Source organism: Sarcophilus harrisii, chromosome 3, assembly GCF_902635505.1.
Source record: "Sarcophilus harrisii chromosome 3, mSarHar1.11, whole genome shotgun sequence".
Classification (NCBI taxonomy): domain Eukaryota; kingdom Metazoa; phylum Chordata; class Mammalia; order Dasyuromorphia; family Dasyuridae; genus Sarcophilus; species Sarcophilus harrisii.
The window spans coordinates 488,307,166-488,379,254 of NC_045428.1; the positions used below are offsets into that span (position 1 = coordinate 488,307,166).

Sequence of the window (72,089 nt, forward strand, 5' to 3'; positions counted from 1 at the left end):
GGTGGACAAAAATAGAGGGATTGGGAATTCTATGTAATGGTTCATAGTCATTTCCCAGAGTTCTTTCTCTGGGTGTAGCTGGTTCAATTCATTACTGCTCTATTGGAACTGATTTGGTTCATCTCATTGTTGAAGAGGGCTATGTCCAAGAGGATCTCATTATGTAAAGAAAAGCTACCCATTTGTATTCTGTGTAGGATATCCTCATGACAGTGATAGATACTTTTGGTGAACATATGTCTATCTGTTTCAGGCTTTCCTTAGTGTTGATGGTCAGATATTTGTTTAAAAAAAAGTGTTCCTATGGTTGTTTCTATCATGAAAATGTCATGATTTTAACATATGCCTTGTAGACATCTCATGGAAGGAACTCTTTAAGGCTATAACTTGTTCTATCAAATGAATATTTGTTTAAAATAAACTATTATTATAAAAATGTTGCTTCCAAACTTATTGGTAAATTGCATGATGTTGAAGATGTGGTAACTGAAGATAATTGTTTGTGAAATTCTTCTGTTTCAATTCTGTGGTACTATCTCACACCTATCAAATTGGCTAATATGATAGAAAAAGAAAATAATAAATTTTGGAAAGGATACAGAAAAATTGGGACATTAATGCACGGTTAGTGGAGTTGTGAACTGATTCAACCATTCTGGAAAGCAATTTGGAACTATACCCAAAAAGCTATAAAACTGTGCATTCCCTTTGATGCAGCAATACCAATCCTAGGTATATATCTCAAAGAGATTTTTTAGGAAAGGGAGAGGGGAAAGACCCATTTGAACAAAAGGATTTATAGCAACTCTTTTTGTAATAACAATTGGAAATTGAGGGAATTCTCATCAGTTGGAGAACGGCTGAATAAGTTGTAGTATGTAATTGTAATGGAATATTACTGTGCTCATACAGAGTAAAGTAAGCAGAGCTAGGAAAACATTGTATACAATTAAGCATTGCTGTACATTGATGAACTGTGAATGACTTAGTTATTGTCAGCAATATAATTATCCAAAATAAATCCAAAGGACTTATGTTGAAAGATGCTATCCACCTTCAGAGAAAGAACTAATGAAATCTGAATACAGATCAAAGCATACTATTTTTCACTTTCTGTATTTTTGTCATGTTCTCATCTCTCCACCTTGCCCTTCCCTTGGGTCTGTGTCTTCTTTTACAACATGGCTAATATGATAATATATTCTGCATGATTGAATATGTATAACCTATATCAAGCTGTTTACTGTCTCAGGGAAATGGGAGGTGAAGAGAGAGAGAGAGAGAGAAAATGTGGAATTAAGAATTATTAAAAATAAATGTTATAAATTTTCTTTACATTGTAACGAGATAACAAAATATTAAAAAAGGAAAATGTTTTCTTCTTATATATTTACATGTATTTATATTGTTGACATAAAATTTTTGCAGAAATAAATACGAGCTAATAGTTACTGACTTCATTATACCATTCTGACAATGATACAGCATGCTATCTTTTTCTGGTGGTTTGTAATCTCTTTGATATAAGTTGAAAATCAGCTTTAAATCTGTGCTTTAAAAACTGATCTTTAGTACAAGTCATGTCAAGTAATGTCAATGAACATTTATTAAGCACTTATTGTGAAAGGCAGAAAAACAGCTCTCAAGGAGCTCACAGTCTAATTGTAGAGATAGCATGTAAATAACTTTGTACAAACATTACACACAGGATAAGCTAGAAGGAAGGTTATTAAAAGATTATTAAGGCTACTAAAAGCTTAAGGAATTAAGAGAGATCAGAAAGCATTCTTGCAGAAAGTAGGATTTTAGCCAAAGAGATGAAGGAAGGCAAGAAGTGGCGATGAAAAGGGAGAAAATTCCAAGCACGAGGCACAATCATTGAAAATGCAGATTTGTCATTTATGAAGGACAGCAGGGAGTACAGATTTTGTTTGTATGTCTGTACTTAGTCTGTTTTAATTTCAACATCCTGCAAGTAGTGTTATCTGGTAATGAGATAAGAAATGCAGATTTCTAAAGAAATAAACGTGTAAAAGTCCTTGGGGACTGTATCCAGGGTTCTTTCAGTACTTTCCACTTGCCCTGTGGCTGATTTATACTTATCTCTAATTAGTGTGAACTCTCAATAGAGACTGTCTTATTTTGTCTGCTTTCCAGCATAATCTGATACAAAATGTCTTCTTTTAGTTAGAACCCTATGTAACTGTGTCCTTCCATGTAGCTACAGTACTGATGAATGAAAATAATACAAATAAATAATATTTCCATGGAGTTCCTATGTGCCATGTCCTCTGTTAAGTGTTTTATAGCTATCAGTCATTTAATTTGATCCTAACAACAAATCTGGGAAATAGGTATTATCATTATCCTCATTTTATAGATGAGGAAACTGAGGCAAACAGAGATTAAGTGACTTTCCCAGAGTCACATAGCTAGTAAGTGTCTGAGGCTAGATTTGAGTTCAAATTTATGATTAATGTCTGTGATGATGATGTTGAAGTGTTAAAAGATTTTCAATCAATTAACTCATCAATCAATAAGCATTTAATAAATTGTTATTAAGTGTCAGGCACTGCGCTAGGCTCTGGGACATAACAAAGAATGAAGCTACTCTTAAGAAATTTATAATGAGTATAATATAAATGGGTAAGAAAATCGGTCCATATGAGTACACAGTATAAATATAACAAATAAAATATTTCAGTGGGGGCAGCTAGGTGGCACAGTGATAGAGCACCAGCCCTGAAGTCAGGAGGACCTGAGTTCAATTGTGATCTCAGACACTTAACACTTCCTAGCTGTGTGACCCTGGGCAAGTCACTTAACTCCAATTGCCTCAGGAATAAACAAACAAATAAATAAATGAAATGATAAATAAATAAATAAATACAAGGGGGATGCCTATACATAGATACAAATTAGTTTGAGAAGTTTGAGAACACTAGCATTTGAGGGATTCAGGAAAGGCTTCACAGGACAGGATGCTTGAGCTGAAATTTGAAGGAAAGGGCTTCTTTGAGGTGGAGATAAGGAGAAAGGGCACTCAGGTGGTAAGGAATGAGCAATCCAAAGGCATGGAGAAGCATTGTTGTATGTGAGGGATAGAAAAAAGGCCATATTGACTGTATCACAGTTCAGGGAAATAGAGTCATGTCCAACAGAGGTCAGAAAGACATGTTGGCGTGAGATTGTGAATATTTTATCTTAAAAATTTATGTTTTGGAGCAGCGAGGTGGTGCAGTGGATAGAGCACCAGCCCTGAAGTCAGGAGGACCTGAGTTCAAATTCGGCCTCTTACACTGAACTAGTCCTAGCTGTGTAACAACCCTGGGCAAGTCACTTAACCCCAATTGCCTCAGGAAAAAAAAAAGTTTTATCTTAGAGGCAACTGGAGTTCCTGGAATTTACTGAGAAAAGGAGCGATGTGATCAGACTTGTACTTTAGGAACATCTTCTTAGCAACTGTGTATAAGACAGAGTGGTGAGGAGACCTGGCAAGCAACCAACTAGGAAACTATTGCAATCATCTTTTGCTACTAAGGTGTTTCAGTGATATCTAATTCTTCATGACCCCATTTTGGATTTTCTCAGCAAAGATACTGGAGTTGTCTGCCATTTTCTTTTTCATTTTACAGATGAAGAAACTGAGGCAAACAGGGTGAAGTGATTTGCCAGGGTCATACAGTTTGTAAGTGTCTGAGGCTGGATTTGAAATGAGATCTTCCTGACTCCAGAACTAGGCCTTTATTCACTGTGCCACCTAGCTGGCTTTCTGAAATAATTTAGATGGGAGATAAAGAGGATCTTCATTTGACTATTCAAGAAGAGAGAATGGGTCAAATGTAAGAGGTGGGGATAGGAAAAAACCCAGTATTTGCAAAATAGAGATTGCCACTTTCCTTCACCAATCATTAGAACCCCCTCCCCCCCCAGCAATTTCTTCCTTTAAATTTGATGATTTTATTATAATGAAAAGTATTTAGAGTATAAAGGCTTCCTGGAATGAGAACTCATATATATTAACCTTTCTGCCTTCCTGCATACTCCATTGTAAAATGTCTTTTAATTAGAATTCTATTTAAATGTGCCCTTCCACATAACTCCAATATTGATGAGTGAGAATATGGATGAATATAAAGGGTGAGAGTGAGGAACTCAAAATAACAGCAAGGTCTCTATATTTGTATATAAACATACAGATATAGAGAAGCTTGGAAGAGGGGTGGGTTTTAGAATAACTTCAGTTTGAGATGTTTTCATAAGGTCTACTCTGAAATGTCAAATCATATATATATATATATACATATATAAATATGTATATATATATATGATTAACCTAAACATCCCATTCTCTAACCATATTAGATAACAGGGGGAGGGAAACAAGAGACAATTTGATTGGGACTTAAGAACAATGTAAGTTTAGGAGGGAAACCGAGATCGGGAGCCAAATGGGTGAGGGTTTTGAATGCCAAGATGTATATATTTATTTCAGAGGCACTGAGAAGTCATTGAAGGTCTTTTTTTTAAAGTAGAGTGATAATATCAGAAATATGTATTAGGGGGTTAATTTTGACAGCCTTTAAAGGAAGATATTATTGAGTGAGAGCAGCTATATTCCTCATACATATCCTTGATAATTATGAAAATCATAATTTTTCTCACAACATATTATATGTTAAAATACATATGCATTATTATATCACTAGATTAAAGTCAGATAGAACTATATTTTAATTTGGTTCAGTTGTACTCAGGAGTATTGTGGGACGCACATTTCTGTTCTGGGAGATACAAGAAGCTGTTCTTCCTTCAAGATGTTTGTAACATCAAGCATTTTTTGAGACATGGACATATCATGCAATAGAAGAAGCTAGTATGTGATATAGACAAGCTAGTTCAGAACCAGTTAGGTTAATTACTACCTGTGTGACCTTATATTTCTAAGACTCAATTTCCCTATCTGTAAAATTATGGGCATTCTAAAGGAGACTTAACTATGAATAAGATGTGAACCCTGCCCTCTAGGAATTTAGTGGGTGCAGATTAAAATAGGGTGACCTATAAGGTCACTTGCAACAGTACATCTATTGTTCTATGTAAAATAATTTACTCAAATTTGAATAGAAGAAAAATGAGTGAGCTAAAGAAAACAATAGAGATACAAGCAGGAACTTCTTTAACCCATGACTGAACTAAGCTGATTCTCCAAGAATTGTGGTCAAGATAGATCTAGAACAGATTTTAGAAATCATCTAATACCTCCCCTCTCTTCATTTTACAGTCAAGGAAACTGACTCCCAGAGAGAAGGGACTTGATCATGATGATAGTATATGGAAAGGTGTGATCACAGGGAAACTTCCTCTTAGGCTTACACATGGAGGGATCAGTTCTAACCAGCTGGCAAGAACCCACTGTTAAATTTTCAATGTGAATATTTATTTACATCTCAGAAATCATCATTCTCTTACAAATCAGAGCTTGGTTTATTGTTGGTTGATTTTCTGGACTTAAGAAAGTGTTAATAATTCAGATTAAACTTTCTACAAGTGTGTGCATAGATTTCCCTCTACCTCATTTTCCCCAATCTAGTTGTTAAACATTTACCAATCCATCCCAGTATTTCTGTATAAAAATTTTGACCTCAGCAGTGTAAACAGAAGGAAAAGTCACTATCTCATCACTGTAGGCTAATGATGATGATGATAATACTAATAAACTGGAACATATTTATTGCTTTGAGGTTTGCAAAGCTCTTTGCTTACATTTTCTTATTTGAGCTTCAAAAAACCCGTTTTCCCATACATTGTAATCTGGCCAATCACAATTTTTTTTTTCACTGACTTTAAAAAGCAAGTAGTACATGTTTATTTAATAATCTTAATAATCTTAGTTAATATTAATAATCAATTATTAATTGTAAATATAAATTCATCAAAATACTATATTCAACCTGCCTACATTGAATGAATGAAATTGAATGGATAGTTCAGAAACTGGTCCACAAATAGATAAGATATGTCCTAAAGCAGAGCAAGATTTGTTTTAGGGTTTAATAAATATTTTAAAACAAACACTTTCATCAGCTAGTTCAAAAGAAAAAGCTACAGAACTTTCAGTTATAGTTAAGGCAACTGTTTCTCTGATTTTATCGTTTTCAAAGCGCAGCTCTCGCCAACGTTTATAGCAGAGATTAAAGGCCATTCGACGCTCCGCCCCAGTGCCGCGTCTCTACGTTCCGCCCTGGAAATGCTCGGTCCAGAAGGTCGGCTCTGCCGGACCCAGTTTCTGCCGCTGAGGGCGCAGAGGCCCCGGATCTAGCTTCAGAATCAATTGCGAAATGTTTTCCGCAATCTTCCCGGCTGTCACAGGCATTTCTGCCATCCTAGGGCGTTTCCTTGCCTCTCTAGCTAGCCGGATTCCAGGTAGGGGTTCCACCCCTCCTTTGGGGGCCTTCCTGGCAGTGTCCCTCAAATTCCAGGGCGTAGAACCCAGCCTATATTGGTGGTACCCGTGCCCGGGCTTGAATTCCAGTGGACTGGGAGCTCTGGGGTCAGTGGGAGGGGCTGGAGAAGGGTCTTCCGTGGCTGAGCCGGGGGCGGGGGGGGAGAGATTACCCGGTGAGTGAGGGGGAAGGAGAGGAGCAAAGCTCCGGCTCACAGAGTGAAGTATTCCTTTTTTTCTCCCGGAATAGGCATTCTCAGCTAAAATGCGTTCTTAACGTCCTTCTTAGTACCCCGCAAGTGGTTTTCTCTGGCTTCCAATGGGGATAAACCTTATTTGATAGTCAAATCGCACCAATGTTTTATAATTTTAAAAAGCACGATTTTTAAAAAAAGGAATAATGCAAGCTATTTGATTCTGCTTTGTAAATAGCAAGAAGAGAATCTGTGCTGTACCGTGTTTTTGTTTCAGCCGTTGGTTATTCTTCGCTGAGGAAGCGCGACAAATATTTATTAACCACACGTTATGTTATTAATTAATAATCAGCATTTATTAAGCTTAAGTTGTGTGCCAGGCAGTGTACTAAGTGCTAGGGATAAAAAAAAGAGGCATTTTAAAGTAGTTACTTAATTCTAAGCACCTGCCGCATCTAAGCACCGTGCCAAAATGAAATAAAACTGCCGCCTCGGAGCTTGTAATTAAATAGGGGTGTGGTGGGGATTGGGAATAAGGTTCTTATTTATTCTATGTAAGGATACACAGGATAAGTGTAAGCTTGTATTCAAGAGTAAAGGAGATGGCAATCCCTACAGAAATTGCGGGCGAGATAGCTCCTGAAGGATTTGGGGAAGGATCCCTTGAGGGAAAGAGAGGGATTTCAAAAGGTGGAAAAGGAAGAGAGTGTGAGTAAAGTGCAGGAGACTAGATCAGACTTAAAAAAGTGGGGGAGGGAAACAAGAGACAATTCAATTGGGATTTAAGGGCAGTGTGAGTTTAGGAGGGAAACCGAGATCGAGAGCCAAATGGGTGAGGGACTTGCAGGCCAAGAAGTATATATTTATTCCGGCGGCACTGAGAAATCATTGAAGGTTTTTTTTTTTGTTTTGTTTTGTTTTTTTTTGTGGAGTGATAACATTAGAAATGTGTATTAGGAGGTTAATTTTGACAGCCCTTATAGGGAGATATTATTGAGTGAGAGCAACCATTCAAAATCTTGATCCTAGTCCAGGGAAGAGGGGATGAAGCTTGAGCAAAGAAGATGGAGTATAAAGGGGGGAACTGGGTACTAAACATTTTTAAAAGGTAGAATTGACAGGATTTGGCAACTTATTGGGGGGGGGGTGGAGAGCTAGGTAAAGAAAAAGGAATAATAAAGGAAAACAAAAATAAATAAAAATAAAATAATAAAATAAATAAAAAATAAAAATAAATAAATAAAAAAATAAAAAAATAAATAAAAATAAAATAAATAAAAAAAATAAAAGGAAAAACAAAGACCCTCTAGAGCCAGTGGGTCTCAAAGTATGGTCTAGAGAATTCTGGGGATCTCTGAAACCCGTTTAGAGGGTCTACAAATTCAAAAATAGTTTTTATTTCCAATATGGTAAATGTCAGTAAATATATCCAGATAAAACAAAAACTTTTTGGAGAGATCCTCAATAATTTTTAATAGGATAAAGATATTGAAAAGAAAAGTTTGAGAACCATTGCGTCTAGACCAACCTTTACCTAGAAATAAATCTCTTTTATAACTTAACTGTCAGGTAGTCAGCCAGCCTTTGTTGGAATACTTCTAGTGAGGTGCCACCTCCCAAATTCCAAGATAGCCTGTTTTCCTTTTGAACAGCTGTAACTTTTGGGAAGTCTGTTCCTTACTTTAACCCTAAATTCTCCGTAATTTCTGTCTACTGCTCCTACTTCTGCCTTATGGGCAGTCAGAACATGAGGAATACCCCTTCCACAGAATACTGGAAGGCAGCCATCTTGTCTCCTACCTGTCCTTTTCAGACTAAATATTACCACTAACTGTGAGTGAGCCTCGAAGAAATAGTTTCAGGATCTTTCATCATTACAGTCTCCCTTATTCTTTAGCTTATGGAACTTTTTCTTAAAATATAAAACCAAGAACTTAATATAATGGCCTTAAACTGGATCTTTTAAACAAGACTGAGATTACATTACCTTTTTAAAAATAGTTTTTCCCAATTATATATAAAGATAATTTTTAGCATTTACTTTTACAAAATTTTGATAAGATATTCTTTTAGATATTCCATCTTGCTCTCTATCATAATCATTTATTAAGCACTTATTACTGCTTGGCACTGGGTTTAACAATATAAAAGTAAAACACTTCTTGACCTTAAATATTTTGCTTTCTCCTTATACAATGTTCACAGATAATTCAGTATATATATATATATATATATATATGTATATATATGTTTATATATAAACAAATATAAACAGGATCAGGAAAAGCTGTCTGAAGGAAATGACACTACCTGATAGAATTAGGGATTTCAAGAAGGAGAGCATTATCTAGGGATGGGAACAATTTGTGCATAATAATAGAGGAGGGTAATGTATTATTGTACATGGGAAACAGCAAGTAGTCTGGGTGGACTAGAGCAAAAAGTGTGAAGAGTAATAAGTAATAAGCTAAGAAACATTGTCCGATAGTGAAGGCATTAAATGCCAAACAGAGAAATTTAAATTTTATCCAAGAGGCAATAGGGAATTGCATCATCATGAGCAGAAGAATGACATAGTTTGACTTGTTCTTTAGAAATATCACTTTAACATATATGAAGGATGGTTCAGATGAGGGAGAGGGAAGCTAAAAGGAGGCCATATAAGAAGCTAATGCAATAGTCCACGTGACAGGTAATGAAGACCTGAACTAGGGTGATTGTGATATGAGCAGAGAGTGATGCATGTGAAGAAATGTTGAGAGTTAGAAATAATAAGACTTGACAACTGATTAGATATGGAGGCAGGATACGGTGAAGTATGTGAAGAATTGAGGATAACTTCTAGCAATTGAAAAAATGATGGTGTTGTTGATAAAAGCAGGGGACTTAAAAAGAGGGATGGTTTGAAGAGTAAAAGAATGAGTTCTGTTTGGGAATATTGAGTGATTATGGAACATCCAGATAGTGATGTCCTATAAGAATTAGGAGATGTGTTGTGGAGGTCAGGAGAGAGATGAGGGCTGGTTATGAATAGAGTTAGAATTGAGAGTTTTAGAATTCGGTGTTAGAGAATTGGGAATTATTTATATAGACATGGTAATTGAACCCATGGGAGCTGATAAAATCGCTGAGATTGGGTGTGAAGAAAAGGCTTAAGATACAACACTTAGTATACACCAATGCATAGGGGATGAAGAGGCATGATTGATGATCCTATAAAGAAAACTGATAAGGATCAGTCTGACAGGTAGGAGGAGAAATAAGAAAGCAGGATCACAAAAATTTATCTAGAACTAGGGTTCTTAGTATTTTTTTTTTTAATGTGTCAGATTTTTTTTTGGCAAGTGAAGCCAATGGACCTTTTAGAATAACATTTTAAAAAATGTAAAAAATGCTAAACTTTAACTAGAAGTTAGTGAAAATAAAGATGTAATTTTTCTCATTTAAATTTATAAACTTCTATAAGCCTACCCATGTAATCCTAGATCATCTACAGACTTTACATTAAGAACCCCTGATCTGATAGGAGAAGATAGTCCCTACTAGGGTAAAAAACCACAGAGTAGCCAAGAAAACTATATAAGCATTGAGAAACAATCATTAGATTTTAGCAATAAAGAGACCATTGGTGATCTTGGAGAATGTAGGCTTAATTCAGTGCTAGGATCAAAGCCAAATTGTAAGGGTCAAGAAATTATTGAAAGGTAAGAAAATGGAGTAATAAATGTAGTCAACATTTTCTAAGAGTTTGAGAAAGAAAGGAAAGATATAGAATGATAGTTTGACGTGATGGTAGAGTTTTTAAGGAAGGTTTTTTTTTTCCCTCAAGGAAGAAGATCTAAACGTGTATGTAGGAAGAAGGGAAGGAACCATTGGATAACGACAGGTTTAAAATTGGGAATGAAAATTAATAATCAAAGGGGCAATGTTCCATAAGAGATAGGAGAATGGGATTAAAAGTACATGTAGAGAGAATGATGTTGGCAAAAAGGTACCTAATTCTTTAAAAATAGAGAAAGAAAGAGAGAATGGGGAATGTGTTGAGATGATTTTTCAATGTGGAATTTGGGAAAACTCGTGACAAATTTTTACAGTGAGGTATGAGGCAAGGAGACCAATTAGTCTATTGCCATAATCCAGATGGGTGGAATTGAGGGGCTGATGTAGGATAGTGACTATGTGAGTACAGAGACAGGACTGGAGGCAAGAGATGTTGTGAAATTAGACAGGATAGAACTTAGCAACTGTTGGTTATTTATAGTTATGATGATATGCCCTACACATGTAGGGCAAGTGAGAAGGAAGAGTTAAGGATAACACTGATGAAACTGGGAAACAAGACAGATGATAGTGTTCTTGAGAACAAGAGGGCTAGCTATGTAGATTTGGAAGTCCTCTGCAGAAAGATAATATGGTAGGCTATATAATAAGATGGACAGCTGGATGGCACAATGGATAGAACATTGGGCTTGGAATCAGTGTGATCCTGAGCAAGTCACTTAACCTTGTTTGCTAACCCTAAATAGAATCACTGAGAGTTGTTCACAACTGAAAAACAATTAAACAATTAAACAACAACAAAAGATAATTGGATAGGTAATAGGATAATCATGGGAGCTGATGAGACAATGGAAAGAGCGTCTAAAAGGACTTTTTGCTTCCTTTACCACAGATAATATATATTTGTAGGAGTGGTGGATTTTTCCAGAAACATAATAAACTGTATTTTGTGTTTGACATGCCTATAGGATAAATGCTTGTTGAATTAAATTGATTGTGGGGAGAAGAGATAGAAAAATCATTGTAATAATCCAGGAAGTCATAATGAGGATGGAAAAGAAGGGACAGATTCACCAGTTATTAAATTGATACTAGTTGGGACTAAGGCCACACATATAAACATCATAGTTTAATGGAGGATAACATCCTTCTAGATTAGCTCATATAGAAGAATTCATGTGCCATTAAAATATAGGATGTTCCAAAAGTCTTACCAAAGCTTTAAAGTGTTAAAACTTAAATCTATTAATATTTATAAAATAATAAAACTATTAAAACTTAAAAATATACTAAGACTTTTGAGATATATTAGATAGTTGGATTAAATATAGTATATATCACTAAGTTTAGTGTAAATTTGGAGGGGATTTCAGGAGACAGAAGTTCATTTTGTTGTGAGTTAAGCCATAGAAAGATTTGTGGATTACTAAATATTAAATGGGTATTGTTACTCTTAGGACAAAATGCAAGTTATTCAGTCAAGAAATATTTATTAAGTGCTTCCTATGTTCTGGCCACTGCACTAAATATTGAGAATACAAAAAGAGGCAAAAGGCAGTCCCTGCTTTCAAAGTGCTCACAATCTAATGGAAAAGACTAGTAAACTATTATTAATTATTCAATACAAACTGATGTTATTATAAATATAGCTGATACTTCATAGTATGTAAATTATCTATGTCTGGTGAAACCTATGGACCTTTTCTTAGAATCATGCTTGTAAATGCAAAAAAGAAAATACACAAAATGGCAAAAAAAAAAAAAAAAACAACCCCCAACCCCAAACCATATCAATTATATTGTAATACAATTGTTTGTGCACGCGTGTGTGTGTGTGTGTGTGTGTGTGTGTTCACAGATTTCAGATAAAAAAGCTCTGATTCAGAGAGAAATAACTATTGCTTATCCAATGGCAAATGATTATTAGTTGTCCTTAGTAAAACCCTGAATTGATTACTAGGCAATTAAGTCTCCAAAGTCAAAAGAACACCAATAATTGGATTAGTCCCTTGTCATTAAGGAGAAAAAACAAAGAATTGTGTAGTCTTTTGAGACCATTCAAAATCTGATTCTAACTTACCTTAATATATCTCATAAACCTCCTCTTTACTCCCTCCATGTTCTAGGCAAAAGAGATCTATTTGCTACTGTTCTCCAAATTTGACTTTCCATTTCTTGTTCCTCAACATATCTCCCTTTTCCCCCAAATGCCTTTGTATAGTTTGCTCCCCCAGATTGGAATGCTCTCTCTTCTTTTAAAAACAATTATTAATAGTATTTTATTTTTTCAAATATGGGTAAAGATAGTTTTCAACATTCATTTTTTTAAAGACTTTCTCCCTCCTTCTTTTAGCTTCTCCTTCTCCAAGACAGCAAGCAGTCTGATATAGATTACACATGTACATTATTTTTAACATATTTCCATATGAGTCATGTTATACATGAAAAATCAGAACAAAAGGGAAATATTTACAAGAAAGAAAAAGCAAAGAAACCCCCCCCCCAAAAGATTAAAATAGTATGAATCGATCCACATTCAGTCTCCATAGTTCTCTCTCTGGATGTAGATGGCATTTTCTAACCTAAGTTTTTTGAAATTGCCTTGCTGAAAAGAGTTAGTCTATCATAGTCAAGCATCATGTAATCTTGCCATTGTTACTGTATACAGTGCCTGGTTCTTCTCACTTCACTCAACATTAATTCATGTAAATCTTTCCAGGCTTTTCTGAAATCAGCCTGTTCATAATTTCTTATAAAACAATAATATTCAATTACTTTCATATACTATAACTTATTCATCTATTCTCCAACTGATAGGCATCCATTCAATTTTCAGTTCCTTACCAACGTAAAAAGATGCTTTCTTTTCTCACTTCTGCCACTTAGAATTCCCAGCTTCTCATGAGGTTTATCTCACACAGGAGATATCCCTCTTTTGGGAAGCTTTTCCTGATACCCCTAGTTGCTAGAATTCTCTCTCATTTATTTATATGTTTTTGTTCTGTTTGTTGTCTTACTCTTATCTCACCCAAGAAGAATCTAAGTGCCATATAGTGTTCAAGAACTGGCCCGATGCCTGATACATAGTAAATATTAGTAAATACATACTGGTTGTGTTGAATTGTTTATGATATTAGAGTGGAGAGGAGGGGAGAGAAATAGAATTTGGAGGAGATTTTTGGTAGGATTGAAGTTTAGACATTTTCATTTTTCTTGTTCTAGAGGCTGTTTTCTGGGGAGAGATTAATTTGTAGCTGGTTCATGAAGACTTTTTGTGCTTTTATTTTTTCTCATAGTTCTGAAGAATTATCTGCATGATATTCAACAGAAGCATGTGACCTTCAGTAAACGAAAGGGTTTGCAAAGTATTGCCTCATTAGTATCCACTGTAAAGGAGAACCCTCAGCCCATCCCTGCCAGGACCCAAGGCCATTTCCCCAAGTGGCTCAATGGTTGTCTGATTCGGATTGGACCTGGGAAGTTTGAATTTGGAAAGGAAAAGTACGCCCTGACTGGACAGTGGAAAATCATTTGTATTGTTATTATAAGATAGGTTCTTTCCTATTCTAGATCTTCAATCCTTAATTTTCCAGTTTGAAACTCTACATAATCCTGATAAGCCCCCTACTTTTCCCTCTCCTTTTCAACTACACTCAGTTGACTGATGTTATTGATAACTGTGATCTGTTCCTGGTTGAAGGTACAATCACTGGTTCGATGGCATGGCTCTGCTTCATCAGTTCAAGATGGAGGATGGCACCGTGACATACAAGAGCAAGTTTCTGCAGAGTGACACCTATAAGACCAACAGCATTCACAACCGGATTATGGTCTCAGAATTTGGGACGCTGGCCCTACCTGATCCATGCAAGAGTGTTTTGGGACGCTTCATGTCAAAGTTTGAGTCCTTTAGTAAGGAAAATTCTATATTTAGAATTTTCAGGTGTTTGGTATTAGGGAATATTTTAATTATTTTTTATAGTGATTAATGTGGTTATAAACTCCAAAGATGATTTTTGTGGGTGCCTGAAACTGTTTTGATGATTTTCTAAACTCTTTAATTCTATATTTAGGAACACTATAAAGAGATGGGGAAGTTATCTGTATTAAGTGGATCTTGGATTTATTTTCAGGCATGACAGACAACACCAGTGTCAACTGTGTGAGGTACAAGGGTGATTACTACGTCAGTACTGAAACTAACTACATGAATAAAATGGATCCTGAATCCCTGGAAAAAATAGAAAAGGTGATGTGTCAGTCATGAGGGAGAAAAGAAAGGCTATCATTTCCTTCTTTCAAAAATAGCTTTGGAAACAGCTCACAACTGAATAAGAGGCTGAATCCTTAAACTTTGATTGAACTTCAGTCTAGACCTCTCTCCTCTGGTGAGCGTAATTGTGCTCCAGGATGTTAAGTCATTATTAAGTCAGGAGGACTCAAGGTCTACTTCTCAGTGATTGGAGAAGAGTGGAAGAAAGAAAGTTTTTCTGCTATTGTCCCAAGCCCTGTTCTCTCTTTCCCCCAACCAGATTCTTCTGTAGTCCTTGAGGCTGTGATTCCAGGGAAGCTTAGGAGCAAGGAGATCTGGGTAGGGGTAGTGGGAGTTTGCTAGAGCTAGCTTGTACAGACTCATAATTGTTAAATTTTCAATGCACACATTTATACTTCAGGACTCCATAAATGCTACACATTAGGACTTGATTTATTATTTTGTGGATTTTCTAGATTTAAGAAAGTGATGGAGAAGATGAGAATAATGCAAATTCAGCATTTTTTTTTTTTTTTTTTACCTCGAAGAGGTGATTGTTAAATATTTTCAGAACACTCTCCCCTGGAACAATGCTCTTGGACAATTCAGTCTACATCACATGAAGAGGAAGTATAGGACCTCCATGTATGCTTTCTTGTATATGGTATCTTGGTTCAGTAGAAGCTTGTGCTCTAGTTGTAATTATGGTTTTAAAATTTAAATTTTGCATTGTTGGAGAAATCTTAAATGTATATGGGATTTTTATCCTTAGCTTTCACATTTTCAGTGGCAAAATAATTTTGACCTCTCTTGGAAATTCTAGTGGGATTTAAATTTGTTTGTGAGAGTGAGAGATTTAAATTTATATATTCATCAACCCCTTTGGTCCAGGGCTAAGATTTTACTGGTGTCAGGATCTTGACCCTCTCTCTTCCGGTACAGAGAGCCAAGACTCCTTTATCTTATAATTTTAAAGAATTTAGGGATACCTTGTTTGTGCACAGATGTGTATGCCTACATACACATATATGCACACTTCTGCTGTTTTTGAGACTCTATATAAAGGCTTTTTAAAAGACCTTCTTACCATTTTTTAGCAAATGTTTTACTGAAACATGAAAAACAAAATCTCTGATAGACTTTAATTTGCAGGTGGATTGGAGCAAATTTATTGCAGTGAATGGAGTAACCGCACATCCACATTATGATCCTGATGGGACTGCTTACAATATGGGGAATTCCATTGGGTCACATGGTAAGTAGGAATAATTTTACCTGGGAATTACCTGGGATAACTGACTTCCCAAAATTCCCTCTTCCTTTTCCCAGTTGGTCTCTGTTAGTGAATTACTACATGTTTGAGAAAGGGGACCATTATTGTCTGTTTTATCTCCTCCCTCCCACCCCAGAGTCCCCATGGAAAAGATTACAACTAAAAAGCTAAGCACTCTACCACATGCAGAACTTGGTGTCAGAAGAACATGGTTTGACATTTAACAGCAATGTATCCCTGGGCTTGTTGCTTAATTTTTCTGAGCCTTAGCTTTCTTGTAAAACAGAAAGATAATAGCATCTACCTCACAGAGTTGTTTTGAGGATCAAAAGACAATGTAGTTTTAAGCTATTAAAATTTCAAACTGCACTGAAACTTTTGACACATTGTATATATTTCTGAGTGTGTCCCTCACCAATGGCAGCTAAGTAATGCAGTAGTTAGGGGGCTGAGACTGAGAGTCAGGAAAACTCATCTTTGTGAGTTCAAATCTGGATTCGACACTTAATAGTTGTGTGACCCTAAGCAAGTCACTTAACTCTGCCTCAGTTACTCATGTGTAAAATGAGCTGGGGCAGGAAATGGCAAACTTATTCAGTATATCTGCCAAGAAGACCCCAAATGAGATTGTGTGGGACATAGAAGACCCTTACCCAAAATGACTACTCAGAGATCACGCAACATAGAAAGCAAAAAGGTCTTTTATTATAGCTCTGGAGGATGACCCATTCTATCACAAGATAAGGGAAAGAGAAAGCTCGTGGTAGGAGGGCTACAGAAGTAGTAAAGATACATAGCTTTTATACAAGAGATTACATCACAAGTAAGAGAGCATTGAGAAGGGGAGGGAGAGGCATCTAATTGGTTGTTGTTATCTGGAGAAATTGGAATGGAAGGTTTCTGTTTCCCCGAAATCACCTGATTTCTGGGAAACAGAAAATCAGGCCTTCAGGCTTCAGGTAATTAAGCAGACAGTGGTCAAGCTAATAGACTAAATATCGATAAATGTCAAATACTGATAAATGTCATCAGCTCAGGTTAAGTAAATATGTTTATAGTTGGCCAAGGCTCAAGTAAATATGGGCCTGCACATATTATACAGGTCATAGGGGAAACACAGAAATAATGAAAATAAAATACAGAAAAAGAATTCACATATTCCTGTAAGTTCTTCATCTTATCTCTCTATTCCACACAAGATCACAAAGAGTCAGACACAACTGTAAAATGACAACAGCAATCCCTACCAATGGATTCATTTATATCTTTCAGTATGTAGACATTTAATTTAATAAGCATTTATTAAGTTCTTACTATGGCTGCTGTTAGAGATACAAAAATAAAAGTATAAACCCATTTCTCAAGGAGAGAGACATAGCCTTGAGGTCTATGTTTTGTGTTTTTGTAAGTCAGGGCTGTGTATCTATATATATGTGTGTGTGTTCATGTTTGAATGTTCTCTGTCTACCAATAAATGCGAATTGGCTTGTTGGTTTATGCGTGTGGGTGAGTTGTATGTGTGGATGTGTGCATGTATACATGTGAGTAAATATAAGATTCAATGTTTGTGCTGTTATTTTATGTAACATCCTTTAATGGGTTTCAAGTGAGATCTGAGTGATATATTAAACTCTTTTCCTGTCTGTAAACCCAGCTATACTTACATTCTCTGATATTATCCTCATATAAACCCCTAAAGAAAAGGACTTTTTGTTATTTATGGTTTCTGGAAGTAGTGTTTTACTCAGACAAATATTGCTCTCTGTTTTCTCCTTGTCTTTCTTTACATCCTTAGCATAAATCCTTGGCTTACAGTAAGCACTTAATAAATGCTTAATAAATAAAAGCACTTAATAAAATTACAGTAAGCACTTAATAAATAGACTGACAGTTCTATGTAAATATCAATTATTATTCAATGGATTTTTACTCATCATCCTTTTTAATCTTTTTCCAGTATTTGATAATGTTGACCACCTTCTTTTGGACACTAGCTTCTCTCTGGGTTTTTATGACACAGTTCTTGATTGGTTTTCCCTTTGATAATCTGACCTCTCCTCAATTTATTTAATTTTCAATTCTCAAATGTTAAATTATCAACTCTCAGTGGACGATCTATGTATTTATCCTGATTTCTATCTTTCAGCTTCCAAACCTGCCTCATCAATTACACATGGTCATTTTGAATTGAATAGATATCTCAAACTCAACATTCCCAAAGTGGAGCTCATAGTTTTTTTTGTTGTTGTTTTTTTTCCAGACCTACCCTTCTTCCTTACTTCCCTTTTTCTTTCAAGGACACTGTCGTTTTTTTCAGTACCTCAGATTCACAACCCAGGAGTTATCTTCAGCTCTCTGCTTTCATACCTTCCCCTCCATAACCAGTCAGTTGTCAAGCTCTTTCCTTACTTCCACATCGCTCTCTCTCCACTCAATCTCAGGTATTCTTCCTTTCTTGTGTAGACTATTTTAATAGATTCCTAATGAGCTTACTTGCCTTCAGAATCCTCTAATTCATCCCATACACAATCTGCAATGTGATATTCCTAAAATGTAGTCTTACCATGTCAGTCATCTGCTGAAGTAGTTTTTGTGACTCCCTATTGCTTTCAGGATAAATCACAAATTTCTCTTTCTGCCTTTTTTACAATCTGGTTTCAATCTATTTTTTTTTCAGGTGCATTTTATATTCCTCTCTTTTTTGAAATCCATATTTCAGCTATATTGATTATTTATTGTTTGCTACACATATTATTCTGTGTCTTTCTTCAGGGATTATTCAGTTTTTGTCCTTGTACTGTCATTGCCTAGCACATCATTTGTTTTCTTCTTAAACGTCACCTATTGGACAGTTCAGATTGGATGTTTCATAAACATCTTAAGCTCAAGCTTATCCCAAACTGAACTACTGAACTCATCTTTCCTCCCAAATTCTCCCTTTTCCCTAATCTTTCCATGACTATTGAAAGAGCTACAGCTTTCCCAGTCTCCAAGATTTGCAATCTCAGAATGAAATTTGACTTCTCATTCTCTCTTAAGCTCACTCTTCCCTCTCATCTAGGCTGTTGCCAAGTCCTTTGAATTTTTGCATTGGAACAACTCCTGTAAATTCACCCTTCTCTTCTCTGCTGCTGCCATCACTCTGGTCTCTCTCTTGGACTACTCAAATAACTTGCTATATTGTCCCCCTAATTCAAATCTTTCCTCACTTCAATCTATCCTCCACTTAGCTGACAATTTGTGATTTTTCCTGAAGAGTAGGAATGACTATGTCACTTCTTTATTCAGTTGTTGTTTGTCCTTGGTTCTCCAAGAGGACCATGACATCAGGGAGGTGATACTGTGATACATAAATGAATTGGATTTAAGAGTAGGAGAGTGTGCAAAGTTACCTCCCTCACTTTCCCCTTCAGAGCCGTCTGGTCCAGTGGCAAGAGATAGATCACAATGACTGGAGATGGTCCTGGATGCAGTGGGAGACTTTGACCTTTTTAAGTTAAGGTCTTCAATAAGTCTCAATTTGACTGAGGCTGCTCCCATTCAATGATTCAATAAACCTCTAAGAACAAAGATAAAATCTCCTGTCACTCTAAATCCTTGACAACAGCTCCCAGGGACAGCTAGATGGCACAGCGGAGAGAATACAAGACCTGAGTTCAAATCTGAGCTCAGGCACTTAACTTTTACTAACTGTGTGACCTTAGGGAAGTGACTTAACCTCAATTGCCTCATCAAATAAATAAACATGGATCCCTTCTCCCTTTCCAGTATTTTGATGTTCTGTTTCCTTCCCTTATTCCTCTTTCTCTGCTTCCTTCCCATATTTGAGTTCCAATAACACTGGCTTCCTTACTGTTCTCAAATTAGACACTTGATTATCAGAACATTTTACACAATAACAGCAATATTAAAGTTGCATAATAATACTAACTCTGTTCTACACAATGACTAACTCTAATTCCAAAGGACTCATGATGAAAATGATAATACACTTCCTAATAGAAATTAATTCAGAGAGTAGATTGAAGCTTCATTTTTTTCCTCTTTATTTCTTTTATTTTCTTTCCCCCCCTTCCCCCAGAACATGGCTAATGTGGAAATTTGTTTTGCATGACTTCATATTTATAATAGGTTTTATATTTCTTGCTTCCTCAATTGCTGGAGAGAGATAGGGGAAGAAAGATAATTTGGAACAGAAAATAAAATAAAATTGAATTTAAAGATTGAAACATTCCACCAAGTGATTCCATGCATATTCACTGGCTTGTCTTCCATGTTGGGTATTCTGTCATTTCTTATCTCTGTCTCTTGGCCTCCCTTGCTTCCTCAAGCCTCAGTTAAAATTCCATGTTCTTTAAGAAGGCTTTCCTGAGCTTTTTCTTTTTTCTTTTTTTGCTTAAATTTTTTCATAGATATGTTTTATTACCCCCCCCAGTTACATGTAAAAACATCTTATCCTTCTTAATACTAGTATTTTCCCTCTGTTCATCACTTCTAGTTTATCCTGTGTATAACTTGTTGGAACATCATCATTTCCATGCTATTTCTCCTATTAGACTGTAAACTCTTTGAGAGCAGAGATTACTTTTGTTTTTGTTTTTGTTCTTGCCTTTCTTTGTGCCCCCAGAATTTAGCACAGTACCTGGCACATATTTAGTGCTAAAGAAATGCACGTTGACTGACTATATGCCATAGTGTATGCTTGGTAAATTCCTGTTGAATGGGTATATATTGAATTGAATATCCAACTCTAACTTTCATGTTCAGTCGGCTGTTGCTATCTAGGAAGAGAGATGAAAAATGTTCCAATGGATTAATGCATTTCTCTTTCAATCTGCTTTCAATGCTCTAATGCCAAGGAGACAATTTTAGAATATAAATTTAGTGCTTATGTTTATTATACAGCATTATAAAAGAATTTTGAGTTTTAGTTATCAGGCTGGTTGGTATTCTTATGAATATATGTTATCTTTCACTTTCAAACCTACTGTATGAAATATTCCCTTCATGAAGCAGGAATGTTTCAATTTTTGCATTACCACTCTAACTATTTGCTCAGGATCCAAAGGAGTATTGAAGCTTTTAGTCTGACATGAACATTGCTCTTTAGATGGCCTTTCTCATTTTCCAGGTTCCTTCTATAATGTTATCCAGGTTCCTCCTCAGAAAGTGGACCTTGACGAGACACTCCATGGAGCTCGAGTGATATGTTCCATTCCTTTTGACCAAAAGATGAAACCTTCCTATTATCACAGCTTTGGTGAGTCCAAAGAAAAATAGATCAGTAAAAGTTAATGGACCTTACTGGTCCTCATTTATCATTATACACATGGGCTGCTTGGTTAGCATAGTGATTGGAGCAGAGGGCTAAGTTCCTAAGTTCTATTTTATCATTAGTATTTCAGACAGTCCTTCTCATTGTAGCCCTTTGCACTTTATGCTCTATTTATAAAGAAGAGTGGTATAGATGAGTGAGACAGTTCAAATTATTACTATTATGGGGGACAACACCATGCATATAACTGCTTAGTAATGGATCTGCCAGTTAACAAACATTTCTTAAGCACTTACTATGTGCTAGGAACTATGCTGAGTGATGAGAATACAAATACAAGCAGCAAGATCATTCTTGTTCTCAAGGAGAGTATATTCTAATGGAAGAAGATAGAAGACAAGAAAGTAGAAAAAATAGGGGAAGAGGAAGACAGAATGTGGTGAGGGAAGAAAGTGGGGGTAAGAGAAAATCTGAAGTTCAGTCTGGAGAGGAATGAAGCATGGCTAGCCTGGGTGCTCTCCTTAAATAGAAGTTCTGGAAGAATTCATTCATTTGGAAGAAGGGGCTGCATGGACTGAAGATACTTCCCATGTATGAATTCCAGGGCTAGAATAAGCTTCCAGGAGGAAAATGTTTCTGGGGTATGTTAGAGAGAGTCTAGAAGGCAGCCTGGAGAGGAATGTCACATTGTCTTAGTATATATTTATTTAATTTTTTAATTTTAGCTTACTAATTTGAAAACTTTAGGAAGGAGTTATTTTAATCTTTAGGAAACACCTGGTATATAGTAGGTGCTTTATAAATGCTTATCAGAAAACTATTGAACCACTGGGACCATTCTCATCTCCCCTAGGAATCATCAATCTTATCTCCTTTGAAATTATGGATATTATTTACCTTCATGGCCTAGGCTAGCTATTTGCACTTAACATAGCAGGTTCTGCATTATTAGAATCACTTTGGTAAATGAGTATTAGCCAGCTGGATCAATTAAAAAGACATCTCTAGATTTCTTCAGTTTTGCTACAGAAATGGTTTCTTTTCCTATATTTTAAAGCATATTGGCCAAAATACTCCTAAATTGCTGACCCACTGTGAGAAAGAAGAGGTCTGAAGAGTAAAGATGTTTTTTTTTCCTGGGAATTCCTATGCATATATATAGTATCTTATAGTAAAGCTATTTCTTTTTGTTCTGGTTCGGCATAAGATTCCCAAATCACATGCTACACTGTATATGACACCTGATTTTTTACATCTAGTATGTCTGAATCAAAAGTTGAGCCAACAGAAGCTTCTCCTCAGTATTTCCTGATATTTCCCTTTGTCTTGTAGGGATGGGAAGTGCTATGCACAGCAGAGCTGACGGAGAGCAAGCAAAGAATTACTACTAATTGTGGTTGATGATTTGCCCAGACATGGTTTTGTATTATCCAAGCTGTTCTCTATAACTCAGAGTTTATTTTTTCTGCTTAGCTAAACTCTTAAGGTCCTCCAACAGAATATAAGCTCCCTGAAGTGAGGAACTGTTTCATTTTTACCTTTGAATCTCTTCATTCCTAGTACAGTACCGGGCATACAGTGGGTATTTATTTATTCAACACTCATTGAGTGAAAAATCAATAAGCAATATTGTTCTTCTGAATCTTTCAGGGATGACAAAAAACTATGTCATTTTCATTGAGCAGCCCCTAAAGATGAACCTGTGGAAAATCATCACTTCCAAAATTCGAGGAAAGGCCATTTCAGATGGGATCAGCTGGGAACCCCAATATAATACACGGTTTCATGTGGTGGATAAGCATACAGGACAAGTAGGTATTTTGAGTGTATATGTCAGTGTACTTTGCATACTGTAGGAGCTTAATAAATATTGTTTTGGAAAAATTGTTCAGAGATGAATTTCTGCAGTCATAGATTGTATCTATGTATCTCTACTCTAGTACTCTCTGGGTACATTTGACCCAGATTCTTGGTCAATTGCAAATATATACAAATTTGCAATACAAATACAAATACAGGTCTGTGCTTAGAAATAAATCCAATTCCTATTCTTCCAAGGGTTCTAAGAAACCCTTATCATTTTTATGTGGTCCTCTGGGACAGAAACCTAGAATATGGAACTGTATTCATGGATCATAGGTATAGGGTTGGAAAATCTAAAAGATTTAAAAACTGAAACCCAAAGAGGTTAAATGATTTGCTTTCCAAGGTCATTTAGATCATTAGTGTTTGAGGCAGCGTTTGTGCCCAGGTCTTCCTGGGTTCTCTAGAGTCACACAGGATACAATGAAGGAGTTCTAATGTTTTGGAAGAAATACCCACACTGATGATATCATAGGGTATTAGAGAAAACTAAGTAGCACAATAGACAAAGCTATGGATCTGGAATGAACAAAGAAAGACATGAGTTCAAAACCAGTCCCAACCCTTTATTAGCTATGTGGTCATAGAAAGTCTCTTAATCTCCAGCTGCCTCAGTTTCCTCACCTATGAAATGGGGGTTTTAATAGCCCCTACCTGTCAGAGAGGTTGTGAAGATCAAATGAGGTGATATTTGTAAAGCACTCAGCCCACTTCCTGACATATAGTAGGTGCTTAATAAATGTTTATCAGATATCCACTGAACCACTGGGACCATTTCTCACTCTCTCCTAGAAATTGCAATTTTATCTCTTTTGAAACCATGAATATTATATCTCTCTGGTCTGGACTAGCTATTAGCACTTAATACAACAGGTTCTGTATATGAGAATCACTTTAGGAAATGATTATATTAACCAGCTGAATCAATTAAAAGGACATCTGTGAACATTTTCCTAGCAGTGCCTCTTCCACATAGCAGTTATTGCTGATTTAGGTATTGCATGTATAATAGTCTCATAACTTCTTCCAGTTATCACACACTGTTTAATTATACATTCTCCTAACTCCCTGGTAGGATCACAACAATGCTTACAAAGTCTGGGGTTTCATCCTCCTGTTTCACAAAACTGACTGATGAACAGGTCTATATTCTAGGTTTCTGGGACAGAAAATGTCCCAGACCACTAAAAATGATAGGTTTCTTGGAACCCTTTGAAGAATAGGAATTGGGTTTATTTCTAAGCACAGACCTGCACTGTATACAGACCCAGAGGTTTCTAGAGCAGAGATTTTGTACGGTTGGAGCTGGTTATCAGGATAAAGGTAATGTGGCCCCAGGTACCTCCAAATGACTGACAAACCAGTAACTTATAGTAGTTAATGTAGCTTCAGTGGGGCAGTTCCATCTGCACTTAACCTAGCATCAAAAAGCCAACCTGATACCTCAAACTAAAACCTGCTTCTAAGAGATTATTTTCCATGAACATTAACACTGGAGATGGGAAGAAGTTCAGATCATGCTTCTGATACATACTGGCTATGTGACACTAGGCAAGACACTCAGGGCTCTAGAAAGAGATGTCAAATATACAGCCAGCAGCATGAACCAGATAATAAAATACAATAAAATATAAATAGCATTACAACTTAGAACAAAGATCAGTAAGAAATAGGGCCACTAAAGTAAACATAAGGATCAGATGAGATAATGTATATAAAGTATTTTGTCTTTAAATTCTAGAAAAATGCTCCTCTACTTTCTTCATTTGCTTATATGTTTGTGATTTGCTTTTTTTCCCCCCTAGCTTTCTTAGTTGATTTTCAGAATTTCTAATTTGGTGTTTAATTGGAGTTTTAAAATTTGTTCTTCATGTGATTTGTGTTTCTTTCTAAATAGACTACCTTGAATTTGATTTAGTAAAGCATCCCTTCTGGCATCCTTTATAACTTAACATCGATGGGCATGAAGATTGTATTGTCAAGGGACTGATTACTATCTCCGGAATTCAAAAGTATAGTCTGTAGTTCTTTATTCTTAAAATTACACTTCATTTTTTATCAGGGAGTTTACCTTTAATAGACAGCTACTATAACTTGGAACTATACCCCAAAGGCTATAAAACTGTGTATACACTTTGATCCGGCAGTACCACTGTTGGGTCTCTATCCCAAAGAAATCATAAAAGAGGGAATAGGACCCACATGTGCAAAAATATTTATAGCAGCTCTTTTTGTAGTTGCAAAGAATTAGAAAATAAGTGGGTGGGGAATGACTGAATAAGTTATGGTATAAGGATGTAATAGAATATTGTTATTCTATAAGACATGATGAACAGGCTGATTTCCAAGAAGCCTGGAAAGACTTACATGAACTGATGCTGAGTGAAGTGAGCAGAAACAGGAAAACATTGCCCATAGCAACAACAAGGTTGTGTAATGATCAACTATGATAAACATAACTCTTCTGAGTAATTCAGTGATCCAAGCAATTCTAATAAATTTTATCAGGAAATGCCATCCTCATCTAGAGAAAGAATTATGGAGACTGAATGTAGATAGAAGCATACTATTTTGCCTTTTTTTTCCCTTGTGACTATGACTCACATGGAAATATGTTAAAAATAAATGTACATGTATAACCTATATACAATTGTTTGCTAGTGTGGGAAAGGGAGAGGTAAGGAAGGGAGAAAAAAAATTGGAATTCAAAATCTTAAAAAAATGAATGATGAAAACTATCTTTACATATAATTGGGAAAATAATATACTATTTAAAAATTAAATAAGTAGGGAAGCTAGATGGCTGAATGGATAGCGCACCAGCCCTGAGTTAAAATCTGGTCTCAGACAGTTAATACTTCCTAGCTGTGTGATCCTCGGCAAGTCACTTAATCCCAATAGCCTCAGCAAAATAAATAAATAAGTTAAAAAAAAGTCAACTAATAGACAATTAGTTTTAAGCAAAGGCATATGCTAAGATGGCATAATATGAACAGTGATTACAAAATATTTCCCTTTCCCACTCCCTTATCTTTATGAACTTGAAACATAGTTTCCCAACAATACAGAAAATGTCAATGGGAAACGTGAACACAGCCTAGAATTCACTACATATTTAGGAAACAAATGACTAAAGCAACATATATCTCTGGTCCTCTAGAGCTCTGATACCTTCATTCTTCTTGTGGTATCCTCATGCTATTTCTTGGTTCAGCATCTCTGTTGGGTGAGTCTACAATAAAAAGGTTTCTGAGTATGCTCTTCAAAGTTTAATTCTCAACTGCTAGGTGTAATTCTTACTTTAATCCATAGACAATTCTCTTCTTTGCTGCTAGAGGTTTTGTTTCTTTGAAGCTGCTTTCTTACCAAAGTACTACTCCTCTCTATGTCTGTGTCTCCATAGTGAGTATGGATCTTTTTGTTCCCTGTTGTATGTGTCCCACCTGTGCCTGAAACTATCTGGAATGTTCTACTCTCTTTTAATGGATAGTCTTTTACCTGTCCAATGGCTAGCTTTCCTTCTAATTTTATCAGATAGAATATCACACTTTAAAAAGGGATAAGTGGGTGATAATACATCTTTGCAACTCTAAATATCTTATTGCCTGTTTTTTTTTGTTCCTTGTTTTCTCCAATTTTATCAACTAGGGAGTGGTGGAATGGTAAACCACAAAATTTACTGTATCTTTTTAATTCATATCTTTCTGACATCACTGGTAGCATATTTTTACAATTTGCCAAGGACTACTGTTTTTCTGACTCTGCTTCTCATGGGTTTATAATATCCTAAATTGCTATTTTCTATCTATATGTTGAAGATATTCTCTGATTGTCTGGGTCATTGATAAAGATATTGAATATACAGTCCTGAGCTATTGCTTGTAGAATCTGGGTAAATTTCTGTTGGCTACACTGACCCAACAATGCTACTTTTCTGAATAGAAACTTCAAACTTTCGGTGGTGGTTTTCTAACCCTATTTCTTCCATGTCTTTAGTGAAGATGTGATACACAGCATAGTGAGTGTGCAGTCCAAGAATCCAGGACCAACGTCAGGATGTGCTACTTTGCCAGATCAGCCATACAATCATATCAACAGAAACCTAACTTTTGATTTCCCCATATTTAAGGTACATGAATCCTTGTGTGAGAGAAGGAAAAAAACACTCACTTTTTGTTTTCTTTCTCTGCAGCACCTTCCAGGGGTATTTTATAGTAAACCTTTTATAACTTTTCATCAAATCAATGCCTTTGAGGACCAGGACTGTGTTGTAGTGGATCTGTGTTGCCAGGATGATGGTAAAATCCTGAACATTTACCACTTACAGAATCTACGGAAAACAGGGGAAGAACTGGACCAGGTAAACTTTTGTTTTATATATGTAAGGAAAGAGAGAGCTCCATATGTGAGGAAGGAGATCAGGTGTGGTGGGGACAATGTCCTTGTGTGGACCTTGAAAGGAGGCAGAAGAGACATCTCCAGACTCTTTTCCTTCCACCTTTCTCTAAGGAAAACTTTTATTCCTGCAAGGAGGGAAAGCAGGAGGTAAGAATTGGAGGCCACCACTCTGTGTTCCTCAGAGAAGTGGACTACCATTTATTTCCTTAAGATTATTTGTCTAGGAGGTATGATCAGATTCAAGCTAATTTTGATCACTTCGTCCTTGGGAGGACTGGAACATTCATCTCTGCTAATAAGAAAAGTGTCCCACACCAATGGGCTTTAGAAAAGAGGTTACCTTTTAATGGCATTAAACCTATCTGTACCAGGCTTAGGTGTAAAACTGTTTGCTTCTTTCTTAGAAATTACATACCTACAAGGATTTGAAGTAATTTTATAGTACTGAAATCAGAACTACCTCTTTTGTTTATTTAAGATTTATATTTCAACTACTCCTCCAAATGAATTTGAGGACCTTATAAAATTAAGAAGTGATATGGAATGGTAGATAGAATTATGGCTTTGGGGTCAGGAAGGCCAGAGTGCACATTCTACTTTATAACATTTACTGAGAGACTTTTGTTAAGTCTCAGGTTACTTCATAGGAATTACCTAATAATTTGCAGATTAATTTTGATCTGCAAAAATGGAGGGAGCTCTCCTACTGGATTGAAATTTCAAATCCTTCTTATGTCCATCCATCAATAAAATCAAACATAACACAAAATAGGATAACTATAAATAAAAACTGAACAAAATTAATAAAAAAACCCAGAGAATTAAATATAACTAGAAACATGAGATGAATTGATTACTGCAGCTGAGCACATAATATAGCCATTTGTTTCCTGGAAGCCAAAGGATTAAAAAAAGAAACATGTTAGATTGGATAATTCTCATTGCACAACAAATGGAAACAAGTATGTTTATGCTTTATTACTTCAAGTACTCGGTAATTCATCCAGTGATGCAGATCATAATCCCTTCTTGATTTTGTAAATAGTGTTTATTTTTGGTTCAGGGATTGTCCTGTGACCCTCAAAATTCATTATCTAGTGATTAACCTTCTGGAGATGAGTGTCTCTAAATTTAGCTAGACTAGTCCTTGTGTAACAGCTATGTATAACCTTGCTAACTGTGTTCTTAAATTCTTCCCAGCTTGGTTGGGCATGTAGACCACATAGTCTAGCGGTAACTAACTTTTGGCAACCCAGGGTCACCTCAATGTTATAGGCAAATGTGTTGGTCTTTTTCCTGGTACTTAAAGAAGGAGTTATATTCCTTAATTCAGCAGTTTCAAAATAATAATATTTTATTAATTATTAATATATATACTATTATATAATATATCATATATAATATAAAACATATATGCAATTAATAATGAATTTCAAAAATTATAGAATTACAGAATCTTAGTATTATTAGAAGAAACTAAGAGTCAAAGATAAGTGACTTGGTCACATAGGAAATTTATGGAAGAACTGGGATTAGAAACCAGATCCTTTGACTCCAAGTCCAGGACTATCAGTAAATAGCATTGTAGTGGTTCTTTACTGTGTCATACTGCTCCTCCAATGGACTTTGCTGCCTGAAGTGTTGGTTTGTACTTGTAAGATATAAGTGTATAGGTTGTCTAAATTATAGATATAGCTCCTGTATGATCTAAGATATGGATAACCTTTGTACTCAGGAGAAATGCCACACCTGCATCCCCAGCATACTAGGTGGGTGATATCTCCTTTAGTCTCTAAGAGGGAAAGTAGAATAGAAACTTGTCTATATACTACTCCTCAAATATCTCTGTTCTGGGGGTACAGTAGGTTCAGAAGGAAAGTGCTTTCCCCACTGTTTTTATGAGAGATTGCCTAACTTTATCAAACTCTCCACACCAAATGCTATTTACACACAGAAAAAAAAAATCACAAATGGTAAATAACAATAAAATCCATTTATCCAAGCAAAATGCAAATGAAATCTGAGTTTTGAGTTTGAATATACTAGAGAAGTTCCAAAAAGTAAATGGAATTAAGGTGTCAATTTAAACCAGGAGAGAGATTATCTACCTGGGGGGGAGGGGGAAGTTCTTCCTCAGCAGTCTCTAGAATTACAAATCCTGAATGTTAAAGAAATGATGGGTCTAGCTCCCATACATGTCTGCAGTTTTGAGTTGTAGGATTATGGAGAAAAGATGGGATTTTGTCATTCAAAATTTTGTCTTCTTGACTGACTCTCAGGAGATCTTCAGATCTTGTGGTGTTTTGGAAATGTCTGAAACCAACTGAAATAAGTCCCTTATGCAAGGATATGCTTGAAATTGGCCCAGCCAATCAGGAGTCATAACTCCTGCCTACTATGATGGTATCTTTCCTCAAAACTGCTCCAGGCTTGGTGGGAAGCTTGATTACACAAGAAATCCAAGGTGGATTTTTCTGATAAGTTTTGACATGTTAATTTTGTATATTGTTGATTAAAGCGTGATCTATATGTTTTAAAACACACAATTTTTTTTTTTTTTGGTCATGGATACTTTTGACAGCCTGATATGGCCTGTGGACCCTTCTCAAAATGATTGTTGACTGCATTCTTGGTTGAAAGAAATGCTAAATTTTAATGAGATTTTAGTGAAAATAATAATGTAATATTCCCCACCATTTACTTTCACAGGCCCTCTTGAAATATATTTATGAAACCCTTGAGGATTTGCAGATCCCAGGGTAAGAACTTACTGATTGTTGTCCTTGGGTCTCAAGGAAGACCAAAATGACATATATTAGAGTTGAATCACAGTGTGTCTGACTGTGGCTGATCATACCAATATGAGCTCAGAAAGCTTTACCACAGGTTGTTCACAAATAGTTCCTATGAATATTTGAGGAGTTTCTCTAACTTTGCACATCTCGAGTTTCCTTTAGGATAATTCAATTCTGCTTTCTTCACAGAGCACAGAGTCTTCTCTGACAAGGTCACATCATGCTGGGTGGTCCTGTGCCAGTATCACCCATGTTATGCAATCAATTCTAAAGTTCTTAAGAGAACTTGAAAGTGTCCTTGTATTGCTTTTCCTGACCACTGTGTCAGCTCTTACCCTGTGGTTCTCCATAAAATAGTCTTTTTAGCAAGCGTACATTTGAAATTCAAACAATATTGTCAGTCAGAGGGAGGTATGCTCTCTGCAGTGGAGTCTGATTGCTTGACAGTTTAGTTTGAGAAAAGACCTTGGTGTTTGGTATTTTATCCTGCCAGGTGATCTTCAGAATCTTCCTAAGACAATTCAGATGGAAACCATTAAGTTTCTTGGCATTGCAACAATATACTATCCAGGTTTCACAGGCTTTATAAACAAATATAGAGAACCCAGAGGTGACATTTCTTTGCAAAAGTTGAGGAGTTTTATATTCTTAACCAGATTGTGTGCCCGACCCGCTTCTCCATGGAGGGGCATTCAGAGAGTAAGGCCTGTATTTTCTTTGAAAGGGGAATTCTTTTCTAGTACTTGGACAAATTCTTGATTGATCTCCTATGGTTCTGTATCCTATAGAACATGAAACTCATTTTGAAGGGCAGGTGTTAGTTATCTGAACTATAAAAAGACTTTGGATTAGCCCCAAAAAGCCATCTGAGTAGAACTATATATTCACTGGTCTGCCAGGATGAGTTTGCTGTTAATGCCTTCTTTTGTAGTTAAATAAACTGACTTGTCAGATGGATTATCAAGTATCATCCTTTTAAATGTTGGAGGATGTCTGTCAAATAGAATAATTTTCATTTTGTTTTAGTTGGTGCTAAGTTACTCCTCCTAACAACAATTAGCCAATAGACTCAGCTGCTTCTTAAATCTGGTCCTAATTAGAGATAATAAAGCTGTGTAATCAGCATAGAGGCAGATGCTTGTTTTCCCATTTGCTGTGGCTAAAGGACATACATCCAATTTATCAAATGATTCTCTCAGTTATTTAAATATGGATTGTAACAAGGTGTGGACTGGGTCAAAATCCTGTTCTGTAGCATTGTAGATTAGCAATTCATTTACCTTCAAATTGTTCTACTCTATCCCTTGATTTTATCAGTAGTATTATGATGTAAATTTTAAAACATGAATAGATTAGGATTAACAATAATAGCTGGCAATTATATAGCTCTTTGAAGTTTATAAAATGTTTTTCAAATATTACCTCATTTTATCCTTATAACAACCCTGAAAGGTAATAACCTTGCAATTACTATCCATGGTTTACAGAAAAGGAAATTATAACAGAGAGGCTTGCCCAGGATCCCACATCTATGATGTTTCTGGAGCTAGATTTGAACTTGGGTTTTCCTGATTTCAGAACAAATGCTTGATCCTCTGTACTACCTAGCTGCCTCTATTTATACTAAGATTAAATCATTTCTACATGAGAATATTACTGTCTATCATGCGTGAGGCTATAATTGAACCTAATTGCCATAGGGAAGGCACAACCAGTTTAGGTGGGGACGGTGCTCTGAATACTGCAGAATCCAATGTAGCCAGCAAGGTGTGATTGAAGGAACACTGAATCTGGGGTCAAAGAGGTAGGTTCAAGCCTAGGCTCTGCTCTTTAGTACTTATGTGATTTCATAGTAGTCACTTCTTTTGGTTTCAGTTTAGTTTCTGTAAAAACAAAGGGATCAGAGTAGATTATTTCTAAAAATCCTTCTTTCTCTGAATCTATGTTCCCTTTTCATTTTAAATCCTTTGATTATCTCTTGTTGTCAAACTCAGAGAAAATAAAATTCAGGACCAGCAAAGTTTCAAGGGAAAATGATCTCTTTAAACCAAAATTAGAAAATTACAGAATTTCAGGGTTATATGGGACCCTAAAGAGAGACTGTCAGCATAGTGGAGGGACAAAAGAAATGCAATGAGATACAGAGATGGAGAGAGAGTATAAGGAGGACCATGTGATACACGAGTTAGAGACTAACCTCAAGATATTTCTGTGTTGTTGAATGAGGACCCTTGGGATGAGACTAGTTGAGGGCACTCTCACATTTGCTCAGAGCGGCTGTAGCCAGGGCATTTAAGGCAAGTAGTGAGAACAAACTTTGCTTATGTATGTCTGATACACCTTGAGGGTATAGCAAGTCAGTGTGGTTTTGGTGACAAGGAAGCTGTGGCTATGTTTCATATATGTGTGTGTACACGTGTGTGTGTGCACGTGTGTGCATATGTATATCTGTGTGCTGTGTTGATTGCTCACCTTTTGGGAATAATAGCCAAGGTAGCTGTGGTTGTATCTCTACAATACTGTGTATATGTATTCTTCTCAGAAATGTGTGTGTATGTATGTGTATAATGAGAGAGAGACAGATAGAGAGAAAAAGACAGAGGGAGAGAGAGAGAGAGAGAGAGAGAAAGACACACAGAGAGAGAGAGACAGACAGAGAGAGAGAAAAACAGAGAGAGAGAGACAGAGAGAGAGAGAGAGACAGAAACAGAGAGAGAGAGATACAGAGAGACAGAGAGACATAGAGAAAGAGAGAAAGAGACACAGAGAGAGAGACAGAGAGAAACAGAGACACAAAGAGACACATACACACAGAGCGAGCGAGAGACAGAGAAACAGACAGACAGAAAGACAGACAGATAGAGAGAGATAGAGAGACAGAGAGAAACAGAGACACAGAGAGACACAAAGAGACATACATATACACACACACACACAGACGGAGAGAGAAAGACAGAGAAGGAGAGACAGAGAGAGAGAGAGAGAGAGAGAGAGAGAGAGAGAGAGACAGTGACAGAGACAGACAGAGAGACAGAGAGAGAAAGAGAATAACCTTCCTAAATTCAATGGACATTCTATCCCTGAGAATACACATTATGAAGCATTACCCTACTCTAAGGGGAAAACTGTGCCAATGGTTGGGAAACCCAATAGACGTATCCATCTCAAGCAATTAAATCATCAACAATACTGTCTCCTTGGTTAAAACTAAATGAAATTTCCCCTAGAATTACTCCATGGATTAGCATTCAGTATTATGATTATGGAATTGTTGAAGCATTTTCTTCTTTGGTTCAGTTATCAGAAATATCCCACAGGGACACAGTCTTCCCAGTTCTGACTTTCTGTGGATAAAGCTTTAGAAGAATTAATTCCAATGATGTGCTCAACTTTGCTAAAATCATAGCCAGCTTTATTTAGAAAAAATGCTATCTGTTATGTTCCAGACATCTGAAGTCTTCATGTACACATTCTAGATCCTCGGGCCTTCCATTGGTCTTGTCAGGAAACTGGATCAGTGTTGGAAACAGTCTATTATTGTTATTTGTACAAGACAATTTGGAAACTAACCCTTTAATATGAATTGAATTCAGTGTAGCTAGTCTGCCTTTGCTTTATCAAATTTAAGAAAAGAAATTGTTTACAAAAATTTTCTGTTAAACAATTCTAGATTTCTAATATTCAGGTTTCTTAAGTCGATGTTAATTTAAAAAACTTTTCAATAATATTTTATCTTTCCAAATACATGTAAAGATAGTTTTCAACATTCATTTTAGAAGAACTTTGTGTTCCAAAATTTTCTGCCTCTAACCTTTGCCTCCCCCCTCCCCAAGACAGCAGGTAATCTGGTAATAGGCTAACTGTGCAATTCCTTTACATGTATTTCCATATTTGTCATGTTGTGTAAGAAAAATCAGACCAAAAGGTAAAAAAAAAAAAACCCACAAGAAAGAAAAAAACAAATAAAAAAGTGAAAATACTTTGCTTTGACCCATATTCAGTCTGCATAGTTCTCTCTTTGGATGCAGATGACATTTTCTATTCTAATTCTATTGGAATTGTCTTGAATCAGTGCATTGTTAAGAAGAGCCAAGTCCATCACAGTTGATCATCAAATAATCTTGTTACTGTGTACAATGTTCTCTTAGTTCTGCTCACTTTACTCAGCATCAGTTCATGCAAGTCCTTCTAAACTTTTCTGAAATCAGTCTGCTCATCATTTCTTATAGAACAATAATATTAAGTTACATTCGTATATCATAACTTATTCATCCATTCCTCAATTGATAGGTATCCACTCTTGCCGCTACAAAAAGGGCTGCTACAAACATTTCCCTCTTTTATGATCTCTTTCAGATACAGACCCAGTGATGAAATTGCTGGACCAAAGGGCATGCACAGTTTGATAGCCCTTTGGGCACAGTTCCAAATTGCTCTCTAGAATGTTTGGATCTTTAAATAGATATTATGAAAGCATGAGAGGAAAATTAGAAAGTCAGGATGTTGTCTCTTTCCTTCCTTAGCTCGCCATATTCCAAGTCAAGATTTTAATTATTGAGAAGTATTAAAAATCAACTTCAGAATTAAAAAAAAGATTCATCTCTATCTTTTGGGGTTTGCTGGTATATGTTTCTACAGTGGCTGAATTATTGATAGCTTCTGAGACTAGAAAAACCTCATTCAATCTCTGCTGAGCGAACAGTTTAGCATTTGGGCATAATAACGATCCTGTTCCCTGTAGTGGTAGCATTTTCAAGTCTCATCCAAGTGAGATGAGGAGTTGGTAAGGAGTTAATCAGATGTACAGTGTTACTACAGCCTGTGTCTAAAGAGAGTGGGATTAGGGGAGAGTGAGGAGTCTCTCTGGGAGGATGAAAAAAATCACTTGAGAAGAAATTTGTAGGAAAGTTTTCAGGGGAGAGGGACAGGTGGATTAAAACTGCCATAAATTAGATTCTACTGTGGGATCAGGGTAATGATCAGGTGTGTAGTCAAGAAAGAATGAGATTGATTGGAATCATAGAATTTGTAAGCTGGAAGAGACCTCAGAAGCCAAATCCTTTCCATACATGAAAAAGAATCCCCTTGATAATTTACCTGTTAGGTTGGCAACAAGCAGTTGCTTGAAGAGCTGTCTTGAAAGGGAACTTTTGACTTCCTGAGGCAACACATTACATTTTGAAGGGTTCTAAATATTAGAATCTTAAATGGAGCCTAATCTGCCTGTTGTCATCTTCCACTCATTGCTTCTAATTTTGCTGCTTGAGGCTGGACAGTTTGAGAATTTCGGAACAGAAATGGAGGCAACCCAACGGGGTTATTGTTACCTCCATCCTAAAACTCTTACTAAGAAAAAGCCCTATGTTAATTTTTGTGATTTCCATGTTAAGATTAGAGAGTTGAAAAGAATATGGGAATGCTTTTATCATCAAAATCAATCGAGGTAGATCAATTTACTTATATAATAGACATTCTAATACATTAGTTAAGGATCCTTGCAGCAATAGAAAAATTCAGGACCACTTGATTATTTTCTAAAATTAAACTTGTAGAGAGATTGGTTTGGGGGACCCTGCCTGGATATCATTTCCTACCCAGATCCATCCTAGTCCATGATTTAGGCTGATTAGGAGCTCTAGTTGCTGTCAGAAAGTTAGATTGGTTGGAGACTATGGTTTTTGTTAGTGAATGTTTCCCTATAGAAACTGAGTATTTGGGAATATAAGTAAATAGCTGTGTTCTAGTAGCTCTCCTGAGATATTCCTGAAGCTGGGATTTTTGCTTATTTGGGGCATGATTTGGGATGGGGAGAATTCAGCCAGTAATTTTTCAGAGTTCCTAAGATCTTTGTGATGTTAGATATCAGAATGGATACCTTTTTCTTAAGGCAGCTTAGAAGTCGGGGGTGGGCTGGGAAGCATTTAGGATTGAGTGTAGAAGAGATTTGTTCTTGGCTGCTAAAAGGACCATTTATGAACAAAAGCACTGCATCTGGAATCAGAGAACCTGAATCTGAATTTCGACACTACTACTAAGCATCTGTTAGATTTTGGGTAACTTCTTTAGGCAACAATTTACTCATCAGCACAATAAGAGTGAAATGGATGATCTCTAATGGACTCTTCCAGTTCTAAATCCTATGATTTATCTTATTTCAAGTTGACTGTATAAAACTTAAAAAAAAAACCCACCCAAACTTTAAAATGAAAATAAATAAAATGAAATAACATACAATGAAAAGCTAACAAAGATAACAATTTGGAAATTCTGAAAAGATTAGCAAAACCATTAACGACTCAATAAGAGCCTCAGTTTAAAGTGGCTAATGTCAGTGTCCTAAGATAGTGCTTTCATAGTGTGGTCCAGGAATTCTGGGGGGAAGTGTCTCTGAGACTGTTTTAGCGGGGTTATGTTATTTCTTTAACAATAATTTCCAATATGATAACAACAATCTACATAAACATTTGAGGGGAAGAATTTAGCAATGTTAAGGGGTCCTGAGGATTCTGAGACCAAATTTGATTTCTTTATAGAGAAAAACTTTTAAAGTCCCTAGGGATCAAACACTGAACACCTTGGATGTATAATCTTAGTGAAACTGCCTTGTCTCTCCTTTTTTTTTTTTTTTTTTAAACATTATGAGTCAAACAGGGGTGAGACAATTATCAGTTAAGGCAATGTTCACTTGTTCAACTAATCATCCCCATGCAGATCCGGAGCAAACAATAAACAATAGTTGGCAAGTCACAGCAACCCTGAAGTTAAAGAACGAATCCTTTATTAATATGTCCAGTTTTAAAATCCAGGCTAGTTGCTTAAAACATGATAATTCAATTCTAAATTACTGGCAACTTGAATACAATTAAAACTTTCTTGTATTTAAAACAGTAGGTGAGGGAGGGAGAAATGGCTCTCTTCAGAACAAAGTGCTATTCTGTTTCTTTAATGATAACTCCCTTTTTAAATTACTCTTTTCCTTTAACAGGTCTACAACTCAGCGCCAAAAGCTTTCCCCCGAAGATTTGTTTTGCCATTGGGTAGCAGCACAGATTCCTCCGTGGGACAGAACCTCAGTCCATTGACCTACTCATCAGCTACTGCTGTGAAACAGAAAGATGGGACGGTATTCTCTGAAGACTTATTGATTAAAATTTTAGTTTTGGGTATATACACACACATATATAAATACATAAACACAAACATACATACAAATATACATATATATTATTATTTAATATATATTTAAATAGTATGTATTTTGTGTCATATTTTGTATATGTGCATACACATACATGTATACACCAGTTTCCTAGTGACTTGGTGCCTAGTATGAAATGAAGCTTGGAAGAACAGTTTTATTCTCTTGATAAAAATTCTACCCATTCTCTTGTGGCTGGGCTGAGGTGAACACTAAATGTTTGTTGATCCAGGTAATGTCACAGTGCTCTTGCTGTGTTGCTCATCTTTACCTCATCACATATAATTGAAGCCAGGTGGGTAGAAACAGTAGAACTGACATAAATCAGTCTTGTGCTTGTGGTGTGTCTGCCTGAAACTGATACAGATCAGCACCACTGTGGGGGGGACTGCTCTAATTTCTGTGAATTCATATATCCAGAGCCTTTGTTTTCTCATTACCATCACTACCACCATACCACCACAACAACCAGATAATAGATTGGATTTTAAAAGGCTTATTATTTTCAGTCCTCTAACATCTTTCATGATTTGAATATAAATTCTAGAAGTAAAAGTAGTTGAGAAAGTACTGATGCTCAGTTTGAAGTCAAAAGCCCTAACAATCAATGAAGTAAACAAAAAAATATTTATTAAGCCCCTACCACTTAGCTGGCACTATGCTTAGTTAAGGGGACACAAAAAGAGGCAAAAGAAGTCCCTGCCCTCAAGGAGTTTACAACCTAATGGACCAGGGTTCAATTCCCACCTTTGTCACTCACTATCTGTGTGACTTTAGTAAAACAACCTCATCATTTGAGCTCAGTGTCCCCATCTGTAAAATGAAGGTGTTGGCCTAGATCATTGGATTCTAACTCAAATAGAAAAATATCCCAACAAGCCAAAGATTGACTTAGAAAACCATACATTATCTACTTTGGATTGTATTTTTAATGAATTTTGTCAAATATTTCCCAACTACATTTTAACATGATTCACTATCCTGGAGAATTTCACTGCTTCAGCCATGAAGTTGACATCTCTGGTTGAGATGACCTCTAAGGTTCCTTCCAGATCTAAAATTTTGACCTTCGGTTAAAATATGAACAGAAAATCATGTTTCCAATTTGTTTTAAATCCTGAAGTATTTCAACCAACTTAAAAAATCTTTGTGTCAGAATACAGAAACCTGATTTAGATAATCATTTTTTTAAATGGTTTTTTTTGGATATCTTCTTAACATAATCCCCCTCCCCCCAAATTCTTCCTAATCATCCCTTAAATACACTTTTTTTAAAAAAGGAAGAAGACAAGTATAATTCAGTAAACCTATTCACTATATTAAAAGATCTGCTGTTACAAGCAACATTTCACACTTATGAACCTCCATATCCTCCACCTCTCCAAAGGAGTGGGAAAAGAAAAAGAAACGTTCTCATATTTCTTCTTTGGGACCAAGCTTGTTCTTTGTAATTCTGCAACATTAAGTTTCAATTATTTTGAAATTGTTCTTTTCATTTACATTGTTATAATCACTTTGTATATTGCATTCCTGATTCTGCTTAATTCTCTTTTCCAACAGCTTATGTAAATTCTTCCATGACTGTCTATTCATCATGTTTGTTGTTTTTAACCCCATAGAAATATTCCATTGAATTCATGGGCCATGATGTGTTTAGCCATTCCTCAATCACTGTTTTGGTTCTTTATTAATAACCTTATTGAGACAGATGCTTAGCCTTGGAATCTTATGGTGAAAGATTGTGGGCCTTGTGATGTTGGGCAATCTAGTTAACTTTTACACATCTTTTGGAATTTCAAAAGGCCTAAGGAAGGAAGAGAAGGCTTGGAATGGCTTCCATAAGAGTGAGATAAGGAATTAGTTATGAGAGAATAAAATGTTTACCTTGCTGCATGAAGGCTCACATGAGGTTGAATAACATGAACTGTTATGTTATTATGAACAAATAGTTATCTAAAGAAGAACTACAAACTGTTAACTACCACATGAAAGAATATTTCACATCACCAAAAAGAGAAATGCAAATTAAAACAACTGAGGCTTTACCTTATTCCCAGTAAATTGGCAAAGATGACAAAAAGTGAGAATAGTTAGTGTTGGAGAGGTTGTAGAAAGACTGAACATTAATCCATTGTTGGTAGAGCTATGGATTGGTATAATCATCCTGGAAAACGATTTGGAATTATTCAAATGAAATAATTAAAATGCCCACAAACCTTCCTTCCTTTCCTTCTCTTTTTCTCCTTTCCTTTCCCTTTCCTCCATCCTTTTTTCCCTCTGTCCACATAGGATATCATCCCTTTATCTATAGATGCTCTTAAAAGCATTTTTTTTCTCTTTTGCACTTCTGAACCCTTCCAAAATATCTTGGATTTACTCGCCTAGAGTTCTTCTTCAGGACCAGGCCTTGAACCAAAAGCAGTCTGATTCTAACAGGCCACCAATAAGCCAACCCCCATTTGGTCATTGATTGGGTCCCTACTGATTCAGATTGAATATAAATAGTAATTATTTCTGCTTTGGCCATAAATTCTGAAGGTCTTCCCCTCTCAAAGTCATTCAATTATTTATTTAGATTTTTTGGGACTTATATGAAGAAGAGATTATTTGCATCAATTGCTACCTAATCATCGAACGGGTTCAACCTAATCAAACTGAGACTAGTTGAAAACGTCAGCTTAAAAAGGCCAAGCTCTCCCATTTCCTCCAAGGACATCTCCAGTTGTCCTGATTTATATTTGGCCACTGGATCCAGATGGTTCTGGAGGGGAAAGTGAGGCACATGACCTTGCCCAGCTCTCCCTCACTTAACTTCAATTCACTTGAGTATCATAACCACCTCCCTGACATTATGGTCCTCTTCAAGAATGAGAATGAAAGACAAACAACTGCTGCCAAAGTAATTTCTTCTTCCATCTTTCCCTCTTTCCTTTCCTTTCTTTTCTTCCTTGTTTCTTTCCTCCTTCTCTTTTCTCTTCCCTCTCTCCTGTCTTTCTATCCCTTTCTTTTCTTCCTATATCACCTAGGTTGGAAATACAGTGATCAATCATGGGCCAATTCCAATACTGATATGCACAGAAATTTAAACCTACTTTATTTTTTTGAATTGAGCAGATTTTCTCACCCTTAGGTCACCTGCCTTGTCTCTCAAGGGTCTCTTAATGTTGATGCCAGACTTAGCATAGATACCCGATAAGGTCGCAGTCCTACACAGTGCAGAACTCCTGAACTCAAGGAATCTACCAGTCCCAACCTCTCTTAATAGCAGAGATTTTAAGCGTGTGACATCATATGCAATTATGTGACTCCTCCTCTCCCACTCAACCAAATCCAGTAGTTTCCTGGATAAACTATGAACTTCTCTGTTTAATTTTTAAAGTCTTAATAACTTGACTCCAATCTCTTTCCAGCCTCATTAGATATTCCTCCTAATTACTCTGCTCTCTCTTCCTCTTACATGACACTCTCATCTCTATGCCTTTGCAATAGTTGACTCATATTCTTGGGATTCCTTCGATACTTGCAACTCATAGAATCTCTTCCTTTAAGATACAAGACAAGAATGACCTGCATGAAGGCTTTCCTGATTTCTATTAGCTGATAGTGTTCCCCTACCAAACTATCTTACCTTTACTTTGCATATATCTATAATTTATTCATTATATATATTAATTATATACACATACACATTGTCTCCCCCATTAAATATAAACTTCTTGTGAAAAGGGATAATTTTTTTCTTTGTATTTATGTCCCCAGTTCTTGGCACAGAGTAGATACTTTATAAAACACTTATTGTATTAATTGATATTCTTTGATCTTATTTATTTCTTCTAATTATCTCTATTTCTTAGATATCAAACCCTTGTAAAAGATTTTTGATTTATAGATTTTTTTCCCAGTTAATTCTCTTATCCTGGATATATTAATTTTGTTTGTGCCAGCATGTAACTGACATTATCTATTTTATCCTTTAATAGCCTTTGTCCTTTATCTGATTAAGAATTCACCTCCTATCCATAACAATGAAAAGCATACGATCTGCTTCCCTTATAAATTTTTTATGCTTCTTTTTGGGTCTCTTCTAGATCTGGTGCTCTCATGAAAATCTCTATCACAAGGATCTGGAAGAGGAAGGGGGCCTAGAATTTCCCCAGATCAACTATGCTCAATGTAACAGCATGAAGTACCGATACTTTTATGGCTGTGGCTTTAGGCACCTGGTGGGAGATTCCCTGATCAAAGTTGATGTTATGACCAAAGAACTGAAGGTGAAAACATTTGGAAATCATCTCTATTTCTTTAGTCCCCAAGACCTAAGTGTCTAGCATTTAATTTAGTAATTATTATTATAATTTAGTAATTATTATTAGTGGATATTACAATACCATTGTAGGTAACCAAGTTAGGCTGGGAGTGAGAACACTCACATGTAATTTCTAACTGGCTACTAACCTCTTAATCATATATTACAGGTATGGAGAAAGGATGGGTTTTTTCCCTCAGAACCTGTTTTTGTTCCAGTGCCTGGAGCCAGTGAAGAAGATGGTGGGGTTATTCTTTCTGTAGTGGTCACTCCCAATCAGGTAACTATGTTTCCTTGTTGTTGGTGAATATTAAAAATACTTGCCTCCTTGCCTGCCTGCCTGCCTACCTACCTATATGCCTAGTACAGGCCTCGCACATATAGGTGCTTATTATTTGTTGAATTGAGTTGAATTAATGCCTAATTGAATAATTTCATCAGGCTTTTGTGCCTTTCATCTCCTCTTACTTCCAGCCCAACCCAATCTCCACACTGTACAACTCACTTTTCTTGTCTTTTTTTCCATGGAAGTGACATAGCTATGTTATGTACGGTTTTTCTAGTTTATATAAATCAATCAAGATGCATTAATTAAGTACCTATCACATTTGAGATAATATATTATTTCATCAAAACAGCAAAGAATCTTGTACCCTAAAACATGGCACGGCAGCTTTAAAATGCTTACTATTGATTGCTATTTCCTCAGTGCTTTTCCAATGCCTTGAATGTCCTCTTCCCTCTTAGTTCCTCATTGAATTTCTACCTATCCTTTAAAGTCCACTTTAAATGCTAACTCTTCATGAAGTCCTCCCTGAAACCCACTGTTGGTAACAACCTTCTTACCTTAGACTTCAGGTAGAACCGTTTTGAATTTCTTTAATGTGCTTATCATGCAATTTTGTATACTCTTGCCCTGTGAGATTATACATTTTACCATGGCAGAAACTGGCTTAGTTAAACTTTATACCTCTTGCCATGTTGTGCACAGTATGTACTGCCCAATCCAAAGATTTGGGGTTTTCTTATTTCTTAAGAGCTTTCTTATTTCTTATAAGCTGACTAATTTCCTTTTCCTTAGTCCCTCTTACTTTTAAGGAAAGCAGAGTGCTGTTTTCTTTTCTAGAATGAAAGTACCTTTCTGCTGGTGCTGGATGCCAAGACTTTTGAAGAGCTGGGCCGAGTGGAAGTGCCAGTGCCAATGCCCTATGGCTTTCATGGCACCTTTGTTCCCAGGCAGTAGGGACATTGTCAAGGACATCATGACCAGATGGGAAATGGAAAGACCCTGATATGTTGGCACCCAGAGAGATATCTTGTTTCTTTTTCATTCAATCATCAATCAATAAAGATTAACAACATTCTAGGCCAGTCACTATACTAAGCACTAGGAATATTAAAAAAAGGCAAAAGACAGTTCCTAATTTCAAGGAATTTATAATCTATTCCAAGTATCATACACTGCAGCTATGAAAGCAATCTGTTGCCTTGGCCTTCTAAATCATGAACACTGGAGAGTAACTTTGAAATCCTCAGAGTGCTTTTAGGTAGAAAGAAAATATTAAGCTGAAATATCATGGTCTCACATTTATATAGCTTTTTAGCTTTTAAAATTAATTTTCATTTTTTTCTAAGTTAACATATACCAATAGAATGGATATTTGCATGGATTATACATAAAATGGTAGATCTCCTAAACAATGTTTATACATTGTACAATATGTGTATATGCATGTGTACATATACATATATTGTATATTTATACATATAACTCTTTTGGTCAGCTTGTTTTTCTTTTTAAATATTTAATAAGACTTTGAAAGCTACAGCTTTCAAAGGACAACTAGGTGGTACAGTGGGTAGAGTGCTGGTCCTGGAGTTAGGAAGATTCGGATTAAAATATTACCTCAGATCCTTACTAGTTTTGTGATTCTGAGCAAGTATCTTAACTCTAGTTTGTTTCCTTGTCTGTAAACTGAGCCGAAGAAGGGAATGGTAAACTATGTCAGTATCTTCATCAAGAAAACTCCAAATAGGGTCATAAAGAGTCAGATATGATTGAGAATGACTGAACAACACCTTCCAAGTTGTCTTACTTATTTGCTGTTTCTCCATTTATCCATTTTTTAAAAGGTTTCCTCTGATTTTATTTTATTTCATTTCCCCACCCACTTTATCCCTATTTCTTCTTATTCTCCTCTCTAGAAATAAAGTTCTTGCAATAAATATTCAGTTAAAAAAGATTCCTACAATGACTGTGCCTGAAAATAAACGATTTTACTGTATAGATTGTACTTGTTTTATTTTTTCTCTTTATATATGTATATTGGCTTTTTAAAAAACATTTTTTCCCCAAATTTATTTTATTTAAAGAAACAGAATAAGGAAAAAAAACAGAAAAGGAATACAAAACAAAATGAAACAAAAGAGAACATTGTCATGTATCCAGCAGAACACTAAAGAGGATTCAAAATATGTAACAACAAATTACCAGTTCAAAAAAGTATATATATTAGAAGAAATTATATTCATGAATGTCCATCTTTTTTTTACTTCTTTGTAAGTTGTTCTTTTGTTCTTTGCTGTGCTCTTTTTTTAAAAAAACTTTATTCTTTTTTCCCTCTTTTATCCTCCCAATACCTCCAAGCAGGGTATGAGTTAAGAAAGGATCTCTCTATCTATCTTTCTATCTATCTTTCCCACACCCATAGATCCCTCCCTTGTCTTCTTCCCTCATCTTTTGCTTTCCTGTCCACCATCCCTCCCCCTTTATTTCTTTATAGATTTTGGAGGGTGCTATATCCTTCATAGCATATATATAATATAATATAGATTTTGGAGGGTGATATATATATATATATATATTTGCCAATTTAACCTATTTCTGATGTGAGTAGAAAACATTTCTTTATCAATCACGCTGGGAGAGCAAAATCAGAACAAAAGGGAAAGATCACGAGAGAAAAAAACAGGAAAAAGAAGTGAACATAGTATGTGTTGATTTAGATTCAATCTCCATAGTTCTTTTTCTGAATGCAGATGGTGTTTTCTATCCAAAATTTATTGGGATTGCCTGGGGTCACTGAAGCATGGAGAATAACCAAGTGTTTCATAGTTTTGTCATCACACAATCTTACTGTGTACAATGATCTCCTGTTTCTATTTGTTTCACTCAGCATTAGTTCATGTACATATTTCTAGGCTTTTCTAAAATTAGCTGGTTAATCATTTTTTTTATAGAACAATAATATTTTATTATCTTTATATACCACAACTTATTTAGCCATTCCTCAATTCATGGGCATCCCCTCAAACTCCAGTTCTTTGCTACCACAAAAAGAGCTGCTATAAACATTTTTGAACATGTGGGTCCTTTCCCTTCCTTTATGATTTCCTTGAAATACAGACCCAGCGGTGGCACTGCTGGGTCAAAGGACATGCACAATTTTATAACCCTTTGGATGTATGTTGTACTTTAACATGCAGGAATAATAATTCAAATTTATATAGAATTTTAAAGTTTGAAAATGTTTTTCTCACAAAGCCCTTTTAAGTATTATGTTCATTTTACAAAAGAGGAAATCTAATCTGAGATGTTAAATTCAATGTCATTAATCATCAAATTAAGTTTCCTAGTCTAGAGGTGAACTCACATCTTACTGATCACAACATCACACTGTCTTACTATATCTTCACTATATATATATATATATATATATATATATATATATATATATATATATATACACATATATCTTCACTATAAGAAAGGTAGGGATAATTTGCTATCCCTATTTTACAGCTCATAGATTTGGAACTAGAAAAGACCTTGGAAATTATTTAGTTCAAGCCCCTCACTTTCACATGAAAAAACTGAGGACCAAGGAAGAGAAGTAATTTGGTTAAGTTCATAGATCATAATCAGAACTGGGATCTAAATCTGGGCTCTCTTGCTTGAAGTTCTGTGCTCAATACCCTTTGACTCAGCAGTATTTCTAGTGGGCCTATGTCTCAAAGAAATCTTAAAGGAGGGAAAGGAACCCACACGTGCAAAACTGTTTGTGGCAGCCTTTTTTGTAGTGACTAGGAAACTGGACACTGAATGGATGCCCATCAAATGGAGAATGGCTGAATAAATTGTGGTATAGGAATGTAATGGAATATTATCGTTTGGTAAGAAATGACCCATAGGATAATTTCAGAGAGGCCTGGAGAGACTAACAGGAATTGATGCAAAGTGAAATGAGCAGAATCAGGAGACCATTTGTACACGGCAACAACAAGAATATACTATGATCAATTCTGATGAACGGTGCTTTCTTCAACAATGAGATGATTTAGACCAGTTCCAATTGTTTAGTGATGAAGAGAGTCATCTACACCCAGAGAGAGGTATAGTTTATAATATAATATTTTCATCCTTTTTGTTGTCTGCTTGCATTTTATTTTGTTTCTCTTTTTTTTCTGGTTTGATTTGATTTTTCTTGTGAGGCATGAAAATTGTATAAATATGCATGCATATGTTGGATTCAACATGTATTTCTACCATGTTTAACATAAAAACGTTCTGTGCTCACTTCATTTCACCAAACAGGCAATTTCATGATATATTCAGAAGCCTCCAGCTTATTGGATAGAATACTTGTGGTAAAACTTTAGAGCTTCTAAGGAGGAGTTAGAGGCCATTGAGTTCAACCTCCTCATTTTAGACATGAGAAAAAGAGGCATAAAGAGAGTGATTTGATTAGGATCACAGAGCTAGTAAGTATTTAAGGAAGGATTCGAATTTAGGTCTTCAGAACATCACTTCCAGTGCTCTGTCTACTACTATAATAGCTTTCATAGATGAGAATTCCACAGGGCTGGCAGGTATAAATAATTTTAATCTGCACTGTTTGGAGAAGGGGAGGAGAGGGAGACTGGATAGACTCCTAAATTGATGAGATTATAGGTTCATTTGAAAGCTATAAATCATCAGCTAGCAAGATGTAAAACTAGAAGTCAAAATACATGTCTTTCAATAAGAATAGAAACCTACTTTTTCTTTTTCTAAATGTTTTTACTTATCTCTCCGTAACACCAGGTAACTATTCACTTCTTTTAATTGGTCATATACATCATCCCTAGGCAATACGAATAATATAAGCAAAACTAAAGCATATTGCTATTATCATGGATAAAAATTGGATAATGATTCTAGGAGTTTGGAAGGAAAGGGAGATGAAATACAAATTAATATTTTGATTATTATGCATCTGAAAATTAATTTCTACTTCTCATCTTTACCGTCTCCTTAACAACTATTATGTGTCTGTAAACTCACTCAGAGAACATCATTATTGTCCCCTAAGATCCTTTATTCCATAGATACCAGAAGAGGACAAAGATAAAACAGTAGAGGGGATTCAAAAGAGATCTTAATTTATAAGAGATGTATGGCCAAGACAAATACAAAACAGGTGAGCTGTGATTCTTGTCACTTCTACATCTTCTCATCAATTCATATCCAGCACTCTCCCAATTCAATTTTGTCCTGGTGTAATGCAATTCAGTGGAAGTGAGGTAAGCAGCAAACACCTTTAAAATGAATCCAGTTCTGAGACTCACTTTTAATCTCCATAGAAACTGGAAACTAGCCTTCAGCAATAGCTTTTTCAATTATTGTTATGTTTTAATAGAACCGAGCACCAGGTGGCACCACAGGCCACATAATCCCATAATTTTCATTTACATAAATAACTTGGCTATTATATTTCTCTTTGGCTCAAGAGCAATCAAAACACTTGGCTGATGAAGTCAATTGCCTTTAGGAGCCTCTCACCTGCTCATTTACAAAACATTTCACATGTAAATGAAATACATAAAAACCCCCTTTCAATTAGCTGCTTTGTGGAACCTTACAAACTCAAAAACCCATAGATCATAGGGTTTAGAACTGATTTGATTCTAGAGATCATCTAGTCTCATTAACCCTCTCATATTACAAATGGGGAAACTGAGGGTCCAGAAAGTTACACCCAGCACAAGATTAAAAATAATTTTAATAGTCTATTAATGTTATTGGTATTAATATAATATTGAGGCATCTGGGTGGCACAGTGGATAGAATATTGAGTCAGGAATTCAAAATTAAAATCCTTCCTCAGGCATTCGGGCAAGTCACTTATATCTTAGTCTTCTCATCTGTAAAATGGAGACAATACCTAGCAGAATTGTTGTGAGGATTTAATGATGTTATTGTAAAACATTTAGCACAGTGCCTGGCACATGATATACAAATGCTAGCTATACTGTTAGTGTTGTTGTTATTATTGTTTTATTATTATGTCTGGTGGATTATCTGTCTCAGAAAAACAACTGTCCCATTTATATTTCCCTTGTTGCACCTTGCTAATATTCAGAATATTAGCCACCCTTTCTCCTTCCTACCCATTGTTTCTCCTCCCCAGCCCTGTAACAACCAACAAAATTATGGGACCAGTTTCCTTCCTAAGAAAAAGCAGCCCGGTCCAATTGTACTGTTGGCTTTCTATTACCCGGATACATTTTTAGAGAAGGGAAATTAGATTTAAGTGGACATACAGCACTGACTTGGAGGGGAAATGAAGTCACAAAAGGGTAATCTGACTAATGCATTGGCTAAAATGGGATGAGGTAGCTTCTGATTTCCATTTAATTTCCAAATCCACAGGAAAAATTCCCTTTCTTTCATTAATCAGTAGTACATCTATTTTATTTTTCAATTTTATCTAGTTTAATCATTTTCTGACACTGGAGATATGAACTTATTAGGTTTGGAAGACTAATATTGAAAGATAACAATGGAGCTGAGGCCAATTCTAAATGCCACTGTGAGAGTTATTAGTTTTTAAAAGCTGGGATTACCCTACCCAAGGTTAATTTGCAAACATGTAAGTGTAATGGAGGACTGGTCAATAGGGTTCTATTAAATAATGATCAATTCAAAGAGAGTACCATATTATGTTTTTCCCACATGTTCTACATGAAAAATTTCCTTAATAAGGGTTTGTATGGTTATATGTGGAGCTTTACCTAGATATTTAATATTAGGACAAAATGAATTCTTAAAAAAAACCTTACTTCCTTATACTTTTGGGGCTGATGAGAATTGTATGATCTGAGAATTGTATATGCAGCACCATGTCTTAAACTCTTAAGTCACTTTAATTGATTAAAGTATAGCTTAATCATACCTGTCTGAGTACTGATTTGGAGGATGAAGATGAATAACAACTTACTTACCTGACCCTCACCTTTGGAATGAAAGTGTACATTCCCAGATAAAACTGGCCATGTCCATTGTCCTCTGACCAGGTAGCTCCTACTTCATTATACTGTGAGTGCCTTGAAAAGAGGGACTACTTTTGTCATTCTTTGTATCTCCAGCATTTACCAGCAACCACCACCAGGTGTTCCTACCTTCCAACCACTTCTGCTTTTATACTCAAATGGTTGCAGCTGATTAATTCCAAAATAAGCTGTTCTTGTGTTACAATGCTCCAGATACCCTTCAGGGGATACTGTTTTAAGAATATGAACCCCTTTTTTTTTAATGCACTGAATTTTACTGTGTGGATGATCATGGATGGCCTATGACAGATTGCAACTCCCATTATATATTTTCTCTCCCCAATTCTTCTCTTCTTTCAAACTTCCTCATTACTGATGACAGCACCACCATCCTTCCAATCACTTCAGTTTATAACTTCTATCATCCACGAATCTTCGCTCTTTCTTTCCAGATCTCTAAGTAAATTCCCAAATACTGCCATAACTCAACTTTCCCCAAAGTCCCCATCTCTCTAACTTCAGAGCCACTACACTAATTTGGGGTCTCACCACTTCTTCACAATATCCTCATTGGCTTCTGGTCTCAATTTTCTCCAAACTAGTTTTTGATCATTTTTTTTCCAAAATTGTTTTTATCTTTCCTAAATCTGACTTTTATCACTTTCCTACTCAAGAAATTCCACTAGCTTCCTACTGATTCTAGGACCAAATATTATTTCCTTTTTAAAATTTCCATTTTTGTTTTGTACTATAATATACATAAGTGTGTAATATCATGGCAAAGGTGCTTATAATTTATCAATACAGAAACAAAAATATTTAAGATAATTAAAGGCATTCCTTTTGAAATTAATTTTTCTGGTTATATATATACATATACATTTAAAAAAAAAACATTTCCTTAGGATCATTTTGGGAGAGGAAAATCAGAACTAAAGGGAAAAAACAAATAAAAAAACAGAAGAAAAAGAAAAAAAGTGCACACAGCCTGTGTCGATTTACATTCAATCTCCATATTTCTCTCTGGATGCAGATGGTGTTTCCCAGCCAAAGTTTTTTGAGATTGCTCTGGATGGCCAATTCCCCTTTTAAAAGTTAATATTATTAATTTTGCTGATAGGGATGGGTAATAAAAAAGAGATACATTGGAGAGCTTAGATCTAGTTAACGGTTCGTTATTAAGCGCAGAGAGGGATAGTTTTGAGATTCCTCTCAGCTACAGGAATTAGCAACACTCCAAGTTGTACGTGGACGACTTGAATACGGATGTAAGAAAAACTGCCCCAAATTAGAATGATGCAGGAGTTGTGCGGGACTGGCTTCGTAAAGCAGAGCGCTTCCCATCTCTGGAGGTCTTTCGTAGCTGTGGGAGGTGGCCTGGGTGACCGTTGGCCTCCTGGGATAGCGAGGCTGGGTTTGGACATGCACCCAGACGGAGCTCCACCACGCCGCCAGGGGGCGGCCTCTCCCGCAGCCGAGATTGGCGGGCGGGGCCTTCCGGAAAGCGAGCAGGCCGGCCGTTGCTGGAGAGGGCGCCGGCCTCTCGCTTTTTCTCTGACCACCTTCTCCCGTGGGTAACTGGAGAGGTCTCTGGCGGGCAAGTTTGCGACATGATGAACACGTCAGGCTCGCGTCCGGGACATCCCTGCGCGCGGGTCTCGCGGTGCGTCACCTTCAGCGCGAGCCATCGGCTCCACAGGTGAGGGGGGTAGGGAGGCGTTGGGAGTAAGAGGGCGGGACTAAGAGCTGGGATCTTCCGGAGGAGGGGCCAGGGACCTAGTTGGGGGCAGGGCCACATCATGTACTCCCTTCAAGGGAAGGGTAATTGGTTGCTTGGACCAATGGGTGGGCAGAGGCGACATGAAGGCGGGGCCACATATGCACTCCTTTCAAGGGAGGAATAATTGGTTGCTTGGACCAATGGATGGGCAGAAGCAACATGGGGGCGGGGGCCACATATCATGCACTCCCTTCAAGGGAGGGGTAATTGGTTGCTTGGACCAATGGGTGGGCAGAAGCAACATGGGGGCGGGGCCACATATAATGCACTCCCTTCAAGGGAGGGGTAATTGGTTGCTTGGACCAATGGGTGGGCAGAGGCAACATGGGGGCGGGGGCCACATATCATGCACTCCCTTCAAGGGAGGGGTAATTGGTTGCTTGGACCAATGGGTGGGCAGAAGCAACATGGGGGCGGGGCCATGGCTTGAGTAGAGGAGGTAGCGTGAACCGTGTACCACAAAAGTCTACATCGGGATTGAGGGGCGGGAAAGTCTGCACCGATGGTTATAAAAGAAAAGTATTAAACTGAAGTAGTTATCGAGATATTTTCTAAAAGGTCACCGGCTCCAGGTTGGCAACGCTGTAATTAGTAGTTATTAATAACACAATAAAACTTGTCATAAGCATCCGCTGAGAACCCCGTGGGGATTAGGAGCGACGCGAATCCTCCCGGCCCTCCGAGAGTTTGCGGTCTAATCGGGGAGACCACGTGCACGCTTATGTAGCTTGGCGTTTACCGCATAAGCCCGAGAGGAATACGTGAAGCTCTGGGATCCGGCGGGGCCGCAGAAGGCTTTGCGTAGAGGGTGGGGTTTTTGTTGGCGCTTAAAGGAAACTGGGGAGGGAGAGCGGTCTAGGCGTGGGGGACGGCCAGAGAAAGGACATTAGAGCCGAGGGATGGAGCATCTGGTTTGTGGAACAGCCAGGAAGGCAGGGTCTCTGCGTCAAGGAACCTGTGGGGGAGCAAGGTAAAGAGGAAGGCGCTGGGATGCGAAGGGCTTTGAATGCCAGACAAGAGTTCGCATTTGCGCCTAGAGGCGATGGACAGCAGTGGGAATTTAGAATTGGGAGGTGATGTCGTCATCATCATCATCATCATCATCATCATCATCATCGCCCCTGGAGTAAGGAAAAAGAGACAGGTTACTTGGGTGCATCGCAGCAGAGCAGGGCAGGACCTTTCGGGTGGGGCCCACAGGTGAGGCAGGGGCTGGATTCACCTACAAAAGAAGGACAGATGGATATATATATATATTTATATGGCGTGAGTGTAGGTGTGTAATAACTAATATTTGTGATCTACCACAGGTTAAATTGGGGAGAAATGGGACTAAAGATTAGAGGAGAAGTGGTGCTAATGTACCAGAGATACTGAATCCCTTCTGTTTGAGATGGAGATGTAAGGACGAGAAGTCTAGAAGTCTAATCAATCAACAATGACCAAGTGCTATGTGCTAGCCTCTGGGAACAGGAAACATTTATGAACTAAGTGGCCTTATGGGAGTGTCCCAGTATCAGCCTTTCCCTATTTATTTATTCTGTCTTCTCCCCCTTCCCCAAACCTGGGACAATTTTTTGTCTCATGTAATTTTCATGAATGATTTCTTGAATTATACCTTTGGAAAAGCAGGCTTTGAAAAAGCCCAATGGGATTCAAATGGAGCTAAAATCTTGACAATGTTTAAACCCAAATCTTTGGACTTTGTCTGATTGGTTAGTAGTAGGTTTCAGTCCAAGCCTCACTTGCTCATTGGGTTTTGATGGCTCACAGGGAGTATGGATAGCATTTGTTTCTTCCCTGGCCAGAAACTCCTCAGAGCTCCCTCCTAGGTTGATTTTTTTTGTGAAGGCAAACGAGGCCATCTTTTGTCTCAATTCCTACCTAACCTTTAATCATTGAAAGGGCATTACCTCAAACAAATAGATCTGGGAAAGACCTTAACTTAAAAAGAACATGGTCTTCTACTGCATCCTGGACTATCTCTAGTTATCTTGACTTATGCCATTGGACTCCAGCAACTCTGGCAGAGAGAGTGAGGCTGATGACTTTGCACAGCTATGCCTCATTTAAATCTAATTCCCAGGGAAATCAAGACATCACCCTCTGATGTCATTGGCTCTCTTCAGAACAAAAGTTTATAACTAATTTGAAAGTCTCTAAATGATTGCTTCCAGAATCACATATCAAATATAATCTGTCACCTTCCCACACTTCCAATTTTCTTGGTTCACTATTACTGACCTTCCTTTTTTTCACACTAGAAAATCCATATCCAGATGCTAGGTATTTTCATTGGTTCAAACCCTTCCCTCTGCCCTAGAATTCTCTTACCCTTTATCCCCACCTGGCTTTCTTAGCTTCCTCGGTCTTCAGCAAAAATCCCACCTTTTTACATGAAGCCCTTTCTCAGTCCTCTTTAATTCTAGTGTCTTCCTTCTGTTGATTATCTCCAATGTTTCTTTCTAGATCTTGTTTGTACATACTTGTTTGCCATTTTTGCCCATTAAGAGCATGGGATTATTTCACTTTTCTTTTTATCTCCATGGCCTTAGCCCAGGAACTCTCGAATAATACATGCTTAATAAATGTTTGTTGACTTTCTGTCTGACTGGTTGAGGAAAAAATTATTACATTTAGACACAATTGGGAGATAGTAAAAACAGAAACTTTGAAAGATATGATTATCTTTCATCATATATATATGATGGTTATATAATAGTCTCTCAAATGAAAGAATGCTAGAAGTTCACAGTTTTGGAATGATTCACAATCAGTAGAAATGGACACTGGCCAATCACTTTTATGGACATATGTGACTTTAATGTGGATAAATTTAAGGATTGTGAATTGCTAACCTCAGTGGTATAGTGTTCTGCTCTGGGATCATAGTAAAGTCTTATAATTTTGAAAAATACAAATTTGACATAAGAGAACCCATATAGGGTATACGAGCTAATATTGATTGATTTTCAAAGGATAAAGGTTTTTTTTTAAAAGCATATAAGAGTTTACAGGTATTATTTGTATACTATTTTTTATTCTTTTTTCTTTGGCAGCAAATCTCTCAGTGATGAAAAGAATCTGAAGCTGTTTGGGAAATGTAATAATCCCAATGGTCATGGGCATAACTATAAAGGTAAGAAAGGGAGCATAAGAATTTAAGCTTTTTCACAGAAATGAGAGGTAGAGCACATAATCTTGCAGAAAGAACAGTGATTTATTTGGAAGTCAGGAGATTTGTGTTCTACTCTGGACTCAGTTCTGCCAATTAACTTGAGCAAATTATTTTTTCTCAGTCGTTATTTCCATAGCTGTAAAGTAGCAGAGTTGGATTACAATGATCTTTAGGGTTTCTTCCAGGTCTTACATTTTCTGAACCCAAGTGTTAAGTGTATTCTATCGTTGTGGACTTAATAAGTGGAAAACATTATAAGCTTAAATTTCCACAATTTTAAACAAAAATGAGAAGCTACATTAATTTCAAATATAAACTATCTCTTCCTTAGGTGAATACAATTTAATAGTTTTGAAGTATTCATAAGAGCAGGAGAAGAGAAATACTCTCAATTATCTGCTCCAATGGAGTGGAGCAACATTAGAGCTAGTCCAAAATAATCAGTGGTTTAAAATCATTTTTATTTGGCTTAGGAATTCATAATAAGATTTTTTTGTGGCAGTATATATTCATCTAACTAGGTCTGGCCAAGGCTAACATTAAAATGAATTTGTTTTCCCTTAAGTACACACTCACTGAGGAAAGGAGGTAGTTAAGGAATATGCTGCCTAGTAGGGATACTGCTGGGTTTAAACATTTGTCTGTGATAATCCACAAAGAATAATTTATACCTGGGTAATTGAGATTTGCCTCTTTAGAAGAGTCAGCCAGGTATGGTATAGTGGATAAAGTATAGACATTAGCGTAAAGGAAACCTGTTTTCAAATTCTACCTCTGGAGTACTCATTAGTTGTGTCACCATGGACATGTCACTTAATGTCTAAGTCCTAGAACATTTCCTAGGACTTATTTGTGAAGTCAGTGTCAGTAGTTGATACCCACATCATAGATGGAGGAAGTTTTCTATTCTGATAAAATCAAATCACAGATTCTTTTGAGTTCTGTACTTGAGAGTTTATTCTATTAAGACATAACAGATGCTTCCAAGTGCTGATCTATAAACAATTCGCCTACCTTCAGATAAACATCCATTTGTGAAGCAGTTTTCTTTTAAATTACTCCTTACTTTATAAAAGCACCTGTTTTTCCTCATATTATTGCTGTCAGCTTATGTGTGTATTCATGTGAATGAGGTAGAGATTCATCTTCCTCTTTTGTCTCTACTAAGAATTTAAGTCATTGAGTATGCTTAATTTGGTATGTGACTTTACTCAGAAAGATATTAACTCAAAATTGGACACCAGTCTTGGTAGTTTTCCTGCAGAACTACAATATACTTTCCCTGGCTTTGGTCTTACTCTCATATTTAGATGGGATCTGATGATAAAGGAACCAGCTTCCAAATTGGAGAGTTGTTTTGTTTGGAAATATAAGGTTTTCTGTCTGCTATAGCCTATGTTGCCAATATCTGCTCATTTGATAACTTGTTGAAAATCATGACTATTTTTGATATTTTGTCTTCCCCCCATAGTTGTGGTGACAATACATGGCGAGGTATGTGCAAAAAAAATATTTCTTTGTCTCTTGTGATTTGTGCAACTTGCTTAGACCTTTTCTAAGCTTATGTGATGGACTCTTATTATTGTGTATTCTATGCTTAAAATGTTTCCTTTAGTATTGCTTATTTGTTAGTCTTTTTATCTGGTGAATTGTTGCTTTTTCTAGTTACTCCACTTCCAATGAATTGTTTTTCAAACTGGATTCTGAAGCTCTGGCTGATATTATAGTACAAATAATACTATGTGAGGACAGATCTCAGATTTAAATGATTATCTTGGAAATGAGTCTGTGGGGTAACAGAAATATTTTGGCCTGCTCTCTGGACTCCATGCTGGCTTTCTTCATTTTCTAAGGATTAATTATTATGAGTTGTCCAAATCTAATTTTTTAACTTTGTTTATCCCTTAGATTGATCCTGTTACAGGAATGGTTATGAATCTGACAGACCTAAAAGAATATATGGAGGTAATAATATTATTTAGTATTGTATAGCTTCGTGGTATATGTTTGAAATTGAGCTCCTCAAATACAAATTTTCAAAGGCTTCATTCTGCAAACTTCTACCTCTAGAATTGTTTTTTGCTGTAGGCCTTGGGAAGCTTTCCTTTTACCTCTAGCCTCAATACTCCTTGTTTTGCTGCTGTTTGAAAGATTCATATATTTGAAACCAATCAGAAATAATATATAGTGACCAAGAGAGCTATTTGTATCATTTACTTTACTTGAACTACACCTTACTTCTCTGCTTTATCTGTTTAAATTCTTCTCCTCATAAAAGAACCAATTTCATTTGTGAAAGTTTCTATTCTATTCCTGCCCTCATAGATCTTTTTGTTCTCTATATTCTTTCAGTCTATAAACACTACCACAAAAATTAGCACTGAATTACTTTATATTGTTCCCTGAGCATATTTCTGTTTCTGGATGTTTTTTATTTCTGCATTCTCCTCAACTCCTAGCATGTTACTAAGTATATTAGATGTATATGGTTTGTTACTCAGTACTTTTTCTGAAATTTAAATTCTAAAAGACAATAACATCACACTACATTTAATTCTTTATATGTTACCTTTTTTTCCCTGTGACATATACAATAGATACTTTTTGAACACTTAAAAGTGTATATTAGCTCTATGGGGAATACAAAAAAAGTATATCTCAGAGCCCTTGCCTTCAAACTGCTTAATAACTTGGAAGATAAGAAACGTATGTGTAAAAGCTTAACAATATAGGAGATAAAAATGCCTGTTAAAATGTTTACTGAAAGTTTGAATTGCTGTAGATTCAGAGAAAGAAGAGATCCATGTGGGATGTACTCGTAAAGAGAAGGCTTCATGGAGGAAGTAGACATTGTCCTGGGCCCTAAAAGTCATAGGATCTCCAAGTTGCAGTTAATGGAACGAAAACTTCCTCCACAATATTCCTGAAAAATGCTCATCTAGCTTTGCTTAATGACCTCTACTGAAGGGAACTAATTACTTCTTGAGGCATCCCATTCTACTTTTGAACAGCTCTAACTGGTACAAAGGGATGTGTTTTTTCCTTAAGTCTAAATTTGTCTCTTTTCAACTTCCTGCCATTCCTCCTACAAAGGAAGTATAATCCCCCTTGCACAAGACAACTCTGTCTTTTCTTTTCTAATTTAATCTATATCCCTAGTTCTTTCAACTCATCTGCATATGGCCTAATAGTCTGCCACTATTCTGTGGGTCTCCTGGGTGCTCTCAAGAAAATCAGAGTACTTCATAAATGCAGAACTTAGAACTGAATAGAATATTCTACATAGTGTCTGACTACAGCAGAATGCATCCTCACTATTACTTGCTTAGTCATATACACTAGAGCCCAAAAACATATTGACTTGTATTAAATGTTCCACCATTACAATTTTCAAGGCCTTTTTAAAAAATAGGTGAACTGTTATCTAGCCATGTGACTCCCATATTACACTTATGAAGTTGTTCATTTCCCCTTTATTTCTATAAAGTTTTATCTTATTGGCTATCTAACTTGTTGAGAATTTTCTGAGTACGGTCATCCAATATATATATACTACCTCTCTTAGCTATCAGTGTCATCTGCAGATTTGATAATCATGCCATTTGTGCAATCATTGATAAAAATATGAAATAGCCCAATACCAAATTCTGATCCTTGGGCCATATTGACATTGAACTATGAATGACTATCTTTTGTGTCCATTCAATAAGATCCAAATCCACCAAACTGTGCTATTAGCTAGTACATATCATTCTTTGTCCACAAGAATGGTATGAGAGATTTTGTCAAATGCTTTGCTAATACCTAAGTTCCCTTGATCTGTCAGAATAGTAACTATGTTAGAAAACGAAATGATAGTCTAGTGTGGCCTTTCTTTTTAAAAATGATTTTTAATTTTTTTTACATCACCTGCATTTCTTAATATATTTTCCTTACTTATAGCTAGCTCTTGATATAAAGAATACTCAAATAAAATCCCAAAGATTCAAACAATCCCAACCCTAGCTTAGTCAAACTAATCAACCCATAGAAAAGGTCTGATGTATGCAATATTTTACCTCCATAGGCCCTAACTCTTCAAAAAAAATGGGAGAGATTCCGTCTCATAGTTCTTCTCTTTTAGCAAGCTTGGTCATTGTAATTTTTTAGCATTGTTTCAATTTTTAATTGTTGTTAATTCTATTATGTGGTTGTAATTATTGTTTATTTTGCTTTCCTAGTTTTGTTTATTTAACTTTTTACCAGTTTCTGTTAGCCTGCCCATACTTTTTTTATCCATCATATTCATTGTTTCCTTTAGTTTAGAAGTTATCCATTACCTTTTTGTGTTATGTCTTATTTATCCCTTCTCTAGCGGCTTTATTTTATATTCTTTACTATACTATACAAGGCACTGCCATGTATATGGCGCTTTTCTTTTTTGTCATTGACCTCCTTGAAATATATATCTAATAGGGTGGGACCTCAGGGCCAAAAGTTAGCATGATTTTAGTCAATTTCTTTGCATAATTTTAAATTGTTTTCCAGAAGTCTTGGATCAATACACAGCTGCACTAGCAGTATAGCCTGTCTTTTCATAATTTCTCACCAAAACAGTCTGTTTCTTTCTTTTGTCATCTTTGCCAGGCTAGGCCTCAGGGGAAACCTGAGTTGATTTGATTTTCATATTTCTTTTGTTTGTAGTGATTTGGAGTGATATTTCAAATAGTTATTAATTATAATTCCTTTGCACATGTGTAACCTATATTGGATTCCTTGCTGTCTAGGAGAGAAAAGAGGGAAGGAGAAAAATTTAGAACACAAGGTTTTGCAAGGGTGGATGCTGAAAATTATCTTTGCATGTATTTTGAAAAATAAAAAAGCTATTATTATTTTAAAAGAACAGTTTGTAATTTTTTTTGGGAACTGTTCACATCCTTTGACTATTTATTTGGGAATAACTTTTGGTGGAAGATCTTATTCTTAATGAAGCCGTATTATCTTTTCATGATGCCTGCTTTATATTCTGCATACCATCCCCTTAAATGATACCTTCCTTTTAAAAATAGTATCTTATTTTTCCAAATACTAAATTCCAAAGATAGAAAATTATATTGCAAAACCTTGTGTTCCAAATTTTTCTCCTTTTCTCATTCTTTTCCCTCTCCCTAAGACAGCAAGCAATCTGATGCAAGTTAAATGGGCAGTTCTTCTAAGCATATTTCCATATTTATCATGTGGCACAAAAAAAAAAATTATCTCAAAAGGGAAAAAACATGAAAAAGAAAAAAAAAACAAGCAAACAAACAACAGCAAGAAAAAGTGAAAATATTATACTATCCTTTGATCCCTATTCTGTTCCATAGTTCTCTTTCTGGATGTAGCTGGCATTTTCCATCACAAGTCTATTGGATTATCTCATTGTTGAAGAACCAAGTCCATTACAGTTGGTCATCATATAATCTTATTGTTTCTGTGTACAAAGTTCTCTCCTTATTTGATTTAGCATCAGTTCACCTAAGTCTTTCCAAGCTTTTCTGAAATCAGCCTTTTCATCTAAATGAGATACTTTATTGGAAGTCAAATTTAGCCTTCTTTACTTTGCAGATTCTGCTTTCTTCCATTTTGGGGAAATTGAGACAATATTTGGCCTCCCTCAGTTCTGTATCACCTGTCCTGTCTTATGTCATTCTGATAGTGATTCGGCTGGCATTCTCATCTGTGTTGAACTTCTCAGGGATACTCTTGTCTTATTTTTTTAGTGTTAGCTTTTTATTAGCCATTTTCTACTTTTTCTCTCTCTCCAGCATCCAAGTCATTCATCTTGAGACAGAAAACAGAGGCAAATCTCACATATTCTCTTACTACTCAAATAGGACAATCCTTTCGATTTATTGAAACCACAATTTATACTAATAGTAGCTAACTTCTATAAAGTACTTTATGGTTTACAAAGTGCTTTGCAGACATTGCCTCATTTAATTCCACCATGGTGTGATGAGCTCAGTACAACAAATATTATTATCCCCTTATAGTAGATGAAACAGGCATAGTAATGCTAGTAGACTTGTCCATAATTACCCAGCTTACAAGTATCAGAGGCAGATTGGAACCTAGCCTTGCCCAGCTTTAAAGCCAATGTTCTTTTTACTGCATGAATCATGATACTTCTTGAGATTCTAAAAATGACTGCTTCCATGATACCAAGGCTTTTTAGGTAGTTGAAACTGGGTACTGATATCAGAAAAAATGGCAATTAATAGCTCTTGTTAAAGAAAAGAAGAAAAATGATGTGTGTTTGAACACTTGGAAATAATCTACTTTGCACTTATAAATACTTTTAGGAGCTCAAGGTAATTAAATCATTTGATTCTAAACAAATTTTGAACTAACTTTGTAATTGAGTGACTCTTAAAAAACCTAAGTATTCTGGTTACATGTCCTTTTGCTAACTTCCAATGTCTTGTTGTGATATTGATAGATGAGAGTTATGTTGAGGTGTTGTTTGAAATAAAAAAAATTTTCAGAGAACATATGATTGTTATTTGATGTTCTTAATTGCCTTGGGCCACATTACAGAAAAATTCTAATGTAAGTATTTCCACTCTGATATGAAGTGGTATATGTTTATGATTGGACGGTAATTGTGGGTTTCTTACTGTGGTTTTGCCAGCTGGTCTTTGGACAAATGAAGGACAATTCATCAGTTTGGAGAAGGAGGTCCTGTTTTCTACTGATAGCATTATACTGCCTGGAATTTTTGTTGGATAGGGTCATAACACACAGGCGCTGAACTTCCAGTTAACAGAGTCAGCATCTGAGAAGTACAAGCAGTGCCCATCCAAATCCAAATCACAAATGGAGCCAATCTTGGTTTTTCTTATTTCTATTATATTTTGGCTCTAGGAGGCAATTATGAAACCCCTTGATCATAAGAACCTGGACCAGGATGTACCTTACTTTGCAGATGTCGTGAGGTAGGTGCTGACTCCCACTTTTGTCTCAGATAATAAAATAAAAATAAATTTTCATATTAATTCAAATAAATTGCAGTCTTCCCTTCTTCCCCTCAAAATGTGGCTCATATAAGACATGAATGTAACTTATGAGAGAAGTAGTAGCATCATAGATATATCCTAAACCTTGCTTCTGTAGCAGCAGAGGCACAAACAGTAGCCATGGCTTTCTCTAGGGATCTCACTCACTCAAGTAAAAAGAGATTGGGTTGGTGTACCTGCAACTGCTATTACTACAAGAAATAAGAGAGGAAGAGCCTTAGAAAAGGATTTAACATCTAAGCACCCAATGAATGACCCCATATCTCTCAGTGTAAAAAAACTACCAGAGGTGAGTGGTAGAAAGGGATTATTGGTTGTAGTCCCCCTCTTTGCAGAATTTATGCTTTGGTTTCCATATTCCATTAAGTAAATCCTGCTGCTCATGGCTTTGTAGATGGCAAAAAGCCTTTCCAGGTTATGGAATCTGGTCTTTTCTAGCTTTAAAATGGCCAGTTGGTGGGGGTGGGGTAGAGGCTATTAATTGGTCTCAATGTGGTAGAAAGGTGACACCCTTAGCCTAGAGTCTCCAGAGAGGTTGGAGTCGATCTGAAACTAAGGACAAGATGGGGAAAATGAAAGGAAAGAAGTATACATGTTGGAAGCACTGAACCTTCTTTCTTGTCAGGCCTTTTTTGGAGGTATTGAATGAAGGTGGTAAAGAAGGGTGGGAGGATGTTGGGGGATATGTGAAGAGAAAGGAAAAGTTACTATTCTCTCAATACTGTCAATTCAGAAATCATGAGTAACAAATGATATTTCTAATGGAATTTCTTTCCCAGAGTAGGTTTGCTTAATTCTAGGTTTCCTTCTCTTGATGTGGAAACATTACATCCCAAAAATATGACCCACAGAAAAGTGGTTAAGCAGACCACACTTAGTTATTAAAAGTTTCTGAATTTGTAAAGTTGACTTAATTTCCTGGATATATATTTTATTTGCCTTTTTCAGTTTCTTTTACTGTTGCTTGAATGCCACACTAGTACTGGACAAAATATATTAAGAGAATTTTGAGAAACTGAAAACTTCACCATTTGTTTGGTAGTATGGGCCCAGGCTCCAGTCTATAGTATAGAGGCTGGCAGCTCTATCCATGAAGGTGTTTGTGGAATTTTAAAATTCTTTACTTTACAATGATATGTTGTCTTTGATATGATAGATATAGTAGTGTAATACATAATAGTATGCATCTTAGTACAAGCCCAAATATTTTGAATTAAAAATATCTTTTAGTATTTTAAGCTCAATGTTTAGTATTCTAGGAGTTCTCTTTTAACTTTATTATATAGAGTGTCCCCAAAGCCTTAATTAAAGGCTTTTAACTTAAACTTAAAGTTGTGCTGAGACTTTTGGGACAGCCTATACTTAGTATTTAGTGAGAAAGAAGGTTGGTTGTTAACTTTGAAAAGCAATTTCTCCTAAACAGGTCATTTTACATGATAATTTCACATAATTAAATGCATACATATAGATATTTCCTTCCCAAAAGATTTGATTTTAGAGGGGCATCCTCAATTTGGGATAGCCTATGGGATTTACCATATCTGGTTGTTAATGTAAATGCTCAAATTTGCAAGAAGGTTTATTTCTGAGAATGATAGGTATGAGACTGCTAATCATTTTCATTTTGAGTTTGTAAAATGTTTATCTCTATTCACAGCACAACAGAAAATGTAGCTGTATATATCTGGGAAAATCTTCAGAAGATTCTTCCTGTGGGAGTCCTTTATAAAGTCAAAGTGCATGAAACTGACAATAACATCGTTGTCTACAAGGGAGAATTATCAGCCCTTGGGAATTAATATTACTATCTTAACATTAAATTCATGGCTAATCTTTTTGTAAAAGAACATATCTGTTGAAGTATATTAATAAGCTGCTATATTGATGCTACTATTGTGTCTTGGAATATCTGAATGTAAAAACCTTTCAAATTTGTAGAATTTTTATTTAAATCTAGAGAGTTGTACTTTACAAATTAAAAGAAAAATTGTTGTCATAGTGCTTTGCTAGGTCATTAAAAAACAAACCAACAAACTCTTTCTTTTATTTTGTTATAGTCATCTAGTTTTCCTAATTGAGAAAATCTCTAGACATGAATAATAAATGAATGAATTAAAAAGCATTGTATAAGTGCCTACTATGTACCATCCATAATGCTAAACTTTGAGGATACAGTAAAGCAGACAGGCCTTCCTTTCAGTGAGTTTACATACAACATATAAATCAAAGTGGTGGTCAATGAAGATTATTTGCTTGGAAAGTTAAAGGCACAGAATAGAATCATAGGAGAATGAAGATTGACACATCTTTTCAGGAACTATAGCAGAATTGATAGGAATATTAGGAATAGAAAGGGTGGGTGAAGAAGTCTGAGGTTTAAAATGAAATATGTCAGAGACAGAACCTAGATTTGGTGGGCCACTATGGCAACCATAATTAGCCTCTAAGGCCCAAAGATAGGACTTGTAGGTAAGAACATGTTAGGTCCTCCAGGGTACAATTCTGGAGGTAAAGGATGCTTTTGTAACTTATTTGAAATATTAAAATGTGTGTAGAACTTTACAATAAATCAAGTTTGAATGACGTAGCTGATTTTGAAGACCATGAATAGTGATTACTTATTATACATCCTCTTAAAATAATTGAACAAAAAAAGGAGGCTCTATTCTTGTGTGACAACCCTCCCATAGGAATTGCTTACTCATTGTCCCTAATCATTTTTCCTCTGTTAATTTGTATTAAATTAAATGAATGTAAATCTGTAGGTCTATGTTGTGTGCACAGAACTTTTTCTTTCTTGGATTCTCATTTGCATTGCTGGGGGGAAAGGGGAGGAGTATCTCCTTTTCTTCTTTGTGCTTTGTATCCAGTAAAGAATCAGCTTGACAATGAAAGGCCAGAATATGTTTTAAAGTATTAAACTTAATACAGTTTCATGTGCAAACATATTTTGTTGTTGTGGTGGTTGTACCATGTTAAAGAAATGATTGTTTTGTTCTGTGAATTAAAAATAAATTTAAAAACAATTAAGAGTTCTGGACTTAGGGTGACCAAATCTAGATTCAAAGTCCAGGTGGGTTACTTTTATTAGTCCTGGGACCATAGGAAAATTACTAGCCTTTTTCTATTTCAGTTTTCTTTCTTTAAGAGAACAAAGATTTTTAATGACATCCCACAGGGATGTTGTGAGAATCAAATAGATCCCACAAATCATGTAGAAAGGTAGTGTGGTATAGTGAAGCTAACAATGGAGCTAGGAAAACCTAAGTTCAAATTCCACTTCAGGCACATAAGATTGTGACTCTAATAAGTGAGTTATACACGCAGACTCTTTAGTTGCAAAGAAAGTGGTGCTCCAGATTGGTGGGAACTCCCACAGCTGGTAGTTCCATATACCAATGAAAGCACTAGTCTATGCCATTTATAAGTGCTTTGAGAAGATATTCTTTAAATTTTGAAATTTGTGGCAGTGATTTACTTTAAATTTGAGGATAGATCTGTATGTATCACATACAGTTTTTGGCTGAGTCATTTATTTGATAAATGATGCCATAACCAATGGTGGATGAAAAATCATATGCCAACTTCTGATAGAAGACTAATGCATAGATTATAAAGCATTTCTTTTAGAAAGAATTAGCATAGCTTTGGCAATAAGAGAAGAAAAAGAGATTAAAGGAATTAGAGTGAGTAATGAGGAAACCAAATTATCACTCTGCAGATGATATGATGGTATACTTAGAGAACCCTAGAGAACCAACTAAAAACTATTAAAAATAATCCACAACTTTAGCAAAGTTGCAGGATACAAAGTAAATCCACATAAATCATCACTAACAAAACCCAAACATCAACAGATACAAAGACAAATTCCATTTAAAGTAACTGTTGATAGTATAAAACATTTGGGAATCTATTTGCCAAGAGAAAGGCAGGAAGTATATGAGCAAAACTATAAAACACTTTCCATACAAATAAAGTCAGATCTAAACAATTGGAAAAATATCAAATGCTTTTGGATAGATTGAGCGAATATAATAAAGATGACAATACTACCTACACTAATCTATTTATTTGGTGCTATACCAATCAAACTCCCAAGAAACTATTTTAATGACCTAGAAATAATAATAAAATTTATCTGCAAGAACAAAAGCAAATGAAGGTGGCCTAGCTGTACCAGATCTAAAACTATATTATAAAGCAGGGGTCATCAAAACCATTTGGTACTAGCTAAGAAATAGAGAAGTTGATCAGTAGAATAGGTCAGGTTCAGAGGACAAAATAGTCGATGACTATAGTAATCTAGTATTTGACAAACCCAAAGACCCCAGCTTTTGGGATAAGAATTCACTATATGACAAAAACTGCTGGGAAAATTGGAAACTAATATGGCAGAAACTAAGCACTGATCTACATATAACACCATATACCAAGATAAGGTCAAAATGGGTTCATGATCTAGACATAAAAGAATATTATAAATAAATTATAAGAATGTAGGATAGTTTACCTCTCAGATCTATGGAGGAGGAAGGAATTTGTGATCAAAGAAGAACTAGAGATCATTATTGATCACAAAATAGATAATTTTGATTATATTAAGTTAAAAAGTTTTATACAAACAAAATGAATGCATACAAGATTAGAAGGGAAGCAATGAACTGGGAAAACTTTTACATTCAGGAGTTCTGATAAAAGCCTTATTTCTAAAAAATATAGAGAATTGACTCAATTTTATAAGAATTCAAGGCATTCTCCAATTGATAAAATGGTTAAAGGATATGAACAGATAATTTTCAGATGAAGAAATTGAAACTATTTGTAGTCATATGAAAAGGTGCTCCAAATCACTATTGATCAGAGAAATGCATGGGGACAGCTAGGTGGCGCTGTGGATAGAGAACCAGCCCTGAAATCAGGAGGATCTGAGTTCAAATTTGGTCTCAGACACTTAACCGTTCCTAGCTATGTGACCCAGGGGAAGTCACTTAACCCTAATTGCCTCAGGAAAAAAAAAAAGGCAGAAGAGAAATTCAAATTAAGAGAACTCTGAGATACCACTACATACCTCTCAGATTGGCTAAGATGACAGGAAAAGATGATAAATGTTGGAGGGGATGTGGGAAAAGTGGAACACTGATACATTGTCAGTGGAATTGTGAACAGATCCAATCATTTTGCAGAGCAGTTTGGAACTATGCTCAAAAAGTTCAGCAGTATCTCTATTGGGCTTATATCCCAAAGAGATCTTAAAGGAGGGAAAGGGACCCACATGTGCAAAAGTGTTTGTGGCAGCCCTCTTTGTAGTGGCCAGAAACTGGAAACTGAGTGGATGCCCCTCAATTGGAGAATGGCTGAATAAGTTTGGTATAGGAATGTAATGGAATATTACTGTTCTTTTAAAAAATGATCAGCAGGATGGTTTCAGAGAAGCCTGGAGAGACTTTCATGAACTGATGCTAAGTGAAATGAACAGAAACAAGAGATCATTGTACATGGCAACCAGAAAACTATATGACAATCAATTCTGATGGACTTGGCTCTCTTCAACAATGAGATGATTCAAACTAGTTCCAATTGTGCAGTGATGAAGAGAGCCATCTACACCCAGAGAGTGGACTGTGGGAACTGAGTGTGGACCACAACATAACATTCTCATTCTTTCTGTTGTCTGCTTGCATTTTGTTTTCTTTTTTTCCTTATTGATAAGATTTTTCTTGTGCAGCAAGATAACTGTATAAGTATGTATACATATATTGGATTTAACATATATTTTAACATATTTAACATGTATTGAACTACCTGCCATCTAGGGGTGGGGATGGGGGAAAGGAGGGGATAATTTGGAACAGAAGATTTTGCAAGAGTCAATGTTGAAAAATTTCCCATGCATATGTTTTGTAAATAAAAGGCTTTAATTAAAAAAAAAAGGAAAATTACAGGCCAATGTTACTAATGAATATGGATACAAAAATTCTAAATAGAAGACAACAACAATATATCTCAAACATTATACATTGTGATCAACTGAGATTTATAACAGGAAAGGAAGGTTGGGTTCAATATAAAGAAAGCTATTAACATGATTTATTTTGATAAAATTCAACACTATTGTTATATTGAGTGAAACTTAACTCTCTTCCTATAGGAAAGTAGGAAGGGAAGGGAATAGGAGAAAAGTGTGTGTATGAAAAAAGGCAGGTTGAGCCATTCTCCAATTGAAAAATGGTCAAAGGATATGAACAGACAATTCTCAGATGAAGAAATTGAAACTATTTCTAGTCATATGAAAAGATGCTCCAAGTCATTATTAATCAGAGAAATGCAAATTAAGACAACTCTAAGATACCACTACACACCTGTCAGATTGGCTAAGATGCAGGAAAAAATAATGATGATTGTTGGAGGGGATGTGGGAAAACTGGGACATTGATTCATTGTTGGTGGAGTTGTGAACGAATCCAACCATTTTGGAGAGTAGTTTGGAACTATGCTCAAAAAGTTATCAAACTGTGCATACCCTTTGATCCAGCAGTGTTGCTGCTGGGATTATATCCCAAAGAGATTATGAAGAAGGGAAAGGGACCTGTGTGTGCGCGAATGTTTGTGGCAGCCCTTTTTGTGGTGGCTAGGAACTGGAAACTGAGTGGATGTCCATCAGTTGGAGAATGGCTGAATAAATTGTGGTATATGAAAATTATGGAATATTACTGTTCTGTAAGAAATGACCAACAGGATGATTTCAGAAAGGCCTGAGAGACTTACACGAACTGATGCTGGAGTGAAATGAGCAGGACCAGGAGATCATTATATACTTCAACAACAATACTAGATGATGACCAGTTCTGATGGATCAGGCCATCCCTCAGCAACGAGATCAACCAAATCATTTCTAATGGAGCAGTAATGAACTGAACCAGCTATACCCAGAAAAAGAACTCTGGGAGATGACTAAAAACCATTACATTGAATTCCCAATCCCTATATTTATGCACACCTGCATTTTTGATTTCCTTCACAGGCTAATTGTACAATAATTCAGAGTCTGATTCTTTTTGTACAGCAAAATAATGTTTTGGTCATGTATACTTATTATGTATCTAAGTTATATTTTAATATATTTAACATCTACTGGTCATCCTGCCATTTAGGGGAGGGGGTGGGGGGGTAAGAGGTGAAAAGTTGGAACAAGAGGTTTGGCAATTGTTGATGCTGTAAAGTTACCCATGTATATATCCTGTAAATAAAAGGCTATTAAATTAAAAAAAAAAAAAAAAAAAAAAGGCAGGTTGGAGGAGGGAATAATCAAAAGCAAAACTCTTTTTTGAAGAGGGACAGAGAAAGAATAGAATAAAAAGGACAGGGAGACTAGTATGGAGAGAAATATAGTGAGCAATAGTTTTTAAGGAAGTTTCTCTGATAAAGATCTCATTTCTAAAAAAGAAATTTATAAAAATAAAAGATATAAACAATCTTCAGATGAAGTAAAGTTATCTATAATCATATAAAATGCTCTAATTCACTATTTATTGGAGAAATGTAAATTAAAACTACTGAGGACTACCTCATACCTATTAGATTGGGTAGTAGTACAAGGGGAAAAAAGGGAAAAAGGTATAGAGGTTGTTGGAAAAATGGAACATTAAAATATTGTTTGTGGAGTTGTGAATTGATTCAACCATTTTGTAGGACAATTTGGAACTATATTCAAAGAGTTATCAAACTGTGCATACCCTTTGATCCAGCAGTATCTTTACTGGATTTGTATCTTAAAAATATCATAAAAGAGGAAAAGGATTCACAAGTACAAAAATGTTTGTAGCAGCACTTTTTTTTTTTTTTTGTATTGGCAAGGAAATGGAAATTAAGTGGATGTCCCACCCTATTCTAATTGAGGAATGACTGAATAAGTTGTGGTAGATGAATATAATGTAATATTATTTTTCTATAAGAAACGATGAGCAAAATGCTATCAGAAAGACTTCTATGAGTTGATGCAAAGTGAAATGCACTGTGTACAAAATAACAGCAATATTGTAAGATGATCAGTTATGAATGACTTAATACACATAAGTATTAAGTATTGTTAAGTATAAGTCTGAAACACTTATGATTAAAAAATGTATACTTACCCAGTGAAAGAACTGATGGTGTCTAAATATATATTGAAGCATATATAATTTTTTTTTACTTTCATTATTTTTCTTGAGTCTTTTTTTTGTTTGTTTTTTCTCTATGTTTTCTTTTACAACATGACTATTATAGAAATGTTTTGTATGTCTACACATATATAATCTCTGTCAAATATCTTGCCTTTTCAATTAGGGATGGGTTGGTAAGGGAAGAAGGAGAGAATTTGGAAGTCAAAGTTTTAAAAATGAACATTAAAATTGTTTGTACATGTGACTGGGGAATATTAAATAATTAAAAAAGAAAGAATTAGCATTAGTGGAACACTAATGATGAGAATATTTCTTATTTTTGCTTCTGGGATGTTTGTGTGTGTGTGTGTGTGCGTCTGTGCGTCTGTGCGTGCGTGTGTGTGTGTGTATGTATGTGTGTGAAAGAGAGACAGACAGACAGACAGACAGACACAAGAGAGAGACAGAGAAACAGAGACAGAGACAGACATAGAGAGAAAGGGGTTGGGGGGAGAGGGAAAGGGACAAGAAGGGAGGGGAGGGAAGAACAGAGAAACAGAGAAACAAAGATAAAGTGATAGAGACAGATACAGGAGGAAGAAGACAGACACAGAGATGGGTTGAGAAGACTGCCAGACACATAGAGAAAAGGTAAGGGACACAGATAGAGAAAGAGGGATAGAAAAAGAGAAAGAATAGGAGGTCTTAATGGAATGGAACTGTTTATGAGGCTTTGAGGCTGTTGTAACTGGCTTTAACATTTCTTTAAGAGTTTCTCTCCATCTTGTTTTGTTTCTCTTTAAAACCAAACCAAACCAAATCAATGTTTTGATAGGTTTCTATAATAAGAAAGAACTAATTTTATTTGACCTGTGAGGTTGGGATAGGAGAGAGAGGTATTAGTGTGGTCTAATTGAAAGAGTATTGACCAAGGAGTGAGGAGAACTGGGTTTTAGTTTGAATCTTGACCCTAGTTATGAAGCCTTGCCCAAATAGTAATATTAAAATATTATTGGATTTCCATTACTTTACCTACAGAGTGTCAGGAAAATCTGAGTTTAAGTCTTATATCAAATCCTTACTAGCTGTATAATCCTGCTCAAGTCATTTAACCTAGTTTGCCTCATTTCCCTACCTATAAAGTGACTGGAGAAGGAAATGGTAAATCACTTTATTATCTTGGCCAAGAAAACCTCAATGGGGTCATGAAGAGTTGGACACAACTTAAATTTCCAACAAAAATGGAAATGATAGTTTTCTCTATGAGAATGGATGAACTATTCAGAAAGTAAGCATTTTGGAAGAAGGTAAGAGAATTATTGTCACTAGTCAATTAAAAAACCCTGAAAAGGTGAATTTTTTAACTCCATTTTCAAGTGTGTTTTCTTTAAAGGGATGAAAACAATGAAAATCTTATGTTAATGATTTATAGATTAGTAGCATGGCAGCTTTGCATACATTAGCAGATTTTATAATGCTTTTGGCTCCAATAGGACTCAACCACATCTAATTGTGCTGGGGGATAAAAATATTAGAGTAGTAATGACTATGGCTATCTCCTATGAAGAACATATGCAAATCATTAAATCCCAATTTTAATAATTAAAGCCTCACTCTTAGGTAATGAGAGGAAAAAGTGACTATAACCATATCTTTATAACTTATGTACCTTGGGGGTACAATGTAGTTCATTCGGTCATTTTGGTTCTTATTGACTTTTCAATGTGGATCACCATATGCCAAATAGGAAGATGTTTGAAGTAATCTGCTCATATTCCACAGTGTCATGAGCATTTTAATAATTTGAAAGGTGGGACAAAGACAAGTTGTTCATCTCTTTTCTGTGCTGTCTGGAATATTTCTATCCTCCTTTGTATGTAGTAAAGTCGTTAGTTTCACATAATTTAATTTTATAGAAAGATTCTGTTGCAAGGCACTTTTGGAAGATATCCCAGATAAACACTATTAAAATCTCTATGGGGATGCAGAGAGATCAGATGCTATCACAGGTAGTTATGAAAGAACTGTACTTTTCCAGGAAAGGTTAACCTTTGAAAAGTATTGGAGAACTGGATGGACACTACCTTCTTGTTCTGCCTCTGCTTTGACCACTGGTAAAATACTGGATCCTCCTAAATAATATGCATAAATAGCCAGAGTTGAGCTTAAGAGCTTGTCTGCAAGATCTAAAGACTGCCAAATGTGTGGCTGAATCCAGATAGACTATACCTGTTCTCAATCAAGGGTAGCTAGGTGCACAGTGGGTAAGATGTCGGGCTTGAGTTCAGATTAGCCTCATACATTTACCAGCTGTGTGACTCCAGGCCATTTAATTTTGTTTTCCTTAGTTTTCTTATTTGTAAAATGAGTTAGAAAAGGAAATAGCCAACCCCTCCAGTATCTTTACCAAGAAAACTCCTAATGGGGTCATGAAGAGTTAGACATGACCGAAAATGACTGAAAATGAACAACAAATTCTCAAACTATCAGTCTAGTAATCATAACAAAAAAGAAAATGAAATTATTCTGGCATGATTTTTTAGGGAGTCCCCTCTGGTTCCTAGTGATCACCACTTTTTTTCTAAAGTTCTTATAAACTATCCACTTAATAATCACTTTGAAGAATCAGGTTCATCTCCAGACCTTCATTCCACAGAGATCACTGACAGGGAGCAGCAGTCATGCCATAAAAGCAGACATTTACAAAATGATCAGCATATAATTTTTCATTGGACTCTTATACAACCCTCTGAGGCATAACATTATAAGTATTATTATTTCCATTTTATAAATATGGAAATTAAGGCATAGAAAAGTCAAATAACTTGCCCATGGTCACATAGACAGTTAAGTATCAGTG

At 35.9% G+C, this 72,089-nt stretch overlaps 2 protein-coding genes across 3 annotated transcripts; both read left to right on the plus strand.

Annotated features, from left to right (window-relative positions):
• Positions 1-6,149: 6,149 nt before the first annotated feature.
• On the plus strand, positions 6,150-44,064 carry BCO2 (beta-carotene oxygenase 2). 2 transcript variants are annotated; one of them, XM_012545023.3, is made up of 12 exons: positions 6,150-6,426; positions 13,716-13,920; positions 14,120-14,331; positions 14,553-14,668; positions 15,824-15,926; positions 21,076-21,204; positions 22,870-23,030; positions 27,275-27,442; positions 37,261-37,398; positions 41,562-41,744; positions 41,949-42,059; positions 42,906-44,064. In XM_012545023.3, the coding sequence occupies exons 1-12, from the start codon at positions 6,342-6,344 to the stop codon at positions 43,020-43,022; spliced, it is 1,728 nt and encodes a 575-aa protein (XP_012400477.2). In that variant the 5' UTR covers positions 6,150-6,341; the 3' UTR covers positions 43,023-44,064. The 2 variants fall into 2 exon arrangements, with proteins under 2 accessions (XP_012400477.2, XP_031817053.1); XM_031961193.1 differs by lacking the exon at positions 13,716-13,920 and having other exon boundaries at positions 6,366-6,426.
• Positions 44,065-50,051: 5,987 nt separating this feature from the next.
• Positions 50,052-64,117, plus strand: PTS (6-pyruvoyltetrahydropterin synthase). Its single transcript, XM_003764231.4, has 6 exons — positions 50,052-50,789; positions 53,930-54,009; positions 55,520-55,542; positions 55,957-56,013; positions 60,934-61,004; positions 62,743-64,117. The coding sequence occupies exons 1-6, from the start codon at positions 50,701-50,703 to the stop codon at positions 62,882-62,884; spliced, it is 462 nt and encodes a 153-aa protein (XP_003764279.2). The 5' UTR covers positions 50,052-50,700; the 3' UTR covers positions 62,885-64,117.
• Positions 64,118-72,089: the final 7,972 nt, after the last annotated feature.

Excerpts from the sequence above, each read along its gene's own strand:
- BCO2 (XM_012545023.3), top strand. The coding sequence starts at position 6,342 with ATGTTTTCCGCAATCTTCCCGGCTGTCACAGGCATTTCTGCCATCCTA. Across the intron at positions 21,205-22,869 it reads TTCCTATTATCACAGCTTTG|GGATGACAAAAAACTATGTC; the intron begins GTGAGTCCAAAG and ends TGAATCTTTCAG. Across the intron at positions 42,060-42,905 it reads TAGTGGTCACTCCCAATCAG|AATGAAAGTACCTTTCTGCT; the intron begins GTAACTATGTTT and ends TTTCTTTTCTAG.
- PTS (XM_003764231.4), top strand. The coding sequence starts at position 50,701 with ATGATGAACACGTCAGGCTCGCGTCCGGGACATCCCTGCGCGCGGGTC. Across the intron at positions 55,543-55,956 it reads TGGTGACAATACATGGCGAG|ATTGATCCTGTTACAGGAAT; the intron begins GTATGTGCAAAA and ends TTTATCCCTTAG. Across the intron at positions 61,005-62,742 it reads TACTTTGCAGATGTCGTGAG|CACAACAGAAAATGTAGCTG; the intron begins GTAGGTGCTGAC and ends CTCTATTCACAG.